This window comes from Abramis brama (assembly GCF_963993115.1).
Source record: "Abramis brama genome assembly, chromosome: 15".
NCBI lineage: Eukaryota > Metazoa > Chordata > Actinopteri > Cypriniformes > Leuciscidae > Abramis > Abramis brama.
In genome coordinates this window covers 37,163,494-37,225,326 of record NC_139977.1, presented here as the reverse complement: position 1 = coordinate 37,225,326, position 61,833 = coordinate 37,163,494, and the positions used below count along the sequence as shown (strand labels likewise).

General features: G+C 36.9%; 1 protein-coding gene and 2 long non-coding RNA genes across 5 annotated transcripts; 2 read left to right on the top strand and 1 right to left on the bottom strand.

Moving 5' to 3' along the window:
- Window positions 1-5,105: 5,105 nt before the first annotated feature.
- On the bottom strand, window positions 5,106-21,455 carry LOC311096843. Of its 2 annotated transcripts, XR_014609143.1 has the most exons (4): window positions 21,280-21,455; window positions 20,973-21,087; window positions 6,647-6,815; window positions 5,106-6,472 (listed from the first exon to the last, which is right to left on the bottom strand). It is a non-coding gene; the product is annotated as an uncharacterized lncRNA (long non-coding RNA). The 2 variants fall into 2 exon arrangements; XR_014609144.1 differs by lacking the exon at window positions 20,973-21,087.
- Window positions 21,456-34,747: 13,292 nt separating this feature from the next.
- On the top strand, window positions 34,748-36,980 carry LOC311097779. Its single transcript, XR_014609324.1, has 5 exons — window positions 34,748-34,786; window positions 34,975-35,123; window positions 35,332-35,396; window positions 35,616-35,784; window positions 35,903-36,980. It is a non-coding gene; the product is annotated as an uncharacterized lncRNA (long non-coding RNA).
- A 6,064-nt stretch (window positions 36,981-43,044) lies between these two features.
- Window positions 43,045-58,562, top strand: LOC311096816 (uncharacterized protein). 2 transcript variants are annotated; one of them, XM_084136213.1, is made up of 9 exons: window positions 43,045-43,247; window positions 54,808-54,905; window positions 55,363-55,534; window positions 55,627-55,914; window positions 56,091-56,162; window positions 56,331-56,393; window positions 56,661-56,725; window positions 57,487-57,533; window positions 58,413-58,562. In XM_084136213.1, exons 3-9 carry the CDS (start codon window positions 55,390-55,392, stop codon window positions 58,459-58,461), a joined length of 729 nt encoding a protein of 242 aa, XP_083992339.1. In that variant the 5' UTR covers window positions 43,045-43,247; window positions 54,808-54,905; window positions 55,363-55,389; the 3' UTR covers window positions 58,462-58,562. The 2 variants fall into 2 exon arrangements, with proteins under 2 accessions (XP_083992339.1, XP_083992340.1); XM_084136214.1 differs by lacking the exon at window positions 43,045-43,247 and having other exon boundaries at window positions 54,567-54,905.
- The last annotated feature ends 3,271 nt before the right edge of the window (window positions 58,563-61,833 follow it).

Sequence of the window (61,833 nt, the reverse complement as noted above, 5' to 3'; positions counted from 1 at the left end):
GCCATGTTAGATGTTTTTATCACTTATTAGCCTATATTTTTGTATTTTAATAATTGCATAATTACTTTGTTCATTGTAATGTCAGTCACCACACTAGAACAAGGGAACAAATAAAAGTGAAGTACAAAAATATTCTACATAATGGTAATTTTTAGTTATATTATAGTCTCTTCTATAAAAGGCACTGTTAAATAAATGTTTGTCTGTTTATAAAAGCAACCAAGAAAAAGGCTGAGAAAAAATAGAAAAGATCTTAGTAGCCTACACTGTAAAATATTTTTTGCAGCATTAAATTAAGGCTGTATAGTCATTTCATCTGTTAAATCTTGAGTAATGATGAATTGCTTTGACTTGTGAAAGTGAAAACTGATAAACTTATGTTAATGTAAAAATATTTTGCCATGAGTTATTGACCACATTTTTCCCCAGTGTAGTCATTGTAATGACATTGTGTTTTCCTCTTTTGTGCACTTTTACAAAATACACCAACACTTGCATCTGTTCCCAAGAAAGTGGAGCTGGAATATGTGCAGTAAGTGGACATTTTCTAATTTTCCAAAGGAAAGAAAGTATAAGACTCTGTAATGTCCATTTGTTTCCATTGCACTGGACAGTGAATAAACCCTCTCAGATAACTGTCATATGGAGGAACTAGCCTACCTGCAAGTGCATACATAACTTTACTTCATTTATACTTGTATGCTTTATGGCTGCAATATAAGTTGCAGGATTCCACATCTACAGAAAGGCCTACAGAAGAGTTTGCACACACAGAGGAGACATAGGCCTACAGGTGGGCAGTGTATAGACAACTTTTCCTTTTTATTTGTTGCATGAGGCATGTGTCTAATATCTCTTGTTGCAGGCACTTGACCACTGGCTTTTCTTTACAAAGAACAATTGAAATAAAACTCAAGGAACTAAGCATATTTGTCTTTTATTAAACATTTAATGAAAAGTGTTTTTTTTTTTGCCAATGTTGTGTAATATGGCACATGCAACAATGTCACAGGCCCTGTCAGGTGTGCAACCCTCAGACTTTTCAGACACTGAAATCTTCCCTTTAGCCAAAGTTCATTTCATTGTGTGCCCTTGTCCTGGCTAGAGCTGCACTGTAACTGGTTTGGGTCAGGGAATGGGGTCATAAAACACCTGTCTGCAGGAACATGTCATAATCACCTATGAAAAAATGCAGTTCTGTTAGGATCAGCATTAGTGTATGTAATACAGTGAGCTTGATATTTAATTGTGGAACTTTCCTTACCACTTTCAAATAATATGCATAAATGTGAATCTCTGAAAATGCTTAAGTCATGCACAGATCCTGGCCATTTTGCTTTCACATTTGTGATATGGAAGATTTTAGTCAAATGCCTTTTTTTATTTGATATAATCTGGAATATTAAGAATCACAATAGTAACTGGGCTGCACATTTACATTGTGAACCCCCTTTCTGTTCACATAATCCCCTTCATTGAGGCCTTGATGGCAGCCTAGTCTATGGTACCAGTCACGTTAGTTAAAGGGATACTCCACTTTTAAATGAAAATTCTGTCATCATATACTCACCCTCATGTTGTTTCAAACCTGTATGAATTTCTTTCTTCTGCTGAACAGGAAGGAAGATATTTAGAAGAATATCAGTAACCAGACAGTTTCTGGTCTCATTGACTTCCATAGTATATTTTTTTCCTATTATGGAAGTCAATGAGACCAGAAACTGTACTGATATTCTTCTAAATATCTTCCTTCCTGTTCAGCAGAAGAAAGAAATTCATACAGGTTTGAAACAACATGAGGGTGAGTATATGATGACAGAATTTTCATTTAAAAGTGGAGTATCCCTTTAAGCCTGAGTGACATATAGGCAACTGTAATCGGCATGGTCATGATTGCATGATCCTCATAAAAAATTATGATAGCCTAAAAAAAAAACTGCTTTAAAAAAAATGATTTCCAACATTGGGTCTTAAGTGGCTTGGAAATGCCACAAAAAAAACTAAAACTGTATTTTAAACGACAATCTCACAAGTCACAAGAAAAAATATATATCTCAGAAAGTGCACTATCGCGCTGCGCTGGACTTCCCGCATCAGCTCCCGAGCAGGTTTAAGCTTACGGACCTGTTGCTATGACAGCAAGTCTAGGATGAGCTTCTAAGAACCAAACAATCCAAGATCATGCCAAATCGTCAACAATCAAATCCAGCTAACTGAGTTAGCGATGTACGAAGAACGGGCCCCAGGTCTTTGACAAACACCAGTAGTGGTTCAAGCTGAACAGATATGATTTCATCTCAAAGACCTCATGAAAACTGCTACCAAAATAAAAATGTGATTTACCTTACAGCTGAGAAGAACAGATTATTTTTTAAGGCTGTTCGCTTCATGTACAGTTCGTCAGAATACAGTATCAAAAGAGAAAGTGGTTAACATGCTGGAGACAGATCTGAAGATAAGCCTCTTAAATACCAGAGAAGAAAAGAGCGGAAAAACTGAAAGAGGACAGAAAAAATCAGGCAATCCCAACTCCCAGAAAATGATAGAAAGATAGAAAATCTTTATATATATATATATATATATATATATATATATATATATATATATATATATAAAAGAAGAATGTAGTCACAATTCACAAGGAGGATCATGCCACAAACAGCTGATGTGGATTTTTTTATATTAATAATTAATTATTTATTTATTTGGGTTTGTTGCACCATAAAGAAAAAAAAAACACTCTGAAGTGATACTTTGATTAAAAAAAGTTTGGTAACCACTACTGTAGTGCTCTGCTGTTATCTATTAATCTAATAATCTACAATACCATTCATTGACAACCATTATATAAACATTCACCATGCTATCAGTCTTTTAGATGCCACATATCCCCAAATATCATCCTCATGTGAGGGACGAAACCTAAAATTTAAAAGAATTTAAAATTTATTTAAAAAAAAAATGTATATGATGAAAATATAATTGTCACGGTCAGCCGCTCAGTCACCATCCAACACTACATTTCCCATAATCCTTCCTTCTGCTCACATGCTGGGAATCCCCAGCACCACACACACACACACACACACACAGAGAGAGAGAGAGAGAGAGAGAGAGAGAGAGAGAGAGAGAGAGAGAGAGAGAGAGAGAGAGAGAGAGAGAGAGATTGCTTACTCTAGCTATGACTTGGACCGAATCCATTTGGATAAGCGCTTATCCTCGTTCCTTGTTCCCTGTTCCCTGTTCCTCGTTCCTCTCGGTGCAATCGATCTACAAAGAGAAAATGTTCTGCCTCAGAAACTCGGGTATCAAAATTATCTCAGTTTTTAGTAGTAAATATGACTAGAGAGCGTTCATGTCAACATGTCCAATTTTGAGCTAGGAAACTTGTATTTGCAATAATTCTGAGCACATGTACAAAGCATAATTCACCCCAAATCCAAAAGAAAAATAACAATTTTATTCTCCATGAATATTAATCCCACAACCCTACTTAGGAATGGATGAATATTAAACATATTTTCAGTAGCCTATAAATAATTGATAAACTGTTTAATTAATCACTTTAGTATAGTTTAAAAAATATTGAGGCTGACCAAAATATAGTTACTCCTGAACATCATTAGTGTTCATGTACTGTATTTACTTAAAACCCATTTGTGCCCACATGTTTCTGAATGGTTTCATGCATAGTCGTGTTAATAGTGTCACATGTGAACATGTTCTGCATTTATTATCCCCAGTTTTTTTTTTTTTTTTCTTAAAATTCCATATTTGGTTGTTTGATTGTATTTCATTGAGACATAAAACATGGATACCATCTAGAAAAATACTTACAAAAGGAAAATTACAACTATATACTGTAGCAACTATAATGCCGGTGGGCTTAAGATTCTCCACATGATTGTTATTTTGACAACTGTGTGTTTTTCATCATTCGGCACAAAGATCACACACTGTCTGACAGAACATCATTCAACTTACTGCACATCATAACTCAATAAACTCAAACAAAATAGTGGATTCATTAAATATTCATCCATAGCATTTAATATGTTGGCTTTCATCACTAGTTATGTTTGTCTTTCTTTAGAAAAACATGTTAATTTGACACGTAACCACCCAATACCAGTAAAAGAAAAAAGTGTGAAATATCAAATGTTCGAGCAAACCTCCAGGAGCGCTTGAGGTCAATGAACCCAAACCTCTTGTGAAGTGTGATCTGATGTAGATGATCATGTGATCTTCTGTTGATCTGCTGTAATACTGATGATCTCCAGCAGAGAGAGACACTGATCCTGATAAACTGAACCGTGTGTCTTTACGTTCATGATACAGATTTAGTCTTAAAGGGGTCATATAATGCCATTTTTGTACAAGCTAATATGATTCTTTAGGGTCTAAATGAAAAGTTTGTAATATACTTTAATTAAAAATTCTCATTAGTATTGTAAGAAAACACTCATTTTACCTGGTCAAAAACAGCTCTGTTTTCAGCACGCCGTTTCAGTGCATGTGTCTTTAAATGATAATGAGCTTTGCTCACCCCGCCCCTCTGTTCTGTGCACACCGTTTGTAATAACCATAACACAATAACCATAACGCGTTGTTCATTATAAACGTGGGATTATGAATTATATCAAGAACGTCGTACATAGAAAACATGCCGTAATGTACCCTGAGTGTAAAAATAGCCGCATTCATCATGAAGCGTGCAGCAAGCGATTTGCAAAGATTAATATAAGTGTACGCACAGAACAGAGGGGCGGGGTGAGCAAAGCTCATTATCATTTAAAGACACATGCACTGAAACGGCGTGCTGAAAACAGAGCTGTTTTTGACCAGGTAAAATGAGTGTTTTCTTACAATACTAATGAGAATTTTTAATTAAAGTATATTACAGACTTTTAATTTAGACCCTAAAGAATCATATTAGCTTGTACAAAAATGGCATTATATGACCCCTTTAATGAGACACAGGTGTGTGTGTGTGTGTGTGTGTGTGAATCTCTGAGCAGTGTGTGTGTGTGTGTGTGTGTGTGTGAATCTCTGAGCAGTGTGTGTGTTGTTGTGTGTTTGACATTTAACACTGAGTTTGCGTCATAATGAGATTCGGTTGTTTGGATTTTTATTTTATTTATTATGTCTAATTACATTTACATGTATCTTTATACATTTTTTCTTTTTTTTTTCTTAAATGTGTTTAGTGAGGGTTTATTGGACTGTATTTTCCTGATATTTGTAGGAAGATTAAGTTTAGCAGGAAAACTGTGACATGAAACAACAGATGAAAAGTCATGACTCGTCTTTTCCCTCTCCTCTTCTCCTCTTCTAAATTTTCTATAACATCTTCCGTACACAAATAATTAGAAATTGATACACAAATATATACAGAAATATATACAAAATATACATAAATCTTAAATAAACAAAGATGCATGAAATGTGCAATAGAAATTTTGAAATACAAATTTTACAAATAAATGAGCAGAGCAAAATATTGTGTGAAATGAGTCTGTGTGTGATGAAGATGATGATGATGGTGAAGATGAAGATGATCAAATGTTCATGGTGTGAAACTGTTGTCAGTGAAGTTTAACAGCAGAGCAACATCAGGAATGGAAGGAACCCTTACTTAACAGGGTTTGTTCACCTAAAAATGAAGTTTCTGTCATTAATTTCTCTCCCTCATGTCGTTCCAAAACCTGCAAGACCTTTGTTCATCTTCAGAACAATCTTCAAGTTTTTGTTGTGTTTTTTGTTAACAGGAGAACTCTTTACAATATGTATTAAAGACAACATCCAAAATATAATGTTGCCTTTAATAAGAGGTGAATATTACTTGTAGCTATTATTTACAAAAATGTACACTATACAAAATAAAATAAATATAGTATAAATAAATAACATAAATGAAAAATGAACAGGTGACTGAGCGTAACACTGAAGTCCCAGTTTGAGTCCTGAAATGTGTGTGTAGCGTTTGCTTGTTCTCCTGGTGTTTTAGCGCAGGTTTCTTCAGTTACACACAATGTGTGTGTGTGTGTGTGTGTGTGTGTGTGTGTGTGTGTGTGTGTGTGTGTGTGTGTGTGTGTGTGTGTCTGTCGTTTGCTTGTTCTCCTGGTGTTTTAGCGCAAGTTTCTTCAGTTACACACAATCCGTGTGGGTGAAAGCTTCATCAGTCACTGCCATCAGAGGAAGAGAATATATATACTCTATACTATACTACAATACAATACAATATAGTTTACTGATGGAGAACAATGAGAGTTCAGACTGAGAAAGAAGATCTTGATGAGTGTGTTTGTGTTCAGAAGAGTGTGCAGAAGATTCCAGAAGACAGGAGAGAACAGATGATGATGAAGATGATGATGATGAAGATCATGTTCTTGAGAACATGATGAAGGGTTTGATGAGAATCCTCAGTTTTGACATCAGAATCAAACTTTACAGGCTCGTCTGGATCATTAGACTAGAAATCACAAATATATATCAGATTATCATCATCTCTGTATATCAAGAACACATAGTTAACAATTGCAAAAAGCATCATCTTCGAGTGCAGAAAAGTCAGTTTAATTGACACTGAATCTGACACTTTATGACAGAAGTCTTTAGAAAACAGTAAAAGTAAGTTCACACTCACATTCTGGCTTTAGTTTCTCCATACTCTCACATCTATCAAGTCTCTGTCCTCTTTTCTCTGGTGATTCACTGGTTTGTGTCTCATTTCTGTCCTCCATTTTTCTCTCAGTCTTCTTGTTTTCTGCTGATCTGTGATTTCTGCTGATTTTCTTTCTCCTCTTCATTTGAATCTGTTCAATCACACAGACAGAGTTTCATTAAAGCGATATAACATCATATCACGAGACATCAGAGGCCTGTTGCACAAAGTTTCAGTTGCTACCAGGTAAGTTCAAGAGATTGGTTTTTAGCAGGTTTCGTTATATGTGTAGGAGCCATTTGTTGTGTTGCAAAGTTGTTGTTGTCCACTGAGTGGCGCTGTGATTGTGTATAATTAGAGTATAATTAGATATAATGTATATATATAGATAGATGTGTATTTATATAGTTGTGTATAATTAGAGCATCTGAGTACAAGTGTGTGAGCGGTTGGTAATAAGGAAGCACAAGGTTTGTGAGAGCACTGCAGTGTAGTGTGCTGGAGGATTTTTATTCTTATTGTGACATGAGAGTTAAGATGTTTGTGTGACGTCAGTAATGGGCGCCGTGTTACGTACACATATAAGCGTCCCACACTCGTAGCTCAGGTAAGCGACTCCCCTCTGGGGTGCTGTTCCTTCTCCTGGCTGGGTTTGTGATTGGGGTGAAGCATTTCAGGTAGGAAAAAGTGATATATTGGCAGCTAAGAGTTGATGTGTAAACGCTAACAGGAGTGCTTTGTTTAGGTAGTTTCACTTTCCATCTGCTGTTCCCCTCCCGTGTGGCTTTGTCACTCCGTAAGCGAGTTTTATACTCAAATGTGCGTATGCCCTCTAATCTTGCCTTTTATGTTGGCGTGTTACCTTCTCTTGTCGGCCTGGTACGTATGTTTAATTAAAATCTTATGTAATTTCAGCATTTGGCAATGTTAATGACTGTTAATATGGCTTTAGGGCGTTAGTGTATAAGAACGTACACTGGATCATTATTCCTTTTAAACCGAGTGTTTGAATGTGTTGACTAGTCAGAGTTCCGCAACGACCTGCTGGTAAGTGCAAAATCTCTTTGTTCGTAAGTCTCGACGAATGATTTTGCATGCCGTCTCTTTTTTAATTGTTTGTTTAAATTTTAGGAGAAAGTGTGGCTTCGCTTTCACGATTATATCGCTGCTTTGTTCCCACGTGGAGCACACGTCCAGTGTGCTGTCTTCATCAGGATCGCTTTTGAGCGTACTCCCTTCTATTGGGGCGTGTGGAATATTATTATTTTTTTTCTTTTGTTTTGGTTTGTTTGGTTGAGCTCTTTTCTTTAAGGGCATTTGTTTATTTTGTTTCATGTTGTATTTTTGTTGTGATTTACTTATTTTTGTGTTATAACTCAGTGGCTGATTCCTTTTCATTTTGAAGAGAAACCATTTATCTTGGGTGTATTGAGTATTGTTTATTTTGCTGATTAGTCAGCTGACCTTATAATTTCAACTTAATGTAATTATTGGTTTGATTTAATGGTTGTAGCTGTCTTATTGTTTTCAGATATTTGTTTATTTTGTCTATTTTTGTCTTTTGATAATTCTTAATGGTTTAGTAAACTTAATCTGAAGTTTTTCTCTTATGTGGTTGTTTGGTTGCAAAATTTAACTTTGTTATTAATTTATGTTTGGTGTGTGCGTGTGTATTCCTCAGGAGCTGCAGGTTTGCTCGGGACGAGGGCGTGTGACGTGCGGTGGTGGTGTTTCTCACGGATTGCAGTGCTTTGCTGTATGCATGAGATCTCACATTAGTACAAGTGTGCGTGTGTGTGGCACAAACCGGAATTGATCTTTCACCTAATTAACCTGAAGTAAGGTTGCAGCCCTGTGGATTGTCGTGTGTGTGCGTGAGTACGTGTGTGTGTCCCAATCTGTTGTTAAATCTGTTGTTATTTTAAACTGATTAAAATAAAGCACCTTTTGTAATTTTGTACACAAGTCTGTGTCTCCTATTTATAACTGCCTTGGTGGTGAACCTGTGTAGCCTTTAGGCATAATTCCTGGGGTGAAACTCCCCAGGTGGCGTAGTCGGTGCTCTGGTAACTGTAATTGTCTCGGATGCCACAATCTGGCGTAGTCGGCAGGATCCACCTAGATTTAGGAAGTTCTGTGGAGATGCAGGTTTGGGTATAATTCTTTTTTTTCTGCTGTTGTTTCTCTTTTTTTTTTCCTTAAAAAAAAAAAAAAAAAAAATTCTTCATTGAGTTGGTTGTTTTTTTTCTCTTTTCTTTTAGGTGGGAACAAGGCAGCGGTATAGGTGTCATTGAGAAATTGTTTTTCATATAGGAATTTGAAACAAGAAAATGGAGGAGTTGCAGGAGTTGCGGGATCTGATAGTACAACTGAGGGCAGAGAACGAAAGCTTGCGATTGGAACAACAAACCACCCGTTCTGTAGGTACTGCTCAGGTTAGTGAGGCTGCTGTAGCAGATAGGCCTTCCTTAGGGGAGGCCAGTGCTGAGACCATTGATAGGTTCGTTTTTGTCCCAAGGGACAGGAAGTGTCCGAAATTTAATGGAAAATCAGGTATAGGTATAAGTGAGTGGGTCGATGAAGTACAGGCGTGTATAAGAGCACGTTGCATCCCTGTAGCAGACCGGGCTTTCTTCCTCTTTGATCATCTAGAGGGAGAGGCTCGGGAAGAAATTAGACTTCGTTCAGCTACAGAGAGAAGGGACCCAGCTAAAATATTTGCAGCCCTTCGTGAGTTGTATGGTTGTTCCTTGTCGTACGTGGCTTTACAGGAAGCGTTCTTTTCTTGGAGACAGCAGGAAGGGGAGACCTTATTGGAGTTCTCCCTTGCCTTGATGAGTTTTCAAGAGCGGGTAAAGCAGCAGTCATCTACTGCCATGCCAAATGCTGAAATGCTATTGCGTGACCAATTTGCGGAATTTGCTTTAGATCCGGCATTACGTCGCGAACTTAAACAGTATGTGCGCCGTCAGCCAATGTGCATTTTTTTGGAGGTTCGAGGCGAAGCCATTCGATGGGAGCGGGAAGGGGTGCCAGGAGGGGCAAGAGGCAGAAGTCAGTCGCTTCCGTTAGTGCATGGAGTTCAGTATGGGGTGCAAGGGACACAGAATGTGGATGTTGGTGGTTCGATAGCAAAATCTGAGTTGGGTGAGTTGAAAGATCTGTTAATGCGTCAGCAGGAACAGCTGAACCAACTAGTGCAGGGTCTTGCTCGGGTGCAAAACCCCCAGTTCCAAAACTCTGTTCTTCGTAGAAACCCTGTGATTTGTAGGCGTTGTCAACGCGCGGGCCATTTCGCTAGGGATTGCGATGGAGCACGTGTTCCTCCCCGCGCTGGACTCTCCCCCCGGGCTGCACCAGCGACCGGGGAAGGAAATTTACGCTTTGTCCGGCCATCGGAAAACTAGCTCCCACCGAACTGCAGAGCCATCGTTCGGTTGGGGTATCCATTGTTCTCTGTAGATGTTGAGTACGATGATGCCTATCCATTGTTCTCTGTAGATGTTGAGTACGATGATGCTTATCCATTGTTCTCTGTAGATGTTGTGAGTACGATGATGCCTATCCATTGTTCTCTGTAGATGTTGAGTACGATGATGCTTATCCATTGTTCTCTGTAGATGTTGAGTACGATGACGCCTATCCATTGTTCTCTGTAGATGTTGAGTACGATGATGCTTATCCATTGTTCTCTGTAGATGTTGAGTACGATGATGCTTATCCATTGTTCTCTGTAGATGTTGAGTACGATGATGCTTATCCATTGTTCTCTGTAGATGTTGAGTACGATGATGCTTATCCATTGTTCTCTGTAGATGTTGAGTACGATGACGCCTATCCATTGTTCTCTGTAGATGTTGAGTACGATGATGCTTATCCATTGTTCTCTGTAGATGTTGAGTACGATGATGCTTATCCATTGTTCTCTGTAGATGTTGAGTACGATGATGCTTATCCATTGTTCTCTGTAGATGTTGAGTACGATGACGCCTATCCATTGTTCTCTGTAGATGTTGAGTACGATGATGCTTATCCATTGTTCTCTGTAGATGTTGAGTACGATGATGCTTATCCATTGTTCTCTGTAGATGTTGAGTACGATGATGCTTATCCATTGTTCTCTGTAGATGTTGAGTACGATGATGCCTATCCATTGTTCTCTGTAGATGTTGAGTACGATGATGCTTATCCATTGTTCTCTGTAGATGTTGAGTACGATGACGCCTATCCATTGTTCTCTGTAGATGTTGAGTACGATGATGCTTATCCATTGTTCTCTGTAGATGTTGAGTACGATGATGCTTACCCATTGTTCTCTGTATCCCTTGTAAATGATTTTAAGTGCGGTGTCGCTATGGTGGCTCCTGTTTAATTTTTGTCTGCCCACTTTAGGCCCTGGCACTAGTCTGAGGGCAAGAGTCGTTAGTTTTGTCTCTAATGTTCTCATTTGAGTTCATTTATCGTCGGGACGCCGATTAAAAAAAATAGACGGTAGATTGTGACATGAGAGTTAAGACGTTTGTGTGACGTCAGTAATGGGCGCCGTGTTACGTACACATATAAGCGTCCCACACTCGTAGCTCAGGTAAGCGACTCCCCTCTGGGGTGCTGTTCCTTCTCCTGGCTGGGTTTGTGATTGGGGTGAAGCATTTCAGGTAGGAAAAAGTGATATATTGGCAGCTAAGAGTTGATGTGTAAACGCTAACAGGAGTGCTTTGTTTAGGTAGTTTCACTTTCCATCTGCTGTTCCCCTCCCGTGTGGCTTTGTCACTCCGTAAGCGAGTTTTATACTCAAATGTGCGTATGCCCTCTAATCTTGCCTTTTATGTTGGCGTGTTACCTTCTCTTGTTGGCCTGGTACGTATGTTTAATTAAAATCTTATGTAATTTCAGCATTTGGCAATGTTAATGACTGTTAATATGGCTTTAGGGCGTTAGTGTATAAGAACGTACACTGGATCATTATTCCTTTTAAACCGAGTGTTTGAATGTGTTGACTAGTCAGAGTTCCGCAACGACCTGCTGGTAAGTGCAAAATCTCTTTGTTCGTAAGTCTCGACGAATGATTTTGCATGCCGTCTCTTTTTTAATTGTTTGTTTAAATTTTAGGAGAAAGTGTGGCTTCGCTTTCACGATTATATCGCTGCTTTGTTCCCACGTGGAGCACACGTCCAGTGTGCTGTCTTCATCAGGATCGCTTTTGAGCGTACTCCCTTCTATTGGGGCGTGTGGAATATTATTATTTTTTTTCTTTTGTTTTGGTTTGTGTGGTTGAGCTCTTTTCTTTAAGGGCATTTGTTTATTTTGTTTCATGTTGTATTTTTGTTGTGATTTACTTATTTTTGTGTTATAACTCAGTGGCTGATTCCTTTTCATTTTGAAGAGAAACCATTTATCTTGGGTGTATTGAGTATTGTTTATTTTGCTGATTAGTCAGCTGACCTTATAATTTCAACTTAATGTAATTATTGGTTTGATTTAATGGTTGTAGCTGTCTTATTGTTTTCAGATATTTGTTTATTTTGTCTATTTTTGTCTTTTGATAATTCTTAATGGTTTAGTAAACTTAATCTGAAGTTTTTCTCTTATGTGGTTGTTTGGTTGCAAAATTTAACTTTGTTATTAATTTATGTTTGGTGTGTGCGTGTGTATTCCTCAGGAGCTGCAGGTTTGCTCGGGACGAGGGCGTGTGACGTGCGGTGGTGGTGTTTCTCACGGATTGCAGTGCTTTGCTGTATGCATGAGATCTCACATTAGTACAAGTGTGCGTGTGTGTGGCACAAACCGGAATTGATCTTTCACCTAATTAACCTGAAGTAAGGTTGCAGCCCTGTGGATTGTCGTGTGTGTGCGTGAGTACGTGTGTGTGTCCCAATCTGTTGTTAAATCTGTTGTTATTTTAAACTGATTAAAATAAAGCACCTTTTGTAATTTTGTACACAAGTCTGTGTCTCCTATTTATAACTGCCTTGGTGGTGAACCTGTGTAGCCTTTAGGCATAATTCCTGGGGTGAAACTCCCCAGGTGGCGTAGTCGGTGCTCTGGTAACTGTAATTGTCTCGGATGCCACATTATGCTGTGTCTACGAGGTATGAACTTTGTGTGTACGTGTTTGTGAACAAGGAAATCCACAAGCAGTTTTGAGATTTGACCACATTTACACCAGACGTCGCTGGAAAAACCAGCAATGCAGGTTTGAGAGGTGGTGCCCCGACAAATCTCGACTTGCCTTACGGCACAACGTCACACACATCAACAACATATGAAGCAGCCTCTGTGGAAGACACTAGCATGCATTTCAGACGTGAATCATGGCCGACGAAGAAAACGACGAAAGCGCGGTCGGAAGAGTGCAGAGACGGCTCTGCGTGAGTGGCGTTTACCACAGTAACGTTAAATACAAGTAGGCCTACTCCACAGCAACTCTAGGGGTCGCTGTTTGAGGAAAACGGAAACTGCATAGTGTGCCTTTAAAGGTGCAGTCTTTAAGTTTTAGCGGCATCTAGTGGTGAGGTTGTGAACTGCACCCAACATGGTGGTCGACAGGAAGTGATGTCGTCATCTGATGCCTAGTTCACCAGAGCCATAGAGAGAAAGAGTTGCGACACTCCCATAGACCTCCGTTGTAAAAAATGGCGGCGCTTTTAACCGCCTACTTCCGGGATTTGAAGATCGGAATAGGTCCAAACACTGTCATTTGGGCGTTGGACACCATTCACTTACATTGCTGCGCGTCGAGTTGTTCCAGAGGTAAGTTGCTGAAATATCGACCTCTTTTGAATTTTCAACTGTCTATATTTCAACTGGCTACCACCTTTATAGCAACTTTTATTTAATTTAATTTTTTGGGATATACTAACTTTTCATTATGTGACGTGTTGGCTGTACTTAATTTGTATCAGAGCCCATCTCAGATACTCATTTACTGTGAGGAAACTTTGTATTGTAATATCCACACTAGTTTAGTGATTGTTCTTCAAAAGAAGATTTTTTTTAACAAGAATTTTTAACAAAATAAACACTTTTTTTTTTCAGCCTCATGTCAACCAAGGCTGCTGCTGCTGGTGGCGAACGGCGGCTGGCGATGGTGGCACACACTCACACAAGCACACATTTTTGTTGTCTGTCATTGTTTAATAAAAAATATTTTATTTGAAAACCTTCATTTGTATCAGCCATGCTTAATTGACGTCTCAATAGCTGTAACAGAAGTTACAAAAAATTCTTCACTCTGCACTTACCTATAGACCCAAACATAAAAGCGTAAATTCGTTTTTAATCTGTTATAGTTTTGATAATATGTGTATGGCTTAATCTTAAAATTATATTCTTAGTCTTAACATGATCATGTTTCACGTTGTGGTCCTGGGGGTGGCCACTTTCATCAGAAGAAGTGAGCTAGCTTCTAAGAGATTTCTGAACGGACCGCCACGGCAGACCTCTTCGCGTGATCACGAAGGTGTAATGGCTGAATCAAAATGTATAAGCAAAATCACGGGAATCAATAGCCTAATACAGCCCAGTTGTGCTAAAATAAATATGAGACGTCCATCATCAGATGAATGATATGGAAAAGTTTCTACTACTACCCATGCGAACATGAACACGAAGCTTTTCCCTCCAAAAATATAGCCTAAAACTTATCTCCAAATGCAAAACTGACATTAACAAAATGCAATAACAGCTGAAAAAGTACTTGGGTGTGTGTTTTATTTTATATTTACCGTTCAATAATGCAATCGCTGCTGTCTGTCCCATAGAAGAACATGACAGCCAGTGTATGTTTTGGAACTATTGGGGCTTACATGAACCACGTGACAGCCATAGCGGCGACATCAAAGAGTGTCGCAACTCTTTCTCTCTATGGCTCTGGTTCACACTACACAACTTTAAACGTCGGCAGATCGCTGTGCTGTTTAGACTACATGACTTGCTCTGGAGTCTTGAAGTCTATGTGACACTACGTAAATGATCTGCAACAGGGGGTTACACACTACACAAGCTGACAACAACTCTGTCCCCCAACGACTCTATCCGGTCCCAAAACCACATTTTGTCATGAAAACATGCGCAAGAAGTGGAATGGGAAATGGTGCATTGTCTATTTGAAAATTTGCCAAAATTGGCAAAAAATAAATAAATTATATACATATATATATTTTGTTTGCACAATGATCTGTTTAGAACCAGGAAAAAAATAAAAAGAATATCGGTGAAAGGATAAGCACACGCGGGCAGCAGGGATTGTCTGTCAGAGACACACAGCGATCTACCGACGTTTAAAGTTGTGTAGTGTGAACACACAGATTTGGAAGTGAGTAAAACACTATAATGAAAAAGCAGCTGCCTGTTGTGGTTTGGCAACGATGGTTACAAATACAAAAGGCTTTTGTAATGTTATAACAAGATGATCATTGGCTGTTGCTCGTCGCGACACGTGACACCACAGGCTATCGAGTCGGCCGACAGCTCCAGATATTTGGCATGCTAGATATTTGTCTGGCGTCGGCGATGTGTCAGCGAGCATTTTTGATGCGTCGTTAAGTATTTTACACTTAAAGATTGGCGAGCGCGGATCACCCGCAGATTTGCACGTGATTACAGCCCGACCGGTCGGCGAGCCTGATAATTTGCAAATCGGACTTAAATCGGGCTTAAAATCCTGTAGTGTGAACTAGCCATGAAACAGCAGAGAGTAGCCAGTTAAGCAATGAGGTTTCTTTACAAAGATAAAAATTAGGTTTACTTGATAACGATAAAACGATATGTTATTGTGAATATCATTGTCACTTGTTCATCATTGTGTCAGTGTTTTATTCGCTGACTTTAGCTCAAGCTTCTTTACATGAAGAACAACATAGTGACGAAACGTGTTTGTCCATTTAGGGCCACTGTAGAAACATGTGGATGTAAGGAGACCCGCGGTGTGTGTAGAGAGAAATGACTCATTCTAAGCTAATAAAAACATAACGGGTCATTATGTGAGGTCTTTATACACCACTGAAAACATAGTTATGTATATGATATTGCATTTCGGTCAACAGATTCTCCTAAATGTTACACAATGCACCTTTAAATTAATATAAATATAATAGCCTACATATGTTCATATATAAGGCTTTTAAACAACATGTATTCATTTGAGCTCTTCCTGAACCTATAATTAATAGGCCTTCTTTAATTCACATGCATTGTTATAATCAGATATTTTCTTTCAGCTGTCTTCTCAAGCTTTCGCTGCAGCAGTGTTTATTACTGCCCTGTAAACGGTTTTAATTTCATGATAATTTTCTAAACGATCTCTTAATCTTCAGAAGAGAAGTGTCTCTGACGCTCTCCGTGTTGCGTGTGATTGGCTGTTTGCTGCAAACGCTTCAGAGTTAATCAGAGTTATTTCGCATTCGCAAACTCTGGATCAAACCTGAGTTGACAGACAATTTATCCCAAGCTTTGTGAGACCACTGAATCTGATCTAAACCAGCGTGGATTATCTGGATTTGTCAACTCTAAACATATTCTGAAACTCAGAGTTTGTTCAACTAGCTTCGTGCAACAGTCAAGTTAAGTCACCTTCATCTATTGCTGATCAACAGCTGTGTGAACTCAGTGTACAACATCTCATATTAACACTACAATATTCATAAAAGATCTTAATAAAGCTGTTGAAGTATGTGTTGATGATAAATATGTGATTTTATGTGTCCTGATCATAAACATCTCTCTTCTCACCTCGTTATCATCATAATTTAAATACAGTGGCTGTTCTGATGATATTCAATTGTGCAAAACTCTTCTCAGGCATGTTAGAATTTTCACCCCAAATAAAAAAAGGTTATAGTCCGACACAACCAGTGGAAGACGTCACCGCCGTCAGATGCTCACTAAACCATGAGGAACATATAAATATCACTTTACCAAACCTATTTCCAGACCTTGGCATTGTTGTATATTATCAGTATATGATTTTCTAATTTACCTTAGATGTAATATAGCTGATGCTAGTTAATAACAAATAATCCTTCATTTATTTGTTTGATGCATCATTAGGTTATTCACCTTATTAGTCTCAGAGAAACAACAACTCTAACTTTGGGTTAGGGAAAAGAAAATACAGTTTGTACAATATAAATAATCATTACGCCTATGGAGAGTCCCCACAAAGATAGTGAAACTGAGAGAGAGAGTGTGAGAGAGTGTGTGTGTGTTATAAGCATTGTGACATCATGTGGCAGTGGCTTCTGTGCGTCGTTATCGCCACTGGAGATCAGATGAATGGAAATGAAGCTCACGGACATTTGCCTTGATGGTTTCCTTGGATTGCGTCCTCCGAAGACAGACACACACACACACACACGTTCAAGCTTCTGTGTTTAGCAAATTTGATGCACACTTTTGTAAGGAATCAGTCGAAAGTAATTTATTTACAATTTATTTTTTATCTGCTATAGTAGTATCTGAGACGTTGTGCCACAAACGTGTTGCTGTGGGGTGTGTCTTACTCCGGACTTGACTGACATTAAATACATGCATAAAATTATTTTATTTTCTATTTTTCCATATATCTGTTGGAAATATAGATAATCTGAGTGAAATGTTATTTGTGACCAGCTTGACATTAACACCTGCCAAATGCGTGTGGATTTCAGCAGCTGCGAGTAACAGTCACTCCTAGCCACTTTGGCTATAATTATTATATATTATACATTTTTTCAATTGTAGTTTTTTAAAAGGCATCTGAAATAATAAACTAAGTGCAATCTAGTGGTGTCAAAAATATAGATTTTTCGACACATATCAACTGAAATATCTGAAACTCTAACGCAGGATACACAATAGCTGCGCATTCTCGCTCTCATCTCTCCAACAGCGAGTTACACACAAACCCTCCTCTCCTCACTCACTCACTCCTTTCATTGGTGCTCCAGATGAATATTGTTGGTGTTACAGGGCTTGAATTTTGGTGAGGGATTGCGCGTATTGAGCATAATTTTACTCATTGCAGCAGATTTTGTGCTCACACCCAAAGTGCAGCACATAAAGACAAGTAGCCTATATTGGCTATATAAAAAACAGTATAATGGATCAGTGCAGTAGCGGAGTGGCAATCGGGAGAGTCTGGACTTTTCCCGGTGGGCCGGTAGTGTTTCGAGGCCGCGAGGGCCGGTCTGATAATAGTTATACATTGCGAGTTATATTAGCAACACCATCAGGCGGCCTGATGTGCGGCCGCTTCCCGCTGGTCAAACTGTGCAGCCTCTCTGCTCAACACAGTATACATGAATATCAGTCACGTGACCTCTTACGTCATCCGCTCTTTTTCCAGTTGACTGCCGCCATCTTGAGTACCTACTGTATATGGTACTGACAAGCATTAACTAGCTAGCTTGCAACTATTTACAGCTTCGTACGGATACAGTAAATGGCTATGAAAGACAACATTTCGCACCTCGACTGCCATGAAAAGAAACTCTACTTTTAAAAAATAATATCGTTAGGGTGTGATCCCTACGCGATACCTGATGCGTACTTCCAGCCTCTGTCCACTGCTACCGAACTACCAATCCTGGCATTCAATGATATTATCCCGGGGCAGAACATTTGCCAAGCGTGTCAGAGCTTCTGGGTTCTAATGCGCACTCATATAGTTTTTTTAAATTTTTTTTATCAAAAACGATTATGTTTATCAGTGGTTGTTTATCAGCAGGGACACGTTTGTGTGCAGTTTGTTGTGTAATTTCACTGTAACGAATAGAGAGTCTCTCCACATTTAAGCATGCATCTGAGTGAAGAGAAAACACAGTATCCGCGCCACTGATCGCAGCGGCAACAAGCACTTTGACCACTTGATTTCAGAAACAACACATTTTAGCTCTGCTAGTGCTCTGCTAGTGAACTGGAGATGTTTTGTTTATTTGTATTGGTACATTAGTGCCGCGAGATGTTTCAAAAGTGGTGGGGACATGTCCCACCCGTCCTATCCGCAAATTACGGCGTCTTTTTTTGTCCTGAGGTAACGTTAGCCTGTAAAAGGATAATTTGGGGTCTCCTTTTTTGTTGTTGCACTCCACCGCACAACATATTGAAGGCATAGCTAGTTCCTTTGCGACTGACGTGATTAAGGTACTCAAGATGGCGGCAGACAAGTTTTAGAAGTGAGTGATGTCAGTGAGGATCTATAGGGACGTCCCGCGTGACGTCACGCCATTTGGAGCAGCCATCTTGACGGAATAGAAAATGCTAAACCGCTGACATGACGTGAAGAGTTAGCTGACGGTGCGCTAATAATAGATTAATAATAGATGGCAGTGTTTGTCTAAACCAGTGACCACGACGCTGAAGTGTGTGAGAACAAATGAATAACATCAGTGCTAACCACGAACATTTATTTATTTGGATTATTTGGATTTATTTTTCAATGTCAATCTTTTCACCGTTTACATGTTTAAGCCCAAAATGCTATACTATTCAAAGTAGTTGACTGTAATTCTCCTCTACCCTGTGTACATTATAAGCCTAGCTTATTTAACATCGTTACAGGCACCTCGCGAGCATTCATTCATTCAACTATTTTAAAAGACTGGAATAAACACCAGCACACACAAGCAATCTTTTTTTTTATAGTCAATTTAATTAAAAAATGTAAACCCAACAGGTATGAAATGTCAGAAAGAGAAAAAAAAAAAAAAACTGTTAATGGGAAGACGAGCTGCAGCTTAGTGGATAAATATATTTAGCCTATTTTTATTCAGATTGCACAGTTGGAAAGAAAATATATTTATAGGAACATTTCAGCAGGCTCAAGATAATTAATACAGTGACCATTATTCATTATTTTAATCAATTCGCAGCCATAAAACGTGATAATCCGCATTCTCATGTATGTAGGTGCGCTGAAGTATTCCGTCAAAATGGCTGACACGCGGCTAGGGGTCACGTGACTGGGAGATCCCTATATAAAAGTGCTCAACCCGTTCGGCAGGTCCAACCATGTCTAGGATTTTCAAAAACATAGGGGGATCAGTGAGCAGCCCCTCCCCAAATGGCATAGCCTGTCGGACCGGCCTTTGGTGTAAAAAGCCGCCAAACACCTCTTTTTCCTGGTCACGTTTTGGAAGTCTAACATCTGTGTGAGTGAGTTAAATTATGGAAGGGCAAAAAAGAAAACTGACAGGTGGCGCACTGAGAAGGTCAGGCTCAAAAGAAAAAAAAAAATGGAGGAGGCAGACTGTGTGTGTGTGTGTGAGAGAGAGAGAGAGAGAGAGAGAGAGAGAGAGAGAGAGAGAGAGAGAGAGAGAGAGAGAGAGAGAGAGAGAGAGAGAGTGTGTGTGTGTGTGTGTGTGTACACTCACAGTGCTACAATGCCCAATGCCACTTATGTTTGTGTATAGTCAAAGCATCTATATTAGCAACTGTTAAATGGCCTGTTTAGGTCTGTTCCAAACATGCATATGCATAGCAAAATCCCTTTGGGGAAAAACGTGTCTGTCATTTATTTTTTTCTGTTATTATTATTGTATGTTGTTGTTGACTTCAAGATCTTTTAAATAATAATCATTATACTTGGTATTTCATGTTGTTTTGCAGTCATTTTATTGTAATTTTAGATTTTCACGAAACCTACAAAAACTTTACTGTTATAATCTACAACGTCAACATGCATTTGTGTAGTGGCATCTAGTGGTGAGATTGCAGATTGCAGGGTATTAACTCCGTAGAACCATAGACTGTAAAAAATAGAACGCATAGAACAAAACCTTAAACATGACGTGGCGTTGTCAAGGTAGCAATTTCACTGGATCTAAACAAATCAATCTAACCATAGAGTAGACCATGTGACCAGTCGCGGTGGCTTTCTAAATATATTTAAAATAATTTTGCAAGGGTTCTATGACGTTAGTAGTATATATTTGTAAGCAATTTTTTTATTTTTTTTAAACACCGAGGGCCGGTGGTCTACGAAATTTCCCGGTAGATTTTTTGGTCCCCCTCCGCCCCTGGATCAGTGCGTCAGGTCTGAAAGCGACAGCTAGTCTACCGGCTGCCAAATATTAGTTAATTAGTAAATATATTATACAAGAACAATATTTCATCGCAGCTCCACCTCAGCGAACAAAAATGGGAAAGAGAAGAAAGCACATAAAATTTAAATGGTTATTGTGGCAGCAATAGGCTATATGATACAATTTTACAATATGTAGGCTAGGCTATTATAGTTTGGATTATATTTTATAATATCCCATGAGTCCTAGTAAATGCAACTTCAACTATTTCTGAAGTGCTTCTTTTACAAAGTACACCGCTTTCTCACCTAACGCAGTGAAGCAGCCCCTGCACGAGAGAATCGATATCAGCAGATTCAGCAGCATCGCCACGGACAGCACCGGGTAACGTCGCACGTAAGAAGGAATATCTTAAACAGCTTCCTAAGGGATAGATCGGGGAACAAACACGCTAGCAGTAGTATACCATCAGTTAAGTTATACCTTAAGAGTCTTCGTAGCGCACTAAGAGACAACATTATCGGGAAAAGCAGCCCAGGACTGATGTGACATTCAGACACCAGAGAAGAAGAAAGACCATAACAGTGTTTCATCTTAAACATCATAAAGACTCACAGTTTGGTGTTCCACCGTTAATGCTGCTCTGTGTTACTTCTCTCAGCATCTTTTTCTCTCTTGGTTTGTTAGTTTGTGTCTTGTCCTCTTCCTTTGGCATTTTTATCTTTCTTTTATCTCACGAACTGAAACCTGTTGAGTGAAGGTTTTCTTCTTCTTCTTTGGTGTTTATTGGCGGTTGGCAACCCAGCATATTGGTGCATTACCGCCACCAACTGGAATGGAGTATGGATCAGGTTATTTGCTTTTATACAAAATATAAATAAACATAAAAACCAAGCAAACAAATAAACAAACTGGAAAATAAAACAGAATAAAAAAACAACAACAAAAAAACCCACTATATGCTTTTATATAATTTACTTTCTTTCACAAATGTAATAATTTCATCATACAACTTACCATCTGTTTCCCTTAATAGACCTGATAAAGTAAGGTCATGATGTTTTACTGTCTTCAATGATTGAATAAGGTGACATCTCTCATTATTATATTTCCTACAATGGATCAATTATCTAGGCCAGCACTCTTAAAATTGACAAGTGTACACATTGAGTGAAGCCTGCTCCTATCCACATTTATTTCCTACAGTGGATTAATACATGCTCAACTGTATAACTGTTTCTTGTATGCATTCCCCATGGGTGTTTTCCTATTTTATATAGTGATAGTGTACTGTTAAGTCCAGTATGACCTATTCTCATCCGAGTTATGATGCTTCCTTCTCTTCGATTCCTGCTCTCCCTCCTCCCAGCACCAACTCGTGTTTGTATATTGTATAAATGTCTGTTTCATTATCATCCCAATATACCTGCCATACTGATTGTGCATATGTTCTTATGAGTGCTTTAGCTTCGGCTTTACTTAATGGGGCCTGAAAATCTACTTGCTTTATTCTTAGAGTTTGTTTAGCCAGAATATCCACCTTCTCATTTCCTTCCACACCAACATGAGCCCAAATGAAACATGTAGAAATACCCATAACTTTCATACATCTTACAGAATATCTCATCGATAATATCCATCCTAACTAATGACCTGCCAGATCGTATACTTTCTAGTGATGAGTAGCTGTCTGATGCACTGACAGTGTGTTTTATTTTCTTCTCCTCGATCCACTGCAGGGCCAGGAATATTGCCAACAGTTCTGTTGCATATACTGACAAATGATCACTCATTGGAATATATAAATCCTGCAAATCCTGTAAATGGCAGAAAGCTCAAGTCAGTTTGTAAGAACCCTATCGGTGTAAGAGTTTGTGAACTAATCCATAAAAAAAAAACACATTTCTGTCTTTCACTCATCTTTGCCCACTGAAAGAAAAAAATACAATAGGAAAAAAAGAAGCTGTTTTAATTTTATTTATTTTTACATAAAAAGTGAACCAGGTTTATTCTCTCTTGTGTAGATTAGATGTATGATAGTAAAAGTTATTTTATTCAACAACAAAAAAAAAAATCAAAAAAAAAATCACACCAGTGAGGAAGGCAACCTTTGTTCCAAAATTCCTCATTGGACTCTGACAGAGATCTGAATGCATTAATCAATACACTTCATTTCGTTCAGTAAACTGGAAAGGCAGAACTAAAAGATCTAACATTCACTGGCTCAGTTTACTATAGAAACCTCAACACTTAGGAAATGATCTGCCACACTTAGAAATAAAACAATTCTGTCTTGTACAACATTAAATACTGCAAAGCAATCAATACAAATACACTAGGCTTTCAGTGACCTTTGTGCTTGAGGTGTTATGTATTTAGTTTAATACTGTAGATCTGTCTGTTTGTTTCTCTCCTGTGTTTTGTATCCCAGTCTACTTGCAATTAATCATACATATATACATATGTTTTCATAACTATGAAATGTTTGAATAGTTTAAAAAAACATAATACAGCAACAATTACTGTTTTACTAATGTATCAAACAGTCTCTTCAAACTCGTAAGACTTCTGCTCATCTTTGAAACTCAAATGAAGATATTTTTAATGAAAATTTGGACTAAACCGCTCATTTCATATGGATTAGTTTTACTACTGTGTCTCTTTATGAACTTTTTGAAGCGTCAGAGTAGTTGCGTATCAATCAATGGAGGAAGAGAAATCTCAGATTTCATCAAAAAGATCTTCATTTGTGTCCCGAAGATGGATGAAAGTCTTACGGTTCGGAACGACACGATGGAAACGCTGAGTAATTAATGACAGAATTTTAAAACCCATTTACTGTATACACATCTTATTCTGTAACAGTGTCTGTCTTAACTATGAACATGATATCGGTTGATTACTATATAGATATATAATATTTGTATAATGTCGATAATAATGCTAAAAAATAAACAATATAAAACAATCACTTTTGCAGTGACTGAATATTTAGAAATATTTTGCTGATCAGGTAAAAGGCACTGCACCTGTTTGAAGAGAACACACTCTCAGAACTTTAACACACACAGTTACTGTCAGTAAAGTATAATTTACTCTGTTTAGTTTGTGTATGTGATTAGTGTGTGTCACCTCATCTGTAAATCTCTCTGAAACATCAGAATGAAACTCTGGATCTTGAGAAACTAGACAGTAAAAACAGAAACATCTGATTATCTTTATAGTTTTATATAAGTGGATGAATAGTAAAGTTCAGGATTGATTTGACACATTCAGACACCAGAGAAGATGTAACTTCACATTGGCTTGAAATGACTGTGGTATTCCTGCAATGCCAGCGGCTGCATTTTCAGGACTGCATTTCTAGGATCCTATAGTTGTTTATATGTATTAGCAGTTTAAACTATTTTATAGCACTTACTATTAAAGTCTGTATTTCGTTTTTCATCAAGAATGATGGTAACACTTTACAATAAGGTTCCTTTATTAAACATTAGTTAATGCATTAACTAACATGAACTAACAATGAGCAATACATTTATTACTGTTTTTGTTAATCTTTGTTAATGTTAGTTAATGAAAATAAAGCTGTTCATTGTTTGTTCATGTTAGTTCACAGTGCATTACCTAATGTTAACAAGATTTTAATAAAGTATTAGTAAATGTTGAAATTAACATTAACAAAGATGAACAAATGCTGTATAAGTGCAGTTCATTATTAGTTAATGTTAACTAATGTAGTTAACTAATGAACCTTATTGTAAAGTGTTACCAGAATGATTTAGTTGTTGTATTTTTATTTAATTGATATATTGTCCTAACCCTTAAACATATCTGTTGGTAATACTCTTAAAGTATTTAACATAATTTGTTTCAATAGATGAGCAACTATTCTGGTTTTAAATTCAGTTTTCTTGGAAAGAGAATATTTTCAGTTCTGTCTGATGAGTGACACACTTAAAGTGCAGTAAACTTTAAAACAATTGTGCTACAAACAAGTGTGTTTATGAGTATGTTAATAAATTAAAATACTTTTAAAAAAGAATGTAATTTATTTATTGCAATACAGATTTACATTTCAGTTTCATTTTGAGATTTCAATGCATTTTTTTAATAGAATAAAGTAATTTTAACCTTGTGAAAAGAATCTCCTCTGCAGCTCTGAGATCTCTGTTTGTGCAGTCTGAGCTTGAGAGTGTTTTAGCTCCCCCCCCCCCCACACACACACACACCCTCTGTCAACTATAAACCCGGATATGTATACAGAACGTGACATTAGACCATAAGATTTTACTGATTTTAGTCATCAGTTTTACTGATCAGGATGTATAATTAAACTGAATACACAAGGGTTTGGTCAAACAGTTTGTGTTTTTTACTGACTGATACAAGAAGATATAGATCTCTAGACAGCCAGTGGCAGATGGCTGTTATAGTCATTTAATGATGGCAAATGCACAAATTCCTGAAATAAAATGAACACCATTTTATTTTTATTTTTTTATATTTATTGAATTGACACGAAAGAGACGATGCCTCTTTTAGTCAGGCAAGCAGATGCAGTTATTGGCTATTGATATTCTAAAAATGACCAAATGTTGGTCTGACATGTATTCATTCAGTCATTATATCAGTTTTTCTGCTGGCCCAGTGGTTAACAGTTTTACTTGTCCTGTACCAACATTTTCACACATTTTAGATACAATTCTAGATTCCAGTTTTTAAACCACAGCAAAACCTACTAGCCTAACTAAGATTATTAAAAACAAGTAAAGAACAAATAATCAAATTACAAGCAATAGCACAAATAAATACAATAGAACAAAGATACAAATTAAATGAACAGTGCTTTTCAACAGGGTTGAGTTTTCAGGTACAGAAATTGAATAAAGTAATCTAATATAAAATAACACTACATTTAATCGTAACTGTACATTAAATAAAGATTGGTTGAACTTTATTTTACAGTACGTGTACTTGCGTGTAATTAGTGTACTTACCTAAGAAAGTACTGGGCATTATATGTATTATATATTATATAAGTACATAAGGTATGTGTATGAGGAATAGGACTGTAAAATAAAGTGCTATCTGAAGATTAATCATTATTTAAGTTAAAAAAGTTATTCAGTCAAGAGCACTGAGTGATTTTTTTTTTCTTTGTCTTTTGTTGTTTGATTAACATTAAAAACACAGACAGTGGCAGGAATATTAGGCTCCTGTCACTTTAAGAATAATGCACAGATCCAATAAACTGATATTATGTACACATGCGTTGTCATTCAGTTTAGACATAACTGACTATACTAGAATCCTCCATTCCTTGCCAAGGAGAGAATTTTGACATAATTTGTGTGAATTTGTGTGTTCAAGCGCAAGAGGATGAGAAGGAAAACTCAATTCAGTGTTAACGCTGTCTGAGACATGGCTTTCTGGGGGTGCGTTTCGGATATATGTCGAGTTTAGTTCTCTTTTGCATCTTGCGCTTGAATATTTAAATTGGCAATGTTAAAAACACGTGCCACTGATAAACTTCTGTGACGGTGCAGAACTGGTCGGGACAGTAACAGTTCCGTCAACCCTCGCAATCAACTTAATCTTCATAATCTTCTGGTTTATCACGTGTATTACTGTGTATTTTATGCGTCAACATGGCAAAGTCATTGTTGATTTAATTTTTCTGGTTGGACATGTTTTTAAATGTATCGTGCATATTGACTCAAACATCCCAGTCAACCAATATTTATTTTATATTCTTGTGTCTGTGAGGGTGTTTGTGTGCGTGTATGTGAGTGTGTGTGCGTGCGTGCACTCTAAAAAGTTTAACTATTATTTACTCAATTTTTTTGGTGAAACATTTTTACACTCAAAAAAACTGAGTAAATTTTAAAGCTGTGAAATCAATGAAATATACTGTATGAATTGAGTAAATGCAAGTAAAAAAAATTAAGTAAATCTGAGTAACTGCATCTGGTACATTAACAAATAAAATTGAGTAGAAATAATGTAACATTTAAACATTTAAAAAACAATATTTATGAGTAATTTTAATTGTTTTTATTTTTGAGTAATATTAACTTTTTTATTTCCTCTAAACCTTTGTAAAATAGTATTCCATACAACCACCAGTATACATGACTTGGCCTTTATTGTCGATGAGTAAGTTACAGCAATACAGCACATTTTACACTGTTTTTAACATTTATACAATATTGCCTACATTTAAACTCAGTTAACAAACATTTTAGAAGTAAAAATTAAACATTTAAACATTCAGGTAGCCTAATTCAAGTGTAATCAATCGGTCTGTTATCCCATCTCCACTGGATCAGCGCTGGTTCTCGTGCCGGAGACGGACTCGCGCTCTGCGGGTGAACTTCGAACTTCATACCGCTGTCCTGCATTTCGCTCACAGCCGAAAGATACTGCGAGCGACTGCCATAACCTGCCAATAAACAAACAGTGTACAGTTCTGAGGACATTTTATCATACAAATTAATTATATTCATTATCATTAGGAATAAAGTTGTGTGTTTTATGCAAGGCGTTTCAATCACGCGAAAAGACCGTATAACTTACGGCGCTGATCCACTTTTGCGACACGACGCGTGGTGTGTCGCGACGCCTCCCCACATTGGTACGTTGATGGGCGTGGTTTTGACCGAGCGGGAAATGTAGCGTATTAGAACAGAGGACCTGCGAGAGACTTCCCTCCGTCTCCATATGCTCCATATGTCAAAGTCGTAGACTGTAAAGACAGGCGCGACTCTCGTTCAGGTGTCACATTACGCCTCTGTATGTTGTTTTGCATTAAATAAAATTTAAAGCGCATGATTTTATAGATAAAATAAAACATTCACAAACCTGAATTTCACAGAGGAAATGCACCAATTCTGCGGCGCTGAGACGAGAAGAACTGTTGTTCTGGAGACTGGAGAGTTCAAACACCGCGCGCTCACTCAACCATTGAGTTGTGTCATGTCAGAGGGCGGGGGAAGGGTGAATTGTTTTAATTGAGTAAACTTACTCAATTTCTTAAGAGTGTTAAAGGAACTGTATGTAGGATTGTGGCCAAAACTGGTACTGCAATCACTTTAAAAATACTATAGAGCGGTGTATCCCCTCCCCCTCCCCCCTGACTCGAGGTTGCCAGATAAGCTGAATTCAGCAGAAATGTAGGCTGCTTCAATGAGCTTCCGACGAGACGTACACAGTAAGTTTTTTTCTGTTAATTATGTTTATGCTTCATGAGAGATATTTTGATGAGTAATTATGTGTTTAAAAAATTTACCAATCGTCATTAGTTAAATATAATCGTAAAGATGTATGCTCGTATGTGACAGTATCGTAAAGATGTATGCTCGTATGTGACAGTATCGTAAAGATGTAAGTTATGCTCGTATGTGACAATATAATCGTAAATATGTAACGTTATGCTCGTATGTGACAGACAGAACGGTAGCTGTAAGTCTAACTTGTAACGTTATGTATCTGTCATTAATGTAAGTACAAGCACAAGCCTATGTCACTATGTGTAATACAGCTATTCATTTAGCTGATGCTATAAGTGAAAGTGACCAGCTGTATTTTTTTTACTTAACAGTTACCCTGCAGCATGCGTCCATAACACGCTAAAATATGTGATGTGAAATACAGGTCAACTTGCAGCAAGTGTAACTTAGTCCACGATATATGTGAAGAACGAATGTCGAATCATTTTTTCTGGGGTAAAGTTAGGCTTCTGTCTCAATTACGTTTCAAATTGCCATAATGGGCGTGCTAATGTTGTTTTCCTCAGCGTCTCAGCATAATGACAGAGAAACGGGCTCCTATGCATTGCTAATGTTAGCATACGTCCATGTGAGCTAACGTTAATACTTTGCACGAACATGCATAACTTTGTTCGACTGTCATGAATATATGATATGTGCATTGATATCAAGTACAAGTTAGCCAAGCACAAGTTAGATGAATCTTACCTGTCCAGGAGAAAATTAGCTACGTTGGCGTCTGTGTTCAAATTCTTCTCCGTTTTCAGCTGTCTCCATCTTTCAAAAGCATCTCCTATACAAATTCTGGTTTTATTTCGGACTTTGTCACGACGAATTTCTGAATTATAACGAGGTCTTTTTGATTTAGTAACGTTAGACATTATTATTCCAACTAGAGTTAGGGTAGGTTAGAGCAAAGCTGGCAACCCGGATCCCAAAACACTACTGACTTCGTGATTGGTAGATAGGTGGAGGGAGGCGCGTCAGGCCAAAACACAAAATGACAACATCAACATCAGTTGAGGGCTGCAAGTCCACTTTTTAAATGACAATATCCTAGCCATACTACTGTTGTCAGTGATATAAGTATTTGAAATTAACATGATTTCTTAATGTCTAGTGACACATCAGGGCCATTTTATGATTAATTGAAATAGATTTCTTACATACAGCTCCTTTAAATATATTAATAATATTTGAATTAAGTAATATTTTTGTTTCTTGAAACAGATCAGTTTAATTCAACATTCTCAAATATTTTGATAGAAATTTCACAAATATATTAAGTATATTATACAGAAATAATTGGTTAGTCAAATACTAAATTCTTTTAGTGAAAAAAGCTTAAATATGACTGTAAATTTTAGATAAAATTAACTGTTGGATTTTTACTAAATTATTTTGGTATGTTTAACTCAAACAATCAAGTAAACGATATTCAGAGATTTTATTAAGTTAATAAAGTTAAATATTTTCTGTAATATTTACTAAGCCACAGAATTATTTTTTACAGTGTGCGTGCACGCGTGTGTGTGTGTTATGAGAAAATTATGTTTTTTAACGCATAAGTAACTTAAGTAAAAATTTGTGATTAGTTACTTTATTTATCAGTCACATAATAACGTAACACGCATGCTTTTTCCACTAAGAACAGAGAGAACTGTGTAGGCTTACCTTAGTGCATGAGTAATATTTAGGCTATTTTACTGAGGCTATATTTACATGAGCATTAAAGGAATATTTCAAGGGAACTCGAGCGGTGTCGAGACACTGTGGGAACGCCCCTGCGTGATTGCATTGTGTAATAAAACAGCAGGAGAACAATTACAGCACAGAATGTTGCATTTACCTCAGGAAATCCATTAATGACCAGCACGTTAGTTGACTAGAAAAAATAGCTATAGAGAGTTGTATTTTGCTAAATATGTGCACTATTCTTTTTTTATTTGTGCCATTAAATAATTGTTGTTATAATGAAAACCACATTATATTTAATTTAATTTGTTATTTTTAACCTTTAATAATAAAGATGAAAAACCAAACTCTCTGATTATATCTCATATATTTATTTAAATCATGTCCACACAGACGCGCTTCAGCCTAAGCCATCATCAGTGTGTGGTGTGAAACACCAAAAGGATTGCTTTTAAACATCACAGGTGAACCCCATTAACGTCATCAAATCATCTGCACCGTCAGGTGCATCAGGTTACCAACATTGTAGAAACACACAAGGAATAACACAACAAAACAGGCCATAGATAATGCTCACATGTAACCCTTATGAACAAAATTTTACCAAAAAAAATACGAGTAAAAAAGAAAAGAAAATAATAATAAAAGAAAAAAATAAAAGAAAAAAATAATTAACAAATTAAATAAATTGAACACAAATTTAAACATAAGTATATGACCGTTTCCTTTCTAAAGGTTACGATAATACAAATCTCGACTCAAGTTTGGATAGGGTACGTGGCATTGAACGAGAATCACTTTTTAAGAAAAAAAACAGCCATTACAGATAATCAAGTTGTCTTATCTACGACATTTTCTCCCCTTTCGGGTGAGATTAAATCAATAGTGAATAAGCATTGGCATGTTTTATCTAGTGACACACAGATCGGCCAGTCTTTTCAAAACCCTCCACTTTTTGCCAATAAGAGGTCGCATAATTTGAGAGATATGTTAGTTAGAGCTGATTCTTACACTCCGCCTACCAGTTGGCTTACAGCCCTTGATCCGGGCAATTTCCCTTGTAGTAGGGTGACCATATGTCCTGTTTAACCAGGACATGTTTGGCCAGGATTTCGAGATCGCCCAAAATGCCCGGGATTCGGCTTTTGCTTTCTACAGTCACCATTCATTATGTTTACATTATTACATTATTTGACACTGACACATACGTGCCAGCTTTGCAGGTCATGCATTCTGCTTCACACGGATCCCGATCGAGACGAAAACACAGGAATTTTCTTAGCAATGCTAAAACGCACATCAACCGATCACTTGTTTAGCGTTCATGTAAACACTACATTCAGATTCACCAATCGGAATTAATTCAGTCCTACTGAATCAAAAGGTGTGCATGTAAACAAAATGAATGGCGACGATTAAGCAAAAGCCGTATCCCGGATATTTTGGGCGATCTCGAAACCCCGGCCGGACATGTCCTGGAATATGGTCACCCTACCTTGTAGGAGTTGCGTGAATTGTAATGCGATGATTAGGTAATTCTTTTTCACATCCACGGACTGGCAAGACATTCTCTGTGAGAGGGAGAATTACTTGCCGTACGTCCTTTGTTGTGTACTTACTTAAATGCCCATGTGGGCTCTGTTATGTTGGTAAAACAAAAAGAGAGTTAAAGGTGGGGTATGTGATTCTCTTTTTTGTCCATTTTTTCAAAATCACTTGAAATCCTATTCCTAACCCACTTACAGCCACTGAGTTAGAAGCACTGAAATGAAAATTAAGCAATTTAATCATCTGTGGAACGGGCAGGACTCGAAAAACTCCAGCCAATCATTTCCAAGACCACCTAGAATCATTGGACGGTAAGTTCGTCAATAAAACGGGCATACCATACCCCCTTTTGATTTTTTTACTCTTGTCTTTTTTATTTTTTTGGTAATTGTTCATAAGGGTTACATGTGAGCATTATCTATGGCCTGTTTTGTTGTGTTATTCCTTGTGTGTTTCTACAATGTTGGTAACCTGACGGTGCAGATGATTCGATGACGTTAATGGGGTTCACCTGTGATGTTTAAAAGCAATCCTTTTGGTGTTTCACACCACACACTGATGATGGCTTAGGCCAGGGATGGGCAACTTCGGTCCTGGAGGGCCACTGTCCTACAGAGTTTAGCTCCAACCCTGAAAAAATCACCTGCCTGTAATTTTCTAGTAATCCTGAGGACCTTGATTAGCTTGTTCAGGTGTGTTTGATTAGGGAGGACAGTGGCCCTCCAGGACCGAAGTTGCCCATCCCTGGCTTAGGCTGAAGCGCGTCTGTGTGGACATGGTATAAATAAATATCTGAGATATAATTAGAGATATAATTAGTAAAGTTTTCATCTTTATTTGATAACTTCTTTATAACTCGCACCCATAAACGGTCTGGGAGTTGAGCGCGCCTGTTCTCAGTAACCTTTAATAATACCAGCTGATAGTGTTCTCTGTATGTTTACAGCATTATGTGAGATATTTTTTCTTGAGAAAAAATAACATGTAGACTATCTACTGCACCTAATATTTATCCAAATCAGTCAATATTGAATCAAGATTGAAATCAAATCCCAAGAACTGAACTGAAAGTGAAAGTTGTGTTAACCCTTATAATAAAAAACAGCAGCCTACCAGTCATTGTACCATGTAAACATTGTAACATGTTGTCACTGAACTTAATACAATTCTTTTTAGTTACTAAATGTTTTGACAATCACAATTACACCTATTGTGATGCAAGCTGTTTTTTACATCCCCCCAATCCCAAAACAAAAAAGTTTAAAAATGGTGCACTTTTATGATGGACAGATGCACTTTTATGATGGACAGATGCACTTTTATGATGGACAGATGCACTTTTATGATGGACAGATGCACTTTTATGATGGACAGATGCACTTATGATGGACAGATGCACTTTTATGATGGACAGATGCACTTTTATGATGGACAGATGCACTTTTATGATGATATAGATGCACTTTTATGATGGACAGATGCACTTTTATGATGATATAGATGCACTTTTATGATGGACAGATGCACTTTTATGATGATATAGATGCACTTTTATGATGGACAGATGCACTTTTATGATGGACAGATGCACTTTTATGATGGACAGATGCACTTTTTTGATGATATAGATGCACTTTTATGATGGACAGATGCGCTTTTATGATGGATAGATGCACTTTTATGATGATATAGATGCACTTTCATGATGGATAGATGCAATTTTATGATGGACAGATGCACTTTTATGATGGATAGATGCACTTTTATGATGATATAGATGCACTTTCATGATGGATAGATGCAATTTTATGATGGACAGATGCACTTTTATGATGGACAGATGCACTTTTACGATGGATACATGCACATTTATGATGGATAGATGCACATTTATGATGGATAGATGCGCTTTTATGATCGACAGGGGCCGTATTCACAAAGCATTTTATCTTACCACTAGGAGTACTCCTAAATTGCACTAAAAGATTTTAGATTCACAACGCCTTTCAGACCTACTCTTAGTAAAGAAAAATGACAACTCCTAAACTAAGAGTGAGTCTTCGTTGCTATGGATGACGTCATTACTCATGCACGAGCTTGACTGAAGTGGCCACCTTGATTGGCTGATGATTGTAACGCGGGAATGATTCCAAACACTTCCCCTACGATGATGAGTGACAGGTGACAGGTCTGAGAATGCGTGCGCTACACAAGTAGTGCGAAGGACGGAAGATGATGAATAACTGAATAAATAGCCTAAATGAATAAAGAGTAAGGCAAAACAAATAGCCTAGTAGCCTAATGAAACATATGGATTGATGCAATATCTTTGCAACATTATTGAATTAATCTGTCACTATATGCCTCTGTCTACGTTTGCAAAGAGAAGAACATTTTAATTTGATTCACAATGAAACGTTACAATTAGTTTACATGCAATGAGTAGCCTAGTTTTGGTTGTTGTTGGTGGCGTTATTGCATTATGCCTACAATGCAAAATTGTTCCCTCGTGATTGGAGCTCCTGTAGCCGCCGCATACGCATTTCAAAACATCGCGACGTGAAATGCCACAAAAAGCGGTTTGTGAAGGTCTTAGTGAGTCAGGAGTCCTCTCGACTTCTTTTAAGCTGTCCCAGGCTTAGGTGCTACTTTTAGGGCTAAAATGCTTCGTGAATTACTCTTAGTCAAAAAAAATTAGGAGTCCTAAAGTTACGAGTGACACGCCCATTATTTTTAGGAGTTGCTCCTAAATTCGCCAGTTAGGAGCTACTTTTAGCCTTAAAATTCTTTGTGAATACGGCCCCTGATGTGTGGTAAAGATAAGAGTTTAGCATCGAACGTGTCTAAATCTGACTCAGATGATCCAGTGTTATTCTCTATGATCAACTTCATGAAGATAAAATGAGTAAAATGATGTTAGAGCAGAGGAAGAGCTGATGACACAAATCTGACTGAATAATAAAAGATTAATTAAAACTGTGAATAATACAGTAAAAAACTTACAACTTTACTATGATGTGTAAATATTTACTGCTGATAAAGATTGGGCAGAAAGAAGAGCTTGTGTTTGAATGTAAAGTGTTATTGTGTGTCAAATGTTGGTCTGTAATATTATTAGAAAACATGAGATTAGTTTCCACTGTTATGCTTATTAATAATCAACTATATCTTACAGACGAAATAAGTATAAAATATTAAAATAAGGAATTTTTTAAATATAATATAAACTTATTTTTATTTTATTTTAACACTTTAACGCTCTTATTTTAACACTTTAACACTCAAAGTGTTCAAATAAGAGTGTTAACGTATTAAAATAAGAGTGTTAAAGTGTTCAAATAAAACACTCTTATTTTAACACTTTAACACTCTTATTTTAACACTTTTAACACTCTTATTTTAAACAAGATTGCTCAAAAAGTTTCCCTGTGTGGGTTGAGCTAAACCTGTAAAACAGGAAGGAGTGGCGTGTGGTGTCAACAGTGACAGTAGGAGAGAGGCGGGGTTATAAGATGAAGAAGGAGTGGCGTGTGTAAGTGTATAAAGTCAGTTCTGCTCCTCAGACTCTCAGTAACACTGGAGCTTCTCTCTGTCCAGATCATCACAAGGTAATTAAACACTTTCATCTTTAAACATTTTATAAGAGTATTTTTTTAGATATTAATTATGAACAGAGATGTTACAGTACAAAGTATTGTAGTGAAACTGAAAGATAAATATGTATTTAAAAAATCACTAAGAAATGTGAAATTTCACTTTAACTATATATTAAATCTCTGTCTTTTTTTTCTAACAGATTTATGCAGAATCTGAACACAAGAGAAATGAATGCATGACAGGAATATATCTGGACCATTACAAACTACAGAAGAAGGACTTTATCTTTATATATTCAGTGTGATTTAATAAACTCTGGATTATTCTACATCTCTCTTCTTCTCACAGGCGAGAAACATGTTTCATATTTCATTTCTCATCTTTACTGAGGAGCTTTATCTTCATATGATGACTGGATTATTTGCTATTTTATCACAAATGTTTTAAATTCTATATTTTAAGTGCATGTTCTCCGTTAGATGATCTGAGTCTATATCATCAGTTCAGTCTCTGTATTATAATTATGATGATAACGGGTTGTTTTCTTCATTTACAGTCTCTGTTGATCCAGTCGGAGCTGTAAAGTGTCGTTCTGATGAATCAAATATGATCAAACATGAGGTGAGAAGAGAAAGATGTTTATTATCAGGACTCACACATAAACTCACATTTCTATATTTGTCATTTGTCATCATCATTGATTATTCTGAATATTGTAGAGTTAATCTGAGATGCTGTAATAACACTGAGCTCATGCAGATGTTGATCAGGAGTTGATCTGATGTCTCGTGATATGATGTTATATCGCTTTAATGAAACTCTGTCTGTGTGATTGAACAGATTCAAATGAAGAGGAGAAAGAAAATCAGCAGAAATCACAGATCAGCAGAAAACAAGAAGACTGAGAGAAAAATGGAGGACAGAAATGAGACACAAACCAGTGAATCACCAGAGGAAAGAGGACAGAGACTTGATAGATGTGACAGTATGGAGAGACTAAATCCAGACTGTGAGTGTTTGATTATTATGGAACTTAATTTAATCCTTCATCACATTTTAGTCTGTTTTAAATTGAGAACATAATCCAAAGCAATGAGGATAGTCTGATATATATTTGTGATTTCTAGTCTCCTGTGATCCAGACGAGCCTGTACAGTTTGATTCTGATGTCAAAACTGAGGAGATTCTCATCAAACCCTTCATCATGTTCTCAAGAACAGCTGTGTTTAGGATTTATGTATATGTTGTATATATTTCTGTATATATTTTTGTATCGAAATTTTGTACGACAAAGCTAGACAGAAATCTGTTGTTGTATTTTGAATATTTCAGTGTATTTCATCTGGACAGTTTACATATTTAGTTAAATTTTCATATTTATAAATGTATACAATTAACAAGCAAGTAATATTCACTTCATATTGAAGAGCATTAAATTGTCCAGTGTTTGGCCAAATCTTGTGTTTGACTTCTCGTACTTGTGTATATTTTTCTGGCTTTAGTCACATGATATTAATACTGTAGTTCAGAGACTGACTGAATCTAAAGGGTCGGTGGGCCTTTAACGGTAGTTGTGTTAGGAAGTAGGAATTACGTTTGTGAAATCTAACATAGCACGGCGTTCGTGGCTCGACTAATCGAGACTGTTTACCAAGATGGATCCTGTCTGTAAATGCGTAATGTTCTGTCTTTATAAAGTATCTTCTTATTAAACTGTCTGTACACTTACAAAGTTCTCAATGCTTCGGTTTGCATGTAGGGACCCTCATTATGCTACCGTGTTAGTGTGAGGCTATTTTGAGCCTTGTTAGTGGTATTAACTAGCGATTTACTTTTACTTACTCTGTGCCCCATATACTAGTGTTATGAGCTAATCTGTTTTTAAAGATAAAACTCTTTACATTCGATTTTAATGAAAACGCATCTCAGAGAACGATCGACTCGGTAACCATGTGTTAATTACCCCTAGGTTCATTTTTCACTGGAATTGTCCTTTAAGAGATATGCGATTCATATGTTAGTGCAAAGACTATGTGGACTACTATAAGTTATGATAAGGTGGATTTTGCTCATGTGGTTGATTAATGATATGTATATTCTGGGTGTTTGTATAACACACATCTTTTTGCATTGGGAAGTGACTTAAATATTTGTATTTTGAGAGTGTTACAGTATAATAAAACTTAAAACCAAGCATCATGCCACAAAAAGCTCATGTTAAATCCATTCATTTTTATTTACTGTGATTATATCTTCCTGGTGTGCTTTACTTTCAGAAAGTGTGGAAACCACTTGGAAAATGAAGTGAGTCTATAAACTACTGTAATTCTTTCTTCACTATAACTGTAATTATAGTGCCCCCCCCTCCCCACCCCTTTTATTTTATCTTAAAACTGTTTTTAACTTTCATGGCCTTTGTCGCTATACAGTTATTCAGTATTAATCCCAGTTTTCATGACAGCATTTTTTTAAGAGCAACTATAGTTTGTGTTTTCTACACTTTCCTTTCCTCATAAAACTGACGGAATAGGAGCTGATGTTTTTGAGTGTTGTTGATTTTGTGCTTCATGATGATCCTCATTGAGCTTCAGATCAGATTCTCAGATTTTCTCTTCACTGTTTCTGACCCCTAAACTAAAGGCTGAGGGCCTCTGGTGGAGCAGCAAGGCTGAGGGCCTTAATATAATAAATATAGATGATGATGTGATCTTCTGTTCTTCTGACACTGATTGAACTGTGTGTCTGATCTTATTCTCATCGTAACATTGAGTGTGTTTGCAGTCAGAACTCAAAAGAGTTATAATAAATATCATCCTGTGAGCCAGCATCTCATTCTCTTCTAATGTAGGACATTTGTTTTAGTGAAATCATCGAATACATGCCATAGTTAAGACTAGAGAGAGACCAGCATTTTTAAACTGATAAATCCAAAAGATGTTTTGTTTTCACATTTATTTGACGATGTTCACTAAATTCATCTCACATTTTCAGACAATCTAGACAGAAGTTATCGAATGTTATCTTGTTTTGTTTTTATAACCATTGGCATTTACTTTACATTTATTAAGCAGACGCAAAATTAATATACTTGTATATGAAAACAAGTCAATCAATCAATCAATCTTTATTTAGTGTTTGATACAGTATAGATTTATTCACAGTAAACAACAGTCAATAATGCAAACAATTCAATTCAAGAGGAATGAAGAAGAAATACAAGTGATTCATCATAAAGAGGAAATAAACACAAGAAGTGCAGGTAATATAAAGTTTCATGAATTGTTCAGAATAGTAAAGCTATCAGCTGTTTCTGTGGAAGAGTTCATGTCTGATCTTGTCCACCAGCTCTAATATCAGTCAAACCCTGCAGGAGTGAAACACAGTTTACTCTCTGACCTTCGCTCATAGACACAAAGTACAATGTGCAAATAAACACAAAAAGTTCTGGGCCCGGTTTCCCAAAGCGTTCTTATCTCTAAGTAGTTCTTAACCTATTCCTTAACCTCTCTCTTAACCTTATGGGACGGTTCCCGAAACGTTCGTACGCTAAGTATATCTTCTGTAAGTCACACTTTCGTAAGGTTGGTCTGGACCATTCGTAGCTCTCTCTTAGCGTTGTTGCAGGTCTATATGAATATAATTCTGAAGTTTTAATACACCCAGACAGTATTAAATTAGGCTAATTCAAGTGTTTTCATGCAAAGAATAAAATTGTCATTACACTGATTGTTGTTAGATTTTTAATTATATTATTATACAATATTATGAATTGAATTAAAACGCTCTTTTAAAGGCCAGTGAAAGCATAGGCTACTGTCAGTTAAGTCCTACTCGGACGCTAATATTGTTTCTCATGGGCTCGTCCGGTATTTTAAACATTTACTGGGGTAAGTCGGTGATTTTATTGCCGTCCGAATCCATAATATCAGTGTTTTTCTCACCCAATCCGCGTAAAAATCCCTGGCCAAATTAGTACCTTCTGTTTTTGTGACAAACAGGTCGTGTGGTAATTTAATTGCCGTCTGAATCCACATCTCTGAGTTTACAAGAGATTCAAAATTCACGGTTTAAATCCTTTTTGATCACTGCCGAGCACCGTACGCAAGATGTAAACTTTTATTACTGAAATGCTGGAAAGTATTTACACAAGAACAATATTTCATCGCAGCTCCACCTCAGCGAACAAAAATGGGAAAGAAAAGGCGGCATGCAAATTTTTGAAAAGGTTATTGTGGCAGCAATAGGCTATGTTACAATTTTAAAATATGTAGGATAGGCTATTATAGGCTATTTATAGTTTGGATTATTTTTTATAATATCCAATAATCATAATAAATTGCAATTTCAACTATTTCTGAAGTGCTTCTTTTATAAAGATGACCGCTTTTTCACATAAACAGCCCCTGCACGAGAGAATAATTGATTCTCGAGTCATCGATTTCAAACAATTCAGCAGCATCGCCACGGACAGCGCCGGGTCACGTCGCACGTAAGAAGCTATATCTTAAGCAGCTTTCTAAGGTATAGTTCGGGGAACACACTTAGGAAAATAAACAAATTTGGTAAGATATATCTTTCGAGTCTTCTTAGCAGGCTAAGAGTGAGCGTTATCGGGAAACCGGGCCCTGGCTGGTTTTCTAAAGAGAAAACACTATCAGAACTAGGGCTGGGTATCGATTCAGATGTTACAATTCGATTTCGATTTGACTCAATGAATATATATTTAATACAAATCCTATATTTATAAAAAAGAAAAAGAAAAAAGAAAAGTGATAAAGTTTACAAGTGGTCAATTAATAAAAAGAAATTAAGAGCTACAAACCTGTATATTAAACTCTTTTTATTTTAGGTACACTTGGGTACATTAAAACAGAATCATATTTACCTGTGCTCTTCCTGTCTAACAGGTAGGACATATGCAGAAATTGAATAAAGTTATCAAACAGTCTGCGCCACATTAATTATAAATTAGCCTATATATAGACTAATCCTTATTAAAGTTACAAAAGTTCTTTAGTCAAGAGCAGTGTTTTTCTCTGTTCCCTTTGTTCTTTGAATAACTTTAACGAAAGAGATAATTAGTGGCTACTGTGTACTGTCCCTTTAAAGGAACACTCCAGCATTTTTTGAAATAGGGCTTATTCACCTTCTTTCCTACATTTAGATAGGTGGGCAAATGCATTTTTGTCTCAGTGCATGCGTTGTTTTAGTTTGACAGGGTCGGCGCTAGCTTAGCTTAGCATAATGAATGGAATTCTTTGTTGCCAGCTAGCATGTCCTGAGTAAAAGTGATTAAAAAAAACCCACCTAATTACTTCTTGTGGCCTGCGTATTCACAACGAGTACAAATAGCGATGCAGATTAACACTAGGCGATTTCCTAGGCAGATATTGACGTGGGACTATATTAGGGGGAAGCACAGGCGAAGCACTGCTAACGTTACTTGGACGCAGGTATAATATGGGTCGATCTATACATGCGTCATGTTTAAAATAATCACTTACTCTGTGGACAGAGTGGACCAGCCGCTGCTGACTATTATCTCACACGCACCTCATTCTCTCACGAGTCACAACTCTTCACGTTCATCATAAGATTGCTCTTATGTTATGAAGATACTCGACAAAAAGACATTTTGGCATAATTGTGTGTGTTATTGTTCGTTCAAGTGTGAAAGAGAACTGTATTCTGGCATGCTGTTTTGTGCGCACGCACGATATTAGCGCGAGTCTTTCTGTGTGTCACAGTCAGGACATTCACAGGCAGCGCGTTCATTTTTGTCTTATCGCGCATGAATGGTTTAAAAGCATTTGCATGAATAAGAGCAATCATGATGTAACACTAGCCAAAGGATGCTGCAAAAATGAACAGATGCTGCGTTAATTGCGTTAACAGCCCAAATTTGTTTATTTCATTACAAAAAAAAAAAATAATTGCGTAGGCTTGACATCGTGATTGTGATATGATTAATCATGCAGCACTAGTTGAGGTTATTTTATGATTAACATAAAACAAACATAGAATCTCACAGCATTAGCTATGAAATGGAGTTTGCAAGCCTATGAACAGTGGAGGAAAACCAATGCTGGCTTTTAGGTAATAGATAAATAAATATGGAAAAAAAATCGATTTGTGGCGTTTGAGAATCGATTTTGAATCGACCACATTTTAAAAAACGATTAATCGAAAAATCGATTTTTTTTTATTTTTTTGCCCAGCCCTAATCAGACCTATAACTAGGGATGGGAACCGAGAACCGGTTCTTCTTCAGAACCGGTGCCCAGTGAATCGATTCCTTGGAACCGTTAGTATGCCTGCTTAACGATTCTGCTTATCGGTTCCGCTCGTTCAAATGTGACACGACGTCACACACGTGCTGCGTTGTTTTGGTTCAGAATGTAGCAAACAGGGCCGTGCACAGACATTTTGAGGGGCAGTGGCTTAAACCAAAAAAGGGGGCACTATAAGGAGTTTGAATGAGGCAGTATCATCTTAATACAGAAAATTAAAAACAACTCTTTTATATGGGCAATAAGATTACAATTAGGATTTAGTGCAAAATCAAGTTATGTTGTTATAATTACTCTTCCAATTAAATAATTCAATGTCAATGCCAGTTTAACTGTCTGATGCTCAGTGGGCTCTCACTCTCTGAGCTGCCTCATCCTATGGAAGTAGTATAGACATTTAATTTAATATTATACACTTAAAGTATAAATTGAAATGATATACAGGTTACAACAGTTATAAAGTCACACCAGGGTAAAATGCGCATTTGACTTAATTCTCTTTTATACCACTCAATGGCACAAATTCTGCTCAGCACTTTTTTTCATAAACGCTTTTGATGATGGACTTGGAAATTTGGCTGATCATTGACTTGATCAAAGTTGATTCTGTGCTAATTTAATCTACTATTTTATATATATTTTTTAATGTTTTAGACTTATGTAGCAATTTAAATACAAAGATCTCAAGAATCTTGTTTCTGTATTTTTAAAATGAAAATTATGACAGATAGCCTATATTTATTGAACAAACATTTATTATTTAATTTATCAAAATAACTCCAAAATTGTTATAAACTTTACTAAAGTGATTGGTTTGAACAAGTATCAACTTAGACATTATTAAAAGCATATTAATTTAGCTTAAGTATTTTTATCAATACTGTGTCTTACCATGCTGGTTTTACCCCGTGTGTACCTCCTTGCCACCTCATACATTAATAAGATTTTTAAACAAACCACCTTTCTGATTTATTTTCACACAAAATCTGTTGCTCCATAAATTTTCAAACATATATTGTTCTGCAATCATACACTGGGAGTAGTGAGAATTAGAATTCTTGTTCAATCAAATTATTTAACCTGATCTAATCTAATATAAATAACACTAATAAATAAATCACGAATAAATAACATTTTCTGTTGTTTGCAGATTTTGTAGACAAAAAAACAATGCCTTCACAAAATTAGAAGAACGGAGTGAAAAAAGAGCAAAGACAAAGCCTATTCAACATGGCAAAAATTGAATCAAAGTTCTAGAAAGCCAGAGGGTAAATCATTATGTATAGAATATTTAGCAGACAGTTTTTCACACTTTAACTCCTGTAAATATATTTCCCATTATAATCAGTTGCCTTAGTTGATATAGTATCTATCTATAACATACATCATATTTATAATATTTTAATGAGACCATATTAACATTATACATAATAAAAAGGTAATATACTATATATTATCTAAATGTGTTCTAATCTAAATGAATAGTACCTTAGTATAGTAGGTTACAAGGTGGCTAACGGCACAAAACACATTTGCTTTTCTTCCAAGAACATGGATGTTGCACGAGTTGTAACTTGTTAGCACTATTTGAAGACCAGGAGCAAAACATTTTGCGACAGAAATACAAAAACATATTACCAAAATACTAATTTTGTGGATCGACTACTGTCTGTAATGTGGAATGTAATTTGTAATCTACCTGTGAATGGGACGAAATTCTATTCTGAATCTGTCGTCGAAGAGCGGGCACATGCTTGTCTATGAGTGACGCTGCGGAGCGAGCAGGAAAACACGGAACGGATTAGCGGAATCAGTGGATCTTTAGCGGAGCGATAACAGAACGTTTTTATGGGAATCTTCTGGAGGGTTAGGGAGGGGGGCGAGAGGGGCACCTCAGCTGATGAGGGCAGAAGGGCAGTGGCTCTAGCCACCGGGCCACCCCCCTGTGCACGGCCCTGGTAGCAAACACTATGAGCAAACATGGCATCGAGGCAGAAGCGCTCTGACCGCGTCCTAACTACATGCGACGCGACGGCGCGACACGCGATAAAAAGTATCATTTTCCATGTTAATCAAAGTTTAACCAGCCGCGACACGCGGCGATTCTATTTGAAACGGATCCTATTTTACTGCGACGTCGGGCTGGAACAACAATCTCAAAGTGTGGCAATGATAATATCAGGTACTATTTTTGTGCTTTATTTAATGTTAAAAGCGTGTATAATGTGCCTGAATATCATTTAGTGCTCCCAGCTTTGTAGCTGTAAAAACAACAATGGATAAGTCACATCAGATCTTGAAATTAAACAAATGGAAACAAAAACGTTAAAAATGTGAAGAAAACACGTGTATTATTTGACAAAGATTGGTTTAGTAACTCAATAGCCTAATCCAAATGAGCACTGTTAATATTCCAAAAGACACAAGCTCTTCCTAAACTGTTTTCAGTCTGTGTTTTTAGTTTTTATGGCACATAAATGGCAGTTTTTTTTTTTTTTTTTGTCCGGACCAATGAATGTGAAAATTATCAATTTCCTAATCCTAAGGCACTCTTCTTGATAATCTTTCAAGGCACACACTAGTGTGCCATGGCATACTGGTTGAGAAACACTGCCCTAGGCTATAGGTCCCTGGACTTTACTTTGAGAAGTAGCTCACCTACTTTTAGGTTTGTTCTGAGGTTGCTACACATAATTTGTGTATACTCTGTGCTGTGTCTTCTGATCAGATATTAAAGCAAGTTAATACAAACAAATTTGTACTTATTCCCTCACTAGGGATGGGAATTGATAAGAATTTAACGATTCCGATTCCATTATCGATATTGCTTATCGATCCGATTCCTTATCGATTCTCTTATCGATTCTTATTGGGTGAGGGAATAAGTACAAATTTGTTTATAAAAATAGGATCCGTTTCAAATAGAATCGCCGCGTGTCGCGGCTGGTTAAACTTTGATTAACATGGAAAATGATACTTTTTATCGCGTGTCGCGCCGTCGCGTCGCATGTAGTTAGGACGCGGTCAGAGCGCTTCTGCCTCGATGCCATGTTTGCTCATAGTGTTTGCTACATTCTGAACCAAAACAACGCAGCACGTGTGTGACGTCGTGTCACATTTGAACGAGCGGAACCGATAAGCAGAATCGTTAAGCAGGCATACTAACGGTTCCAAGGAATCGATTCACTGGGCACCGGTTCTGAAGAAGAACCGGTTCTCGGTTCCCATCCCTATCCCTCACCCAATAAGAATCGATAAGAGAATCGATAAGGAATCGGATCGATAAGCAATATCGATAATGGAATCGGAATCGTTAAATTCTTATCAATTCCCATCCCTAGCTATAACGTCTATATTTGTACATTTTCATCTTTTTCTGTGTGAGAACAGCAATGTCCCAAAACACAATATCATCATATTTTGACTGAAAACTGTGACGAAACAAAGAACATGAAAGAAAGATTCTTCTGAAACAGGGTCACTGCAGACTAAAACCGCACACGCGCGCAAACACACACATGAACATATGTGCACATGAACACATATCACTTGACTATAGCCTTTGATTACATACACTATATTTCCAGAAGTGTTGTGTCTTCCTCCATTCTGCACAGCTTCTCCAGAGCGGCTGCACGAGCTCTTACACACTTCATGATGGATCTGTGTGTGTCTATCTGACATCTCCATTCGGTTATAACACGATTCCCTGCACACTCACACACACACACACACACACACATTATTATCCATTTTTTTGATTACTGATTTCCATTTGATTCTGATTATTGTAATATCGTTTTTAATTGGAAATACAATGGTTTTAAAACTAAAATCAGTGTAAATTAAAAGGAAAGTGTAATAAGCCTGTGAGTTATGAATATGAATCAGTTTTATCAGTGCTACTCAATGTAAAATCAGCAGGTTTTTGTCATCTTTGTGTCACGGTGCACAACACGTTTAATGGAAACCTCAGTATCTCGACTCAGGATGGTTTCAGCTCTTTGGAATAAAATCTGATCTCGAGTTTCAAAGTACAGAAACATTCATGTCCCGTCGGCTTAGAGTTTAAGACCAAATGATCAAGATCTCTTAAAGCTGCACTTTAGGGTCAGTTTACACTGAGAGGGTTACAGTGAGTCTAACTCTTTAAAGGGTCCTGGTTAACTTTTGCCTCTTGTGTTTACTGTTTTACAGCACTAGTGCAAAATGTGTTTCAGTGAGTGAGAATGTGTGTAGAGTTTCACAGAAAGAGTGCATGAGATTGAGCGAATATATACGGAAACCAGACATGAGGTTTAAGCTGAAGTTTAAACATCTGTTTCACTTGTGGTCGGGTGCGGTTTTGGGTAATTCCCAGAAAGGTTGTTGTTGCTCAACACTGAAGATGAGCCGTTAATGCTATATTGTCTTGAGATTCTTATTTGAGGAATAGGTTATGTTTTATTCTCATTGAATTTCGTAAAGCATCTGAAAGTTGTGTTTTTTGAGGGAACTGTTTTTTAAATTCAGTAGTGAGGTCGTCCTGTGGATTAAACACTTCAGTGCATATATGTTTGCCCGGTTTCACAGACTAAAATGCAAATTATGGGTGTAAATCCATTAAACCGCAAGTCAACCGCTTTAAAAAATGGTCATAATGAGATGATATTATTCTACTGCCAGTTCAACCATCAAACGTCCCCCAGAGGCGAGTGTAGTGAGAGTGAGAACACAAGTGTAGTTTATCTGAACCCTGAACCACACAGACTCTCCAACAGCGGATACACAGTCAATACTAGAGACAATGACACATGAGGGCTCTTTATACACACTGAACAACTCCAGGGACACAGCTAGCAACAGTTTGTTAATGTGACAATACATTGTGTTAGTTTCATTTTCCAAATAACCAGTGGAGGAATGTACCGACACACATTTACTCTGGATTAAAGTATAAATCTGAAGTACTTTAGATTGTTATTCGACTTCATCTCAGAGGCAAATATTGTACCTTTTATGAGAAACTGAGTTTTTACACATGGATATTAGATTTTGATATTATAAAATATGAACAGTATATAATAGAAACACAAAGATCAGGAATAGGAATAGTTTTCTAGATCAGGAATAGGAATAGTTTTCTAGATCAGGAATAGGCAACGTTCGGTCCCGGAGGGTCACTGTCCTGCAGAGTTTAGCTTATAGAATGGTTTTGCATGTTAAAATATTTTATGGTTTGATTTTTGAAGATGTGAGATAATTTCATTTATTCCTCCTCTTTCTGAGAACATGTCAGCGAATCTGAGTCCGCCCTGCAAACCTGTTAGTGGTGTAAGGACCACCCATTGGCCCAACGACAGAATCCAACGGCCTGGCGAAGGTTTAATGCGTGTATGTCTTTTCAGCGATCAGTGAAGTTCACTTAATTTATTGGAATTTAGTTTCAATATTAGTTTAGCTCTACGCTTAATCTGACTCCAATTTTAAATGATAATCAAATTTAGATTGTGTTTCTGATTAGAAAATAATCATAAATACTGATTATGAATTCATTTAGATCTTTGATTACTCTGAGTATCCCTTTCAATTATTAATTCACTAAGGGACCCGATGCCGCACAGAGTCACACCCCGGGTTTTCGTGGATCTCACGGACACAGCCTCGTCAGTCTGATCTTGGTCAGAGGGTGCAGGGTTAGCTAATACCTCTTAAGTCGGTTGCCTACTGCTCACTCACACAAAAAAGTGTCGTTTATTTAGCCACTTCCGTACAACTTGCCAAGTCAGTGATAGACAGAAATCAAAAGGTCTTCAGATGACGTGCTACTGCTCCATTCATCTGCGCCTTTAGTTTGACCTATCCTGGACACAGAGCTGCGGGAGCACCAGCCTCCTCATAGTCTACTGAAATAATGATTTCAGAAAACTTCAGAATAAATCAAGATGTAACATTTATTTGTTAGGTAAAAATGTATCATGCCAATTACAGAAGAAAATGATTAAAAGCCAATTCAGAAATAATAAATACATGACATCACTTACTCAAAGATGACTCTAACAGTAAATAATGCTTTCCTGACAGAAACACACAGGTGTGTGTGAGTGTGTTCCAACAGGAGAACACTGGAACATCACTGTATGGGGGAAGATTGCTCTGTTACCCATCCTTAAATACCCAGAGGAGAAAAAAAAGGGTTATACAAATATTGTTTAGAGTTGTTTGGGCCAATCCATGTCCCCCAGGGGGTAGCACCCGGTTTTGGGAGATATCTTGAAGAGATATCACCCAGAGAGGAGAAACAGGATCCTCCTGAGTTCTCAATCTTTCTCACTAAAGCAATGACTGCAATGAAATTAAGACCATTTTAACAATCGCACTGAGACACTTAAAAATGATACCAAACATGGAAAGGAAAAAACAACATATTCACAAGATACATCATATGTGATATATAGGCTAGTCATTCTTAATGAACTTTCAATGCCTTGAGGAGGGAGGAGGGGGGATGAGCTGAAGTCAAACAAGGGGACAAGGAGATAAGTTTGGGCAGGGCAGTGTCCTGTGCTCTGTCTTTGCTATCTGCTGTCCAGTGCAGGGCTGCCAACTCTCACGCATTGAGCGTGAGACTCACGCAATTGACACTTTTCACACGCTCTCACGCCACACATCCATTTTCTCACGCACAGAAAAATTGTGGAGCAAAGAGGTACTTTTAATATTAAACTAATTCTCAGCTCTTAGATTCCGTCAATTTTATTACGAAATTCAGACAAAAATACGTTTGGCGCTTGTAAATGTGACGTGACAGATCGCTGAGCGCCTCAGTTCAAGTGCACGTGAACCGATCACCTGTTACTTTTTTATTTAAAGATGCAGTACAACTTACCGAAAGCATACATAATATCGACCAATTAGTGTTTTTCAACCACGGAAAGAGGTCAATATAACAGCAGGAGAACAATTATGTCACATAACGTTACATTTACCTCAGGAAAGCCATTTAACGACCAAAGCATGTTAATTGAATAGAAAAAAATAGCTAGAGAGGAGATTTTGCTGAGCACTATATTACATATTTATTATATTTTTACTTATGTCATTAAATAATTGTTATTATAACAAAAACTGCATTATATTTAATTTAATGTTATTTTTAACCTTTAATAATACCAGCAGATTGGGCCCTCTATGTTTACAGCATTAGGTGAGATTATTTTTTTAAATAAAATTTAAAATAAACATGTATCCAAAATAGTCAATATTGAATCAAAATCGGAATCAAATCACAAGAATAGAATTGAAATCTTGAAATTTTTGTCAAGCAATAATAAAAACTGTATCCTATACCAGCATTGTACAATGTAAACATTGTAACTTGTCACTAAACTTCATAAAATTCTATTTAGTTACCAAATGTTTTGACAATCACAATTACACTTATTGTGATGCAATATTTGTTTTTACAAAAAAAATCTCACTCCAAGCTAAACTCAAAAGTTGGCAGCCCTGGTCCAGGGTGCGTTTTACGGCTTTATTGCAGGTTGAGTTTTGTCTTAGCAGGAAAATCAGTTCTTACAGTGGACAGTGGAAACATGCACTGATCCCAGATGATGTCCCGCCGGCAGAGGCTTTACCAGCGTCTCTATAGTGCAGCTCATCAGATCTGCTCAGCTCAAGAACAGTCGACACAAAACACAACTTATCTTGTAAATAGTTGTAAAAATGTATAGAACAATGTATTTTGTATCATTTACAAATGAATTGACATAACAAATATAAATGTGCAGAATAATTTCTTTATTACATTTACAAGTTATAATTTTACCAAAATAATGCACATAAATAATTTTTTGTTTAATTTACAAATTATAATTCAGTAGATAAAAATAATGTAGGCCTATACGATTGTTTTATTTACATTCATTTTAATTCACATAACCAAAACTTTATTCCTCAACCAGTCTGTCAGGAAGAGAAAACACTCTGTCCATTCTCTCTGAGATCTCCTCTCCTCTGTCTCTGAACCCTCATGTCCTCTCGCTGGTCTGAGATGCGGTCGAGAGAAGAGAGAGACTCAGGAGGAGAGAAAGAGCAAACCGGACAGATTCTCTGATTTCTCTTCACTGTCTCTGATCCTGTAATATAATCTGATCAGATGAGAGTCTCTTTCTGCTTCATATGAGACACATGATGATCCTCATTGAGCTTCAGATCAGATTCTCTGATTTCTCTTCACTGTCTCTGATCCTGAAACTAAAGGCCTTTGAGTTTCACCTCAAATCTACTTCTGACATCTAGTGGACAAAGATGAAAACTGCAGATCATATTCTGTGTGTTAGGAGGAATAGAAAACACACACTCATACAGATTTATTTACAATGCCTTCATTTCTATTTTAAACAAGTGACATTCTCTCAGTTTAATTCACTGAATGTCATTCATTATCAACTCACAAATAATAATGTGATTTTACATTTTGTGTGAATGACTGAACTTCTAGCAACTTCTGCTTTAATGTATACTATGATGTGTTTGTGAACAGTAGATATTGAGTATTGAGTAAGTGTTGATCTGTTGTTGTTCTGAACAGCTTCAGTTCGTCTGTTAAAGTCACTAATGTTCTGCTGATGGAAATCAGTGTTAATAAATCAGAGATGATTAAATGAGCAGCTGATGGAGTCAACACGGTCTCACCCCTATTCGTCACATACTGCCGTTTGGTCATTTCCCCCTCACGTCCAAAAGCCGACGTTGAGGGTACCCCCTATTCGTCGCTTGACAACGGAGAGGGTCGTCCGATAGATTTGAGTGCAAATCCCTCATCTTTGAATTCTGACGAAATGGGGTTACACCAGTGGTGTAGTCTAGTTTTTTGTAGTGAGTATACTGTAATATACCCCCCCCCCCCCCCCCCCCTCATACTCACCCATCCCAGAGCGTCACCCCATAAGCACCACCACAGTCACTAATGCATACAGTATGCATCGACATGAAATTGAGAGCATTATGAAATATTAGGTGTTATCAACATGTCAATTTATTATAAGCAACACAAGACTTTAACAGCCAATGACATTTACAGCTGGGGAGACTGGACTGATTTTCTACTGTTTAGTGTTAATCACCATCTAATTTAGCCAGTTAAGAGCTACATTTAGCCTTAGATGTTATATGAATATGGTCCCTGAAGCACAGGTTTTATCAGCTGACAATTTTCCCAAAAAAATAAAATAAAAATAATAATGAAACATTATAGGCACAAATACAAATTTACTTTTAGAAATGGTGTTTAAAAAGAAAAAAGAAAAAAAAAGGTGTTATTGTTTTGGCAAGTTTACTGTTTAAATTATAACATGTATGAAAACTTGTGTGATATTCCCTTAAAATAACGTTTTAATAGATTTTATTATTATTATTATTATTATTATTATTATTTTAAAATTCATTTTACTGTGCAATTTCTTTCTAATTTCTTTGAGTTAGACCAAACTTTTATTTTGGTGGGTTAGACATTTGAGTTTCTGTGTGTTTTAATAAACTATTATTATTATTATTATTATTATTATTAGGCCTACTTGAAGTATACTCTACTGTGCAATAGTAATATATTTCTGTTATCATTTCTTCAAGTTTTACCGAACTTTTATTTTGACAGGCTGTTTTGAAGACATTACAGTTTCTATGTGTAGGCTATATGAAACGAATGAATGACGATAGTTTTGTCAAATTAAATGGTGAAATTCTCGTGCAGTGACTCTCATAGCAGCTCTGCGATGAAAGTGCACATGTGTATCCTATCCTACATCATGTCTCAATACAGTGAAACGCTGAAAACACCACGAGCGTGCGTGAGTCACGCGTGCTTCAGTGTGTGTGTGTGTGTGCGTAGTGGAGCACACACTGAGCGCTCATTCCCAGAGACGCGTAGAACAATTGCAGTCTCTTTTAACTTTAATATTCACAGACACTGGTCCATATCATATCCCTACTTTTGATTTATTCATTCAAAAATAGCCAAATTCCGTGATGACGTTCTGCTTAGCAAGCTCCATTTGTGACTGGATTCCGCGATTCGGTGTCGCTTCGCAAACACTGACGGGGTGAATTTATGAATGAAAGTGTGAAAGTTCTGACACAAAACGAAGTTGTTACGTATCCTCACGATTTTTTAAGTGGGTATACGGAAATCCTTGGCCTTTTCTAGTGGGTATACGGCGTATACCTGCGTATCACGTAGACTACACCACTGGGTTACACATCCAGTGGTTTGCCTGCGCTGGAAAGAATGGTTTTAGGCGACTGATTTTATGCTGCAAATGTGTATTTTGCAGTAGCGTGCAGCGCATATTGTTACAATCATTCATTGGTGCGGTGAGCATACATTTTCGTGAGGCAGAAACCCTTGTCTGAATGGGTATCACGACCTTTTCTTTTCTCTGTTCTATATCATTTTGGGCTACTTTAAAATTACATAATTACAGGACTTTATATTTGCTGTATGCTTAACACATGCCTTAATTTAGGTGGGATATTTTTTATAATTTTAGATAACATAGTTTGATCATTTCCCCCTCACGTCCATATGCCGACGTTGAGGGTACCCCCTATTCGTCGCTTGACAACGGAGAGGGTCGTCCGATAGATTTGAGTGCAAATCCCTCATCTTTGAATTCTGACGAAATGGGGTTACACATCCAGTGGTTTGCCTGCGCTGGAAAGAATGGTTTTAGGCGACTGATTTTATGCTGCAAATGTGTATTTTGCAGTAGCGTGCAGCGCATATTGTTACAATCATTCATTGGTGCGGTGAGCATACATTTTCGTGAGGCAGAAACCCTTGTCTGAATGGGTATCACGACTTTTTCCTTTCTCTTTTTTTATATCATTTTGGGCTACATTAAAATTACATATTTACAGGACTTTATATTTGCTGTATGCTTAACACATGCCTTAATTTAGATGGGATATTTTATAATTTTAGATCACATAGTTTGATCATTTCCCCCTCACGTCCAAATGCCGACGTTGAGGGTACCCCCTATTCGTCGCTTGACAACGGAGAGGGTCGTCCGATATTTGAATGCAAATCCCTCATCTTTGGATTTTGACGAATTGGGGGTTATCCATCCTGCTGGAAAGTATGGTTTCAGGTGATTAATTATGCTGAAAATGTGTATTTCACAGTGGCGTGCGGCGCATAGGCTACTGTACAATAATTGGCGCGGTGACCATACATTTTCGTGGGGCAGAAATCCTTGACTAAATCGGTATCACGACTTTTTCTATCTCTCTCTCCTTTTTATTTATTTATTTTTTTAAATATAATTTTAGGCTACATTAAAACGACATAATTGCAGGACTGCATTTGCTGTAGGCTTAAAACATGCCTTAATTTAGGTGGGATTTTGCCGATGGTATTTCAATTTGCAATTGCTTATACTATAGTGATATAGCCCTACAACCAGTGGTGTAGTCTACGTGATACGCAGGTATACGCCGTATACCCACTAGAAAAGGCCAAGGATTTCCGTATACCCACTTAAAAAATCGTGAGGATGCGTAACAACTTCGTTTTGTGTCAGAACTTTCACTTTCATTCATAAATTCACCCCGTCTGTGTTTGCGAAGCGACACCGAATCGCGGAATCCAGTCACAAATGGAGCTTGCTAAGCAGAACGTCACCGAATTTGGCTATTTTTGAATTAATAAATCAAAAGTAGGGCTGTACAATGAATCAAATCTCGATATGGACTAGTGTCTGTGAATATTAAAGTTAAAAGAGACTGCAATTGTTCTACGCGTCTCTGGGAATGAATGAGCGCTCAATGTGTGCTCCACTACACACACACACACACACACACTGAAGCACGCGTGATCACGCTCGTGGTGTTTTCAGCGTTTCACTGTATTGAGACATGAGCTACTACATGTGCACTTCATCGCAGAGCTGCTATGAGAGTCACTTCACGAGAATTTCACCATTTCATTTGATAAAAGTCATTCATTCGTTTCATATACAAACACATAGAAACTGTAATGTCTTTACGACAACCTGTCAAAATAAAAGTTCGGTATAACTTGAAGAAATTATAACAGAAATATATTACTATTGCACAGTAGAGTATACTTCAAGTAGGCCTAATAATAATAATACTTTATTAAAACACACAGAAACTCAAATGTCTACAACCCACCAAAATAAAAGTTCGGTCTAACTCAAAGAAATTAAAAAGAAGTAAAAATGAATTTTAAAATAATAATAATAATAATAATAAAATCTATTAAAACGTTATTTTAAGGGAATATCACACAAGTTTTCATACATGTTTTAATTTAAAGAGTAGCCTAAACTTGCCAAAACAATAACACCATTTTTTATTACAGTATATTACAGTATACTCACTATAAAAAACTAGACTACACCACTGCCTACAACTTTGCTTTTTATGCGACAAAAAAAAAAAAAGAAAAAAAAAAAGAATAGCCTACTTTTATAGAACTTTCTTCTGATTATGATGTTGTAATAAATTAAACAGCCTACTGCAGAAATGTTTTTATTGCTTAATATGGACATATCCTTTGGCAAAGTGATGGATGCATTCTGGGAAGTTGTGTGTTTAAATGTAATATACCCGTGTTTCCTTCACTTAGACATTTATGCTGACCCCTTTAAAATTATATTAAAAAATATTATAAAAAAATATTAAGACTGTGCTTTTTAATTATGATTGATATTTTGGCGCAATTTTGTGCAACACGTCACTGTGTGCGACCATCGCAGAAACCATTGCCCAGCGCGATTCCACCACGGTAAGTCGCTTACAATAGTCTCATAGAAAGAGAAATAAATACAACAGTCTCATAAGAAAGAGAAATGAATAAGCATTTACACGCCCAAAATTAATAAAATTACGAGTTTATATATAAAAAAAAACATGTTGGAGGCCTATAGCCTAGGCCTATATATATGCCTACAACATGTTTTTTTTATAAACTCGTAATTGTATTAATATTACATATAATATATAATATGACGAGTTCAGATGCAAAAGCCTTTAAGTGCCATCTGAAATTTTCTTCTAGAATTCTAGAATTTTCTTCTTTTTTATAAACTCGTAATTTTATTATATATATATATATATATATATATATAATATATATATGACGAGTTCAGATGCAAAAGCCTTTAAGTGCCATCTGAAATTTTCTTCTAGAATGGTCATTTTTATCATGCTTGTATATTTAAGTTTAATAATTTCACTTAAATGCAATGCAAATTACCTATTAATTGTCATTTAAGTGAAATTACTGAACTTAAAAATACAAGCTTTATATACTGTAAATGATCATTCTAGAAGAAAATTTCAGTTGGCACTTAGAGGCTTTTGCATCTGAACTCTTCATATATACAGTGTGTGTATATATATATATATATATATATATATATATATATATATATATACCGGTAGGCTATACATATACACAACATTTTTTTTTGTGTGTGGAAATAAACTCAATTTTATTTTGGACGTGTAAATGATTATTGGGGGAAAGGTTATTGGGGATATATAGAATTAAAGCAGAACAAGGATGTGTTCAAAATACTTCTTTTTGAAGCCATTCATTTTTTATGATATTGTGATTGCATGAATGAACAAGAGCAGGATTTGCTTAACTTCTTAGTCTAGTAGTTATTCATATTGTAATATGTAGTTTGGTGATCTATTCTTTTTTGATTTGTTCTTCTCTTTCTCTACAGGTTCCTTAACCATCTGAGTGGTGGTAGCTTTTTAGAGGGACGGAGGACCTGGGTTGCTGCCTCTTCTTCACTCACTGTAATCAACTGAAAGTGTAAAGGTCGGGATCAGAGAATATAGATTAATTTGTTGGTGTTGTTTTAAGTACATCATTTACCAATTTAATGAATATAGACTGGCATAATACCTGGTTATTGCACCAAATTAAATTTGCAGGAGTCTGCACAATATAGGCCAACCTTTAAAATAAAGATTGCTGTTGGCATGAGGTAAATCAAACTTAAGTTTTGTGAGGAATGTCAGTATTCAAAGATGGTTTATGACTACAGGAAAGCAAATAGCTCGCTTGGCGACTTTGTTTCACACCTTTTCTGCACTTAATATTTCTGTGTATTAATTTTACAACATGTCTTTAATAATACTTAACACTTGTTGAAAGCGTGAACAAATATTTTTTTGTCAGATTAGGTCTTTAAATTGTAGACGGACTGCCATATATGTAGTAATGTAGCAATATAATATATTGGAAATGTGTTAATTATTTTGTTTCATTTCAGGTCCAAAAACTTTCTGCCTTGGGCTATATGCCCATATTATTTATAAGCCAGAGGCACAAGGGCACAGGCAAGTTGATGGCAGATGTAGTCACGCATCTGCCACCAATGCAAAAACACACGCGTTTCTTAACCAGCATGAAGAGGGCATATGACTTCATAATCAAACTGAATGGTAAGATAATTTTATGTATAGTTCATTAGTGTTTGTTGTTGATTTCCTTGACAATGTGTACTGAATTTATATTTTTGCAAACTTCACAACAGATGTGCCCCAGCCCCAGCAAGACCAGCCCCTCCACCAAGACCAGCCCCAGCCAGACCAGCCCCAGCAAGACCAGCCCCTGCCCCTCCAGCCCCTCCACCAAGACCAGCCCCAGCAAGACCAGGCCCTGCCCCTCCAGCCCCAGCAAGACCAGCCCCTCCAGCAAGACCAGCCCCTGCCCATAGACCAGCTAATCCCACAAGACCAGCAAATTATTACACTTGAACTGTTTACGATCGACTCTCAGGCTCAGCAGCCTGAGGAGCCTCTACTACCCAGGAACAGACAAAGTAAGTAATCTTGCATTGCACCACATCTGTAAATTTATCCTATGTTTTTTTTTTTGCAATCAGTGCATAATATAAAACAAGTTACACAGGGGGAATTTCACCTCTTTTAATTAATTAAGCCACTCCTCCAAGATACTGAATATAAAATGCTTAACCTTTTTCCCTTGCACCTTAAGCCCCACTATCCAAACCAAGCCAAGGCAGACGAGCCCCACCATCCATTCAACGTCAACTAAAGAAAAGACAAAGTAAGTAATCTTGCCTTGCACCGCATCTGTAAATAGGCTCCATGGTTTTGTAATCATTGTATTAATATAAAGTTAACCAATGTGAATTTCACCACCTTCTATTAATTAAGCAACTTCCCCAAGATACTGAATATATAATTCTTAATCTTTTCCCCTTGCACCCCTAAGCCACAGGTACAGGAGCCACACAAGCCCCACCCGCTACCCTGGCCAAAAAGAAGAAAACAAAAAGCAAGTAGACATTCTTATATTTGTTAAGTGTTGTGTGTATTTGTTTCTATTCTTTGCACCCCATGTGTATATCAGCAGCCATGTGTTGGGTGTAAAGGTGTTTTTGCATGTAGCCCCCTTTAATTGGACCAAACTCAGGGTGTATTCACACTTGGTCTCTTTCAGCCCTCAAAGTGAACTAAGAACAGTGACTCATATATGAACACCTCAAGCAAACTCAGACCCATTTGAAGTGAACCAAACTTTTTTTTGCCTTTGTCATTTAAGGTTGCAAATGCAGTCGACAGACAATGTATCTATACGATAAGATATTGGAAAGACGGATGAATGGGGTAAGATGTAGAACCACATTTTTCATTAGGCTGTCTGATTATCTCTTGACTCATGTCTGTCTCATCTTTCAATCCACATGTGACAAAACGGTATCACTGAGCAGTAGTTATCAACCCTCTGACAAGTGCTACCCCTTACGAAAAAAAAGTATACTTCAAGTTAATTTTATGAAGTATACTTAAGTAATGTTCAAGTATATTTGTAAGTATACTTTATGTAGTAAGTATACTAATATCAATGTGTACTTGTAGTAGATTTGTAAGTGTACTATTTCAATACTGCTTGGGACTAAATTGGCCCACTTTTAGTATATAAAAGTATACGTTTAAGTGTACTACAAGTGTAAACTAAGTACACAACTAGGTTTCTTATTTTTAATACATCTTTACTACAAGTGAATTTATAAGTATACTAGTAGTTTACTATTTTAATACCAGCAGTACATTTTTTAGTTAATGAAAGTACGCACTGAAGTGTACTCTCAGTAAACTACTAGTTTAGCAGTTTATACTGCAAGTATACTTGTACGTTTTCTTTAAGTGAAGATAACATTATACTATTTATATATTATTTTGCACTTGCAGTATACTACTATGTTCAAATGTAGATATTTTTTATACTTGAAAAATACATTTAACTGTACTTCATGCTTTCTTTTTTATCAACACTTGAATGTCGGTAAGTTTCATAAAGGCAACATTTTAAACAAAGTGTGTGTGTGTGTGTGTGTGTGTGTGTGTGTGTGTGTGTGTTTCTGCAGGGGAAGGCAGCAGAGGTCAAAGTGCGCTGGCTACCTTGCTCTTCCTGGTAAGTGATGGCTGATGTCACTTAATCCATAACCACACACGGTATTAGTGTTTTAAAATCTGGTCCCTTTCAGCCTTCAAATTGAACTTTGAAGTGAAAGTGGGACTGATAATTGTTTTGGGCCCAAGGAACTATCTAAGCATACTCGGATCCCTTTTAAAGTAAACTGAACTGAGACCACATGAGAACATGTGCACACCAGCCTTCAAGTAGTCATCTGGCTCAAGTTTGGTCATATGACATCTGAAACAAATGCATTCTAACCTGTTTGCCCTATACATTTGCTAATTCTATTTTGTTTATTTGGGTTGTTTTATACGGTGTTTGCCAAACAGCAGTTATATTTCCCATTACGAACCAAATGTAGTCCAATTAAAATGGCCTGTGAGGTCAAATGAACCAAGAACATTTGTGTTCTTTGTGTTCACATTATGAGTTCACTTAAAGATGATGCAGATCACTTTCTAGTCCACTTCAGCTCTGATGGGGTCTTAAGCCCAATTCATAGTTACATGTAGATGTGACGCAGATGCCTTTGTGGTGCCATTGCTTCTTTGCTGACCCCCTCTGCGACCAACATAGAGACCTTTAACCACATAATTTCTGATGTGGTTAACCCGATGCAGAACTTCAAAGGGTTGATTGTAGGAATGACTGTGTCCAAGCGACTGAGTCCAGTAGTTTTCACTTGGAACAAAATGACTGCTGTTTGACAAATGCCATTTAAAATAAACCAAAATAAATTATCCAACAGAAAAAGGGTAAACCTTTATTTTTCAGCTTCAGATGACATATCTTCAAACTTGAGCCTGAAGACTAGTTGTGAGCTGTAGGCTGTACTGTATGCTGTGTGTAAGATGACTTGTGGACTATTTACAGTGGCAGAGTCTGGGAGGACACCTGGGAGCCGGCCAGCAAATTCGCCTGATGACCTGTACTATTACTAATACTATTACTACTACTTATACTGTTGTACTATTTGTTTTGTATATATTTGTCAATAATTAAATTCACAATTGTTACATTTTATGATTGGTCTGTCCAATTCATTGACTGCACTGAATAATTAATGTGTCATGACTTTGTACTGCATTTGATGGGAAAAGTAAGATAGTGGAAAGTTGCATGTAGTGACAGTCAAGTCAAGTCACCTTTATTTATATAGCACTTTTTACAATACAGATTGTATCAAAGCAGCTTCACATTGATAACATGAAAATAATACAACAAAGTTTCTTTCTAAAAGAAAATTACGTCCTCGTCCATCTTAAGGCAGATTAGCAAGCCAAACTAAGCAAGCCAAAAGCCAATGGCCTAAGGCAACCAGAACAAGTACCACATTGACATTATACTAACTGATCATGTACATTTTAGTCCGTATTTATGGTAATTTTGGAGCAAAGTAAATGGGCTCCTATCCCTGGTGATAGATGCCTCCGTCATCAGGATGTATTACTGAAAGACTGCATCCTTTTTTACCTCTGATCGCTTGCACACAGTACTGTTTTTTTTTATCATGGTTGTCTGTTCAGAACAATTATGAGAGTTATTAAGACATTTCAAACATTCCCAATGAAGAGAAGAGGCACATTTATCAATTTTCATCAATGGTACATGGGTCAGCAATGATTTTTCAGGTCAAGAAAGAACTATGACAAATAATATGAAAATGAATTGAAATCACACAAATATTTTTTTTCCTCCTCTTTGTCATCAATCAACATACATTATGTGCATGACATAAGGTACATCTGAAGTCTGATGTGCATAAGGACATCAGACTTCAGAGACCAGAAAGACTGGAGACATGAGCCTGAGAAATCGTTAAAGCCAGGAACATTTCCAGCTTGGCCATCAATATAATTTTAAAGTCTAATGTTTTCTTGTCATAAAACCAGGGAGAGGTAGGTTTCCTATGTTTCCCTGACAATATGGAACGTGCCAGGACACTGAGGACATCAATCTGGTCACCCTGGAGTGACTTGACTGTGGGCGGTTTGTAGGCCTATGACAGTGGTAGGAAATCTAAGGCCTGGCTGTGCAAGGTGGGCCACATGTGGACTGATGTGCTGTTTAATCTGGCCTATGTCTTCATGATCAAAGGCCTCTGGTCTTAATTCTCAGGAAAATGTTGCATTATTCATGAAATACCCTCAGTCCCCACTTATTCTAACCTTAACCAGAGGTGGACAGTACCAAAGTACATTTACTTGAGTACTGTACTTAAGTACACTTTTTGAGTATCTGTACTTTACTTGAGTATTATTTTTTTCTGGAAACTTTTTACTTTAACTTCACTACATTTGAAAAACAAATATCATACTTTTTACTCCACTACAATTCTGTCAAGGTCCATGAGTAGAAAGTAACATAAGTCAGTGGATGATTTTGGTTGCAGGGGTTGCATTGTGGTTGGAAATGAAAGTCGGGTTGACTGATGTTGGTTTCTGACGTGAACCTGATTTTCATTTTCAACCACAATACAGCGTCTTTCCAACGTTGGAGATCAACGTCAATCTTACATTGGATTCTGACATAAACCTGACATAGATTCTGACATAAATTTTCATTTTCAACGTTGGGTTTGGTCTTCTAAATGTGACTTCTGTCACTTTTTTGGAGCACACTAGCTTATAGATAACAGTAAGGTTAACATATTCATACTAAAAGCCAAAAAAAATGTAAATAGGGCAATATTTGAGGGAACAGCCATTTGGGTGTCCGAAACCATTGTGGACGTTGAGTGCACTTATCCAATCTTACATTCAATCCCACTACTGGAACTGTGTTCAAGAAATAAATGTGATATTGGTATGAGGGTAGGCAGACGTAGATTCAGAGGCATACAGTACTTTAAGTATTACATACAACAATAATAAAACAATGCATTGACATTTACTTTTTACTTTTGATACTTAAGTATTTTTAAAAACGAGTACTTCTGTACTTTTAAAAATAGGTCTTTACAACTTTTACTTGTAACGGAGTAATATTTGACCAGTAGTATCTATACTTTCACTCAAGTAAGGAAGTTGTGTATTTCGTCCACCACCAAGTATGAGCTCTTATCCTTAGGCATAAGATATAGGGGATCCCAATGTAAACTAAATATTTCTAAACTATAGGCCTAATTTAAACCTACCTCAACTACAAATTTTAATAATGTTGCTTGAGGCTGCAGCAGTTGTGCAATAGCTTCATGATATAATGCATATAGGGTGTGTAGGTTGTGGATAGGTTGAAAGATGAGCAATAGACTGTGGCTTTGATGTGCATCAGTCTGGCTACATATCACTTTGTTTATGTTTTTTTTTTTTTTGTAAGTATATGTCAGATGTATGATAAAATAATATGTTAAGTTTTATGTGTGAAGTATGTGAACTCAAGGCAAATATCCCTCTGGGGACAATAAAGGAGGCTATCGCCTGCAAAATGGGCTTCATGATATGTAAAAATGTAAACGTTGTCGTAAGACTATAGCAAGCACATCATTGGAAAGGTCTCAAACCTCAACAGTAACATATGTCAGTCTGAAGAGGATACATTACTCCTGATTTGAATTATTGACCTCTGCTCTGAACCTTGAACCCAGTACATGTTTGTACAGGCTTGTCATTTAGCAACAGTATGTGCTGCACACATAGGACCAGCTGTTATAGAAAGCTCTGGACCTTAGCTGTCATGCAGATATGGTCTCCAATGTTTAATCACTGTCAAATATGGTAATAAGCTAGTTTGACCTATTTAACAATTCAATTTTTAAAATCTGATGAGACCAGTGTGTTCCCCATCCCCCCCCCCCCCCCCCCAAAAAAAATTCTACACTGCCAACTTCTACTTATGAGAAATATACCAATATATTTTAAAACTACAACTTCACACAGAACAAAGTTACAACGCTAGTGTTACTTGTAGTTCTTCCGGGCTGGGTGGTTGGACTTGTTCGACGACTCTGTTTTTCTGCTGTCTGCTGTGAATGGGCTCCAACTACACTCGAAAAGTTTAAAACTGAGCAAAGTGTTGTTGCTGGTGACAAAACCACTGATTAAATATGTACATTGAAGCTATACTGGTGTTAAAAAAACCCTGACCTGCATTGAGGGATATGGGATTCATGTATGTGACCCGCTCAGCCCACATTGTAGTGTTCTGTCTTACAGCATACTGTAATGTTTCACCAATAATAATACTGGAATGACATTATTAAAATAATGTAATGAATACCATGATAACATCTAAATAAATGTTGATAGATGTAGCATTATAGTTTTAAAAATATCAATAATCAAATCAATCCAGC

What these genes read in the sequence shown, in the direction of transcription:
- LOC311096816 (XM_084136213.1), top strand. Translation starts at nt 55,390, where the DNA reads ATGCCCATATTATTTATAAGCCAGAGGCACAAGGGCACAGGCAAGTTG. An exon ending in ACTACCCAGGAACAGACAAA is followed by an intron (nt 55,915 to 56,090) that starts GTAAGTAATCTT and finishes TTGCACCTTAAG; the next exon opens with CCCCACTATCCAAACCAAGC. An exon ending in TGGCTACCTTGCTCTTCCTG is followed by an intron (nt 57,534 to 58,412) that starts GTAAGTGATGGC and finishes GACTATTTACAG; the next exon opens with TGGCAGAGTCTGGGAGGACA.